The following is a 58,910-nucleotide window of genomic DNA, read 5'->3' on the forward strand; positions in this document are numbered from 1 at the left end:
GTGTCGATTCCAGGGTTGGGGTTAGGGTTACTAATTTTACCTGGATTGCACTAATTAGAAAATCTACCAAGCTTGAGCAAAATGCTAGTGAGGACTTTTACTTTCTGAACCTGGAATTGACACCTCTGCTCTGGAGTTACAATGTTGTATAGAGAACATGGCATTCCATTTGACCTGTCCAGATAATGTGTGCCTATTTCACAGACTGTCAATTTCACAGAAGAAGAGAGACCATCCACCTCCAGAGATCAGACTGGAACTGTACGAACATCTTCATGTGTTTCATCGAATGATCGCAATATTTAGACATTGCAGATCTAATCATTTGTCCATAACATGCTGTGTGTTTTAACTTCTTTCATTTAAGCTACCAGTAAAGGAGCTCTACAAGGTCCACGTGACTAAACAAATTGAGAAGTGTGACCTTCAGATGGAGCCCATTAAGCTGCAACTCAGGAAGACAAATCTTTTATAACATGTTCCTGATCAAGAGCTCTGCTCATTAAAGACCAAGTGAGCACAGTGACCCAGCCCTTGGGATTCTGCCGTGTACCTTACATTCTTTTAATCTTTCTGATTATTAAAGTAGAAATTTGCTGTGATGGGAGACTCAAAATTGGGAGAGCGAAATAGTGTTCTGACTGTAAATTTCTTTACCTGGTCTCATGACATTCATGTCAGATTGGGTAATCTTGGATCCATTAGTAGATGGTTGTTTCAACATTCATGTTGGATGTTGAGGGGTTTTTATCTTACAGTTCATCTACTAGAAGAGAAAGACCTGTTTGATCTCTACATAGACCAAATTAATGTCTTGAATATTTAATTCTCATCATCTCGAGAGAGCCTTTCTCATCAAAGGGAATTTTAATGTGAAGACCTCAGATGAATGAGGTAGAACTACCCTTGTATGTGCAGCTACCTAAGCAAGGGACGTTCTCTGTAAGAGAGAGTTCACTTAACTCATTGGCAGCCACTCAACAGTGTGATCTTTCATGTGTTTATTGACTTGCTTGAACTTATTAGTATGCTTATAAGTAAGCATCTCTCCTTTCTAATGTGATTCTGAAAACCGAGCTGTCTGGGAGTGTTGAACTAGCTAGACCGAAAGAAGCGAAAGGAATGTTGAATTGGACCTTTGCTCAGTAGTATTGTATAAACACTGCTCACTGTATCAACAGAAAAATTTTCACTGTATCAGCAAGCAGGATCACAGAAAGAGACAGTTCAGCATGAACAGTAACATGTTCTATGTTGAAAATGCAATATTTACAAATATATATTAGCATTAGTGGGACATGAAATGCAAGCTTCTCTATGCCTGTGGAAAACATGGCACTGGAGTGAATGATAAATACTGATATGTGCTGCTCTCTTCTTTTAAGAGTTAAGGCAATTTTGTCCGTTACAGCTGCTTTATCGTTGCACCACCACACTTCAAGGTGAATGAATGGAGTAACGAGTGACTCCAAACACTCCAAACAGGATCCAAACAGGAACAAATGGAAATCAGTTGCAGATTTCTTTATTTGGGCATCTGTGGTAATATTAATTATATCTGTGGGGCCTGTTACAGAGACACTATATGTAAATCTGTAGAAGATTCCTGGTAAATACTAGTGAGATATATTCAAAATTTTAGTAAGGTACACAGAGTTTATAGAGAAACAGGATGTTTTAAAAAGTCTGTCTTGTTTAAAATAGATGGTGATTTAAACCAGAATTTGCAGACTTAACTGAAACATCTACAAAACGTCACCTCATGCCAGTACTGCTAAATTCCATGTTAATTTCAGAGCTGGGTGGAACTTACTAAACAGGACTCCTTCAAATGTGCTTTTAGCAGTTTCAAAAAATTTCATCAATATATCTCAGAAATTCTTTTTCTGTAGTGTTCAGAAAATGTTTCTCATTTCAGTTCCCAAACTATCTCTTATTTCTGAGTCATTCTCAAAAGTGAACCTGTTTATGGTTTAAAGCTGCTATCAGAAAGATTTTGCTTTGTTCTTGCAAAGTTGTTTTTTTTTTCCATACAAGTAAATAACGGCTCCACCCTAATCAGTTGGCTTAAAAACAATGTCAAAAAGTGTAAACTATTTTTCTTTTTGGCCCTTGTGGATTTGTGTTGTCTTTCAAACATCTTCAAATAGCGATGTTGTGGCTAGTGGGCATGGTCTTAGTCCAAGTACATTCAGGCTATTTAACACCCTGATTCATGGAGACCTTGTGTACGTCACTGCAATAATTTCATGCATACCGGGCAGCTATAACATTAAAATGACCTGCCTCATTATATTGCGTAGGTCCACTTCAAACCAAAACACGTCCAATCATAGGCCCGTCCCATCATGCACCCATCTAATTACAGACTCCACGTTACGAAGCAGGCAGGCAGGACACAGATGCAGGTTACTGAGAACTCCATACATGCAAACAGGCATTCTCCAAATCACTGTCAGTGTCAACATTGCCTGGCACCATTTGGAGGGAATGGTAATTCCAACCTCCTGCATTAAACCAGCAAGTAGAATTGATTAGTTGAATCAGTAGGGTGGAAATGATTAACTTGTATAACTTGGGGATCTTATCCAGCACACTCTTCCTGTTGTCCACATGGACTCTTCCTGATGCTACTCTTCTTGCTGCCCACACGAGCTGTTCCCCGTGCTGCTCTTCCTGCTGTCTGCGTCCTTCGACACAATCACGAGAGGACTCTCACGAATGATGTACCTGGAACAGTAAACAGCTTTTCATAAACATGCACAAGATGCGTGGAAATAATTACTAAGGCTCAATCTTCAGCAGGCTTGCTTCAGAACGGTTCTTTAGCAAACTGTGAGACTACTTATGGTGTCAATTTATCAATATGAAGTGTCAGTACATGTCAAAGCCTCTGTGTCAGATGGGGTTGTACTGGGGTTGTTATCTACAAACTTACACAATATCGGGCACCTCCAGTCTCGTGTCTGGTGGTGGGTTGATTAAAACGTACGAGTGGCTATTGTGAATGCCGTTCATCTCGTCTAAATTGAGAGCCAAGTGTGAATTAGCGTTCCACTCCGCTCCCTCGTCCTCCTGTGGCTCGCCGTTGATGGTGGCGGTGAGACCCAAGTTGTGCATGCGCTTCTTGACCAGTTGGTCAAGCTCCTGCCGCTCAGAGCGAGGCAGTCGCATGGGACTGGGCCCCCGAGGTCCGCCTCTGTCCCCGCCCCCACCCGCCAGCCAGGGGCCCACGCGACTGAGACGCCGCACCCATCGCACACTCTTCCTCCGAAGCAGCTCTGGCTGCCTGCCGTCCGGCGGGTGGGTGCAGGTGGACGTGTCCCCTTGCTGTCCCGTGTCCTCGGGGTCGTCCACGATCACTGACAGCTGGGACTGAGAGGGCTGGAGGAGAGAGGTAGCAGTCAGTTTTATGTACATTACAAATAAGAATGAAAACTAAAACTGAATATGAACCTTAGCTCCAGTTTAAAAACAAAGAAATACTGGCTGGATATTTATTCCTGGATGTATATAACTGGATATTTATTCCTGGATGTATATGACTGGATATTTATTCCTGGATGTATATGACTGGATATTTATTCCTGGATGTATATGACTGGATATTTATTCCTGGCACATATGGCTTGGTGTTAATAGAACTCACTATTTTCTGTTCAAATCAGAATTTTCAAAAACACTTGTTTAGCCTTGCCTCACGTACTCAAAGTCAAGGCAGTCCTGTGTACACAAATGCATTCAAAGAAGCCTGAAATATACAAGGGTATGTAAACTTGGTTTAAAAGACTTGGTTTAAAAGACTTAGTTTGAAGGGAGTGGATCTGGGATGTCACACCTATTTTTGAGCCTTCAGAAGGTGTCGGTTCCTACCCAGTGACCTTTGCGATGAGCTTGCATTGCTGTGGTTTCTAATATGAAAAAAGTGGACTGGGCCCTATGTGAAATGTTTGACATTTTATCCTATGTACAATTCCAGTTTTAAGATCTGTTATCATTATGTTTAATAAATCATACACACAATGCAATGATGGATAGTTTCACCTAACCTGTATTCTTAAATTAATTATGTTTTGCAGGATCACTCATGTTTGCCTCAAATGGCAACAATTCCACCATGGTTATGTAAACCTACGAGCAGGACCTCCTACACTTCCCTCTGAGCTCAATACACTTCAACAATTCATCCACTCTTTATGGCTCCACATTTACTGGTGCCATCTGGCCTTCAATAATGTTGACCTAACTGTTAAAGAACAAGAAGAAGCATGTGTGTGGTATGTAAGTGCATGTAACTAAACCTCAAGCTGCTCAGCCATCTGCAACTTGGTCCTGTAGATGCCGATAGGAATGTCTCCCACTGTGGAGCAAAGCCTCTGGTAAAGTCTGCCATAGGTCCGGATCCACAGATCCTCCTCCGTGATCCTCATCTGTAATCCACATCAATGTCGGTTCACCTCACGGAAATGAAAATGCCCTTTCAAACTATAGAGAAAACTTGCATGTACAGCAAGATGTCCAGCAACAGGTGAGACTTACTGAGCACAAGAAGCCAGATCCAGGAGTTGTGTCCAGGCCAAGCAGTAGTCTGGTAATGGTTATCACATAGTCCTTGACAAAAGACTGCAATACGATGCGGTGCCTCATATTATTTGAATAGACAGATAGTCTGACAATTGCTTGGATGAACTAGTGTGGCAAGATTTAAAAACAAATCAATATTTTTTACAATATAATCTTTCTCTGTTGTATTTACCAACACAAGAAACACATGGAGATGCTGGTCACTTCAGCTTCTGTGGTTAAACTCCATGTTGTTTTTTTTTAAGTACAGACTTATTGGCTCTGAGGTACCTGGTAGAGGAGAGTGTCCAGCATGCCGATGCTAAAGACCCTTCCGGCCGCAAATGGCAGACGAAACATGAAGGCCAGGTTGGAGCCCTTCATCTTCTCCTCCTGCTCCAGACAGCAACACACCAGGGACAAAAGGAAAAAAAACCAAACAAACAGTTGTGATGTTTTGGATCCTCCTCACAGGCTGCATCAGGCCGATATCCAAGATATTCTGGTTCAATAATCACAACATACTGCCCAATCCAAGTCCACTGGAGTCAAACAGTCATGCATGTCGACAAATTGATGGGACAACCAAAAATAATGCTTTAAGTGTTCAAACTTGGAATTGATTTTCTTTTAACTACGTTATTTTGGTCCTTAAACTTTCCACGTCGTAGGTTGAACATGGGTCGAAAGGCCCATGGACGCACAAGAGCAGGCTACAGTACATCCAGAGGTGTTCATAGTGTTTGTAATATACATTTGCATAACCCAGGTAACTCCCTTCATTAACAGTCAAATTCAGAACATTCCATTAATGATGCCTTCGCAACCACAGCCCGGGGGTCAATCAATCAAATTTTATTTATATAGCGCTTTTTACAACAGTTGTTGTCACAAAGCAGCTTTACAAGTGTCGAGTCTTAGCCCCCAGTGAGCAAGCCAAAGGTGACAGTGGCAAGGAAAAACTCCCTAGTTTTTGCATGAGGAAGAAACCTTGAGAGGAACCAAGACTCAGGGGGGGAACCCATCCTCCTCTGGCCGACACCGGTCACCATGACAACAACAACAATTGTTCAACTCCAGGCCCCTGGGGTCGCCCCCAGCCCTGCATGGTTTTATACTTGCCCTGCTTATACACACCTGATCCAAGAGGGACTTGATGTGCTTGGTCAGGCTGCCTCAGACACCCTGCTCATCAGCAACGGGTCTCTATTCATTTTCCTAAATTGTCACGCATCATTTTTTTGAGTTGTCTATCCAAACATTCACGTATGTGTTACTTTTTTTTTTTCGTCTTGTGAAAGGTAATTTGTCATAAATGTTGGCTAAAGAAAAATGAGAGCATCCTCTGAAATAGCTCACCTTTTCCAGTTTAGACAGGGCCAGAGAGTAACAGTCTTTTGCTCTGAACTGCATGAATCTCATATTGGCTGGATGGGTGAGCTCTGTGATAATGCTGAGGCCAGAGAATAACCTGCAGTCATAATGTCCAAGAGAGTAAACACAGAGAGAGACAGCATGAGGGCAAGACTGTTCACACCAAACTGTTCCTTTCACAGCTGGTACAAATACAAACAGAATCCTTATCTAGCTTTGTTCATGTAAAGCAGTCATGTCCAAAGTCCAGCCCGTGGGCCAAACGTGGCCCACATTTAAATTTCCTCCAGCCCACAGCCTATGTCATAAAATCAATAATATGTGGCCCAGCAGCACAACTGGCTAGTTGAATTAAGCTGGACCAACGAAGTAGTCAAAGTGGTGGCTGGCAACAAACTGTTATATACAGAGGTATATGAAACTTATGTAATGGAATCCAATTGAACCCATGTAATGAGTATAACCTGGAGCAAGGCTTGACAAACTTCAAATGAAATACCAGGGCTGATATGGGTATCAGAATTTATTTGAGGACATTGTTAACCTTGTGTTTTCTTGTGGGGATAAAGAGACCCACTACCATATTTAGCTGTAGAAAAAATACCCTAAACTATCTTTTTACAACATGAAATTTTATGACTTTTCCTAAAGGGTCTCCATCATTAGAAAAATGTATAATTTGTTTTTGTTTATGTTTCCAAGTGAGCTGTACACCATAGTATCCTACAATTGTCTTGTGGGTAAATTTGAACCCGTGAATTATAAAAGCATTTAAATACCAGAAAAAAAGTTCAAAGGCCACACATAAACTCTCTCTCTCTAAATTCTCTCTCTCTCTCACACACACACACACACACACACACACACACACACAGGATTGATGTATGAATTGACCTGGATTTGACCTGCATCTGCATCTTGATCTGTAGCTAACCCCTCATATCACACAAGCTCCCAAACAAAGCAAAAAACTGACATATTAATAATAGATATAATAATCTCAGACATAATAAAAGCTAATTCAATATTGAGTATATAAAGAGACCCCGAATAAAAGCACCCCTAGTTGGTTCCTTGCTGAAGCCATGAATAGATTTTCAGTTTCAGTGTCCAAAGGGTCCTGGATGAGATATTTTCAGGAACTCTGGAGGAACAAGAGGATGAAAATGTATCTGAAGAGGAAGATGGGGAGGAATGCAACCCAGAGTATGATGCATGTTCAGAAGAAGAAGAAATCCCTCAAGCTGACAGAGAGACTTTTTTTGTCAAAGAACGGCAAAATTTGACAAAAATAGACAAAATTTGCAGTGTGTTGCACATGTGAGAAGTACATCTGCAAAGCTCATTCTCACATTCACTCATACTGTCCTACATGTGCCAAATAGAGTTCATGTTGAAAATTGTTCACAAAATCATTTTGTTTTGCTAGTTATGAGAAAAGTATTTTTATAATTCACTTCTGACAAAATTTTAAAGAATAAACAAAAAAGTTCCAGATTGTTGGCAGTGTATTCCCTTTCAATATAATTAATTCAGATGTAATTACTTCACATTTATATTATATCAATAATAAACCTCTACTGTGTAAAAGAAAAATGTTATGAGTTTCTTTTACACTTCTTGTATTGTGTAATATGCTTTGGTAGTGTGGGTCCTGCAGTATCCACAGAACAATGGTTGTAGAATGTTAAGACAGCACAAGGGGAAAGAAAGTAGTTTAGAAGTGAGAGCAACAGCTGGACTCACTTCATCAGCTATGAACTCACGTCTGCATTTCTCAGAGGGGACGAATAGTGTTTTAGCACTGGCTTTCATCAAAAAAAAATAATAATGCCAGCCTGTCTAAAGGTAACACTGCCATCTGCAGGTCATTTTCAGTTGTATTCCTAATTATAAATTATTTAATCAGAATATTTAAATTCAGCATCCAGTTTTGACAAAAGTAAATCTGATGTACTTGCTTATATTTATTTATTAGTGGCATTTTTCACAGGGATGTCATCAAATTTTTATTGTTACTTGGCTGACAAGCAGTGTGGTGAGCAAATCAAAGTATAAGAAACAAGAAAAAAGAAGATGCATACGCTATACCTTAATCGTAACATATATGCTTTTGATGAGGATTAAGTCATCATGATCTAAGCCAGATTTGTTTATAGTGTCATTTCTGGAGCCTGTGAAATTCTTCCCGGAAGAAGAAATATGGCCTCTGACCTGAAGAGTCTCTGAACGTTGACGATGGTTTTGGCATCAGCCATGAAATCCTCTTCAGCACTCATTGTGCTCTCCTTGTCTACCACCACCATGTTGGCCGCGAATGACACACCGCAGCGCAAGAGGTCATCCAGACTGGCAAGGAAACGAGCAGACATAAGCACTTAAACACCAAACCAAAGGGAAACTTCCAACAGCTTGTGTGGGATCATTTGGGACTTTGGGGGAAAAAAGGTACTACAAATGAGCTTTGCTAGGAACCTGAAATAAATGCAGTGTGAATTATTTGTGAATTGCAAAAGTTAGCGTTCTTGCGCCAACATCAGCATAACGTCTCATACCTATCCATCGATCCAATCATGTAGTAAACCATTGGGAACCAGCAGATGGTCTCAAGAAATTGTGGATCAGGCCTAAAAGACACCAGGTACAGTTTTAGGTATTAAGACCTTCAGAATCCTCTCATAGCAGAAGTGAACTTAATCACATCTTTTTTTTTTTTTTATAGATTTTTTTATTTCCTGGATTGTGCACACAGCAAGATCCCTAGATTTGAATTAACTCTTTATATATGTGCTGAGCGAATAGAGCTGAGGGGAATCAGGGAGCAGGAGGAGACTGCTGAGGAGTTTACGGGTTGTCCAGGATCAGCACGATGGGGTTTAGCTCCTCTTTGGGTCTGTACGAGGCTCTCAGGGGCACAATGAAGTTATACAAGCCACTTCCCGCCGTCTCCGCTGACACGATGATCGGCCTGTTCCTGAAGTTGTATGCCTTGGCGTCCTCGCATTGCTTGTGCTGGCAGGCCTTCATCATAAAACAGCACCGGATTGTGAAATAAAATGTAACAAGCCAGGTTAAGAGCTATAATTATCAAAACTTGCTGAATTTAAAGTTATGTGCATTTCAGGTTTTCCTAGATGCTTGTATCATGATTTGGTTCTCTGATATATGATAATTACCACTGAATGAATGCTGTGGGACTATAGTTTGAGTACAGTTTGTGAAATATTACAATCAGTGTCAACATAAGCATCATTCTGTGACAGGCCTTAGCATCTCCTAGGACATACAGCTATCCAACAGTTAACCACATTCCCTGTTCTTATACCTTGTCCAGTTGCAGGCAGCAACAAGGCAACTTTTCTTTCAACAAATGGCAACGTGTCTGTGAGCTTCCAATGTAGGGTGAATTTGGGGGGTACCCTGTGGTGCACCTGTCACAAAGAAAGAAAACAAAGTCTGTTCACTATCATGTCACGTGCTCCTGTGTTCTTCACTAACGCAACAGGGATGTTCTATTCCCCATAGAAAAGAAGGCATCCATACCCATCGCTGAATTGATCCTCCTCGGACTGTACGGTTTTGTCTCTGGATGGTTCATTTGCAGTACCATAGGCCTGGGGTGAGGTGGGACCCTCCAGGACTGGGGCGATGCTCGGTCTCCTGCTGTCAGCTTTGGCAATCTCGTCTGGCACGCAGAGGCTGTCACTTCGGCTGTGTCTCCTGCTTGTGTCCTGCAGGTTTATGGCTACAGAACCTATGAAAAAACAAATAACATATATGTTCAAAGGTGGGTTTGAGGACACACAATCTCCATATATTGACCATAACCATTCATTCAATCATTTTACAAAACTCATCCAGTGTTTTCCTTATTTATGTACAGGTTTTGGAATACATCTGTGTGTGTGTGACTGGTATTGATGCCACATGATTTTGCCATCCACTTTATTCAGCACAGAGCTGGCATATATGACTACATCTGAAGCTCTGCCATGTCAGCACATATGTAGATACGGCACCAGCAGAAGCCAGCAGCTGGCTAAACATTGGAGGGATCTGCCTGACCCATGCTAGCCATGATGCCTTGGACTGGAAGGTGTATTCTCAAGCTTCTTTTGCAGCGCTCTCCCTTAGACTTGAATGTTGAGTTCTCCTCTTTGGTGAGGTTGATGTAGAAGCACATGTCTGAGCCGTTCATGATGAACTGGCGGCCCGGGTTGAGAAGAATGTTCTTGCTGTCTTTGCGCCTTACTGCGATGAGACAAACGCCATATCTGGTAAAGAGTGACAGCTTAAGTTAAGACAGCTAGTCAGAATTTTCTACTGCCTGTAGCATTTACTGCTTACGTTTTGAGTGCCACAGAGGGGTTTATATGGTTTCATCTGTCAGATTATGTAAAGTTTTGAAACATTGTTCTCACTGTTGAAAAGTCTGAACATGTATGAATGTAGTATTCAGTAGTATTTTGTTAACATCCTATTTTGCTCACCAAAACCATCTCTGGAAATTGATATTCACATTTATCAAAAGTAAGAATGAAAAGGTACTTAAAATGGAGAACAGAAGAACTTCTAATGTTCTTCAAAACCATAATATTATAATGTTTTTCAGCACCATAATATTATAATTGTAACATTCGAACTGGGCAGGTGGGATGCAAGTGCAGGAGATTAAAGGTTTTATTACAAAAACTAAACAAACAACTAAACACAATTAGTTATGACACTAATGTTCTTCACAACCATAATATTTTTATGTTCTTCACATCATAATCTGCATTTGCTTCTTTGTACCTAGTATCCACATTACTCACTTCTTCTGTGTATGGAAGGAGGCATAAGTGAAGCTCTTGCCCTCATACTCAGAGAAGAACTTGCTGTCTTTCAGGATGATGTTGTACACTTCATTGCCTGAGCACCTCCCATAAACATTGTGCCACTGTTCTGGAGACTGCTGGCCTTCCCTGAGAAAACCACAAAACACAAACTCAAACACAAGTTCAAGCACAAGCTTGTCTACATGCAAACCCTGCTTGTGTTTTAACTTTTCTTGCAAAGGCAAGAATGAGGATTAGCCAATTATTCTGCAGAAGATGTAGGGTGAGCAGATGCACATGTATAGCATAAAGATCAAGTCATATACTGAGCACAACAGTTACTATATTGGAACAGTATTTTTTTATGAATGTGTTATTAAGGTAGCACAGAACATAAGGGTCTTGATTGATGATTCTACTAGTGATAACATGAACACAATGATGGTCCTTACACCATTAGAATAACTGCTCAGATGATATCTGAATGAGAATCCTTGGGCCAGTGCATGGTCCAGTTCCATAGTGTATTAAATAGTGAGTGTTAGGGATCTTGTACCCACAGGCCCTCTGAAGTGTGCACCAGAAGTGTGATTAGGGTGGAGGTTGCAGGGCAGATACAGTTTAGAGCCAACAGGGCATACTTAAACTCCTCTTCACAAACCACATGATCTGGAGAAGGGCAGAAGTAATTTTTCCATTATGAATCATTATGAATAACTGTAAAAGTATCAGATACTCATGTGTAACGATTTTGTACTGATATAAATATGGCTACCTGCAAATTTCACATGAAACTTGTTCTCTGGTTTTAGGATTTGGACATATAGTGGACAGTTAGGGGCAAAGTCATTTACAGCCCATGCCCGAAGAATGGTCTGGTGATCCTAACAAACAGAACAAACACTTATATGCAAACAATTTCCATAGGTCTATCACAAATGTTTGCTGTTTCCCCTGCAAACTGAAACCATAAGGCAGTTTTCTGCAATTGTAAAATCTTAAATGAAATCAAGTCTGTTATTTCAGTTTTGTGCCACAAAGTTGGTCCTTTTAAGAACCGTGCAGCAGGGATGGCTATTAGCAAGAAAACACCAAAATAATTAATACTACAAAGTGTAGCACCATGCCTCAAGTAAACCACAAGTACTCACAGTGTTCTGTAATAAAATTAAAGCACAGACCTTCACTTTTTTATCTTAATTCAAATTCTATGTGGAAAACCTGATCTGATCTGAATTTATGTGATCACAGAAAGAGGCAACAGCGGAAGCTGCGGTATGTTTTTGTTGTCATTCAGGTTCCTGTCTGAAATCTCACAATGTCTCTGGGCTGCATACCGCTGCAGTGCGGTCAACCTCACAGCGACTGCTCAGGATGAAGCATGCCTCAGCATTGTCCAGCCTACATGAAGAGAAACAGCAATATAATAATCTCAAGCTATCCATCCATCCATCCATCCATCCATCCATCCATTTACATCTGCTTATCCGGGTCTGGGTCACTGAGGCAATAGCCTAAGCAAATAGGCCCAGGATTCCCTCTCTCCGATCACCTCTTCCAGCACTTCTGGGGGGGATACCGAGGTGTTCCCAGCCCAGCCAAGAGGTCACCTTGGCCAGAGTGACTCTCGCCCAAGTCCCACAGTTCTGCTTCCTCTATGGAAGGCGTGATGGTGGAATTGAGAAAATCCTCAAAGAATTCCTCCCACCACCTAATGACATCCCCAGTTGAGGTCAACAGCTCCCCAGTCTCATTGTTTATAGTGTTGGTCAGGAACTGCTTTCCTCTACTGATTTGCCTGACGGATTGCCAGAATGTTCTCAGAGCTGACCGAAAGTTACTTTCCATGGCCTCACCGAACTCTTCCCACACCTGAGTTTTTGTCTCTGTGACAGTCAAAGCCAAAATCTGCTTGGGCCTCCGGTACCCTTCTGCTGCCTCCAGAGTCCCACAAGCCAACCATACCCAATAGGATTCCGACTCCTTCTCAAGCATGACAGCCTCCCTTACCCGAGGTTACCTTGGGTTCGGGATTGCCTCCGCGACAGGCACCGACAACCTTATGGCCACAAGGTTCCTCTGCCACATGTTCCCAGCAAACCCTCATGATATGTTTGGGTCGGCCATGTCTGTCCAGCATCCTCGCCCGCCATCTGATCCAACTCACCACTAGGTGGTGATCGGTTGACAGCTCAGCTCTACCTGTGTCCAAGACACACGGATTCAAGTCCTACAACACAACTTCAAAATCGATCATTGAACTGCGACCTAAGGTATTCTGGTGCCTTGTGCACTTATGGATACCTTTGTGCTTAAACATAGTGTTTGTTTTAGACAGACTGTGATGAGCACAGAAGTCGAATAACAGAACACATCTCAGGTTCAGATCGGAGAGGCTGTTCCTCCCAATCACACCATTCCAGGTCCTACTGTCATTGCCTGTGAGCACTGAAGTCCCCCAGCAGAACAATGAATCCCCAGAAGGGGCACCTTCTATTATCCCCTCCAAGGACTCCAAGAAGACTGCAGGGAAGGTGCAGGGAAGTGCAGGGAAAATCCCAACACATAGGCAGCCAGCTGGGGAGCTATGAGTAAACCCACTCCTGCCCTCCATCTTTCACCATGGACAACTCCAGAAAGGACTAAAGCAACTTCAGTAAGCAAGCTTCAGTAACCGAGGATCAGAACGCCAAGGCCCCTGCTCTCAGCCACTGCCTGATCCACAATGCACTGGACTCCTAGTACTACATGGGAGAGTGTACCCATGTATCTTCTTCGGGCTGAGCCTGGCACCCATTGGTACACACCCAGCAACCAAGTGCTCGACAAGGATCCCCTCCACAAGGCCTGGCTCCAGTAATCCTGATCTGGGTAAAAGTATCTCGGTCCTGATATTTGTAAATTCTATAGGGTTTTTTATGGATCAGTCTTTATCTGGTCCATCACCTAGGACCAATTTGCCTTGGGAAACCCTACCAGGGGCATTGCCCCTGACAATATAGCTCCTAGGAACATGCAGGGATGCAAACCCCTCCACCACAATAAGGTGGTGATCCATGGAAGATGTTTAATAATCTCCAGATAGAAAACAGCAATAACCCCCCTCCACTTCATCCACCCACACTCCTCTGAAGTCACCCGGGCAAGATGTCCCATATGCAGTTAATATAATGCAGTTTACCCGAGAAATACTGAGGCGAGGAGAGACGAGCCTTTCCTGATATCCACTCTGGGCCAGCCACCTCCTGCCTAACCAACTGTGGATGAAGGATCAACCCACTGCCCTGGCCCCTCTCACCACCCCAAATTCTCCTCTGCTATGGCTGTATCTCCATGGCCCTGGACTACTATTACCAACCATCAAGAAGTTTAGGACTGAATAAGAATTACATGTATATAAATACACACGAAGATGAGAATTATTTATCATTCCCATCTTTTCTTTGTTTATATATCTCTCTAATTGTTGTTATGGTGACCGGTGTTGGAGCATGGGTTCCCCCCTGAGTCTTGGTTCATCTCAAGGTTTCATCCTCTTGCTCTTGCTGCTACTGTCACCCTTGGCTTGCTCACTGGGGACTTGGACATGGACACTTGTAAAGCTGCTTTGTGTTAACAACTGCTGAAAAAAAACTGCTAAAAAAAGTGCTATATAAATACATTTTGATTGACTGATAATAATAAAATAAAGAAGTACACAAGTAAAGAATACTAGTATAATACGTACATAAGTTAATGCTTAGGATGTTCATTATTGCTGAAAATAGCACTTGTAGTTCATGTAGCACCCTAAAGAGGACAGCAAATCCCGTTTAACAGTGTTTTTCAGCTGGTTCTGCCCCAGGGACATTCAGGCCAAGCTGTAGTCTACGGTCCACAGTGTGTCCATATGAGTGTGTGTGTGTGTGTGTGTGTGTGTGTGTGTGTGTGTGTGTGTGTGTATGTGTGTGTATGCGACCAGGGGGTGTTGGAGTTGCGCCCACCAGGGGAAGAGGAGGGAGCTTCTGGGGGTGTGAGTGTGTGTGACCAGGGTGGGACGGTATTTTCAGTAGTTAAACTCAATAGCATGTCACAGACCACCAGGGGGTTGAAAACCCCTGCAGTTTAAAGTCACATGGTATGACTCAATCCAGTCCTCAGTAACTATCAGCTATTCAATATATTTACTCTGTTCCTGTTCTGCAACACATCTTGGACTGAAGGACTTTGCACCTCTTGATTACCTAGTACATTTGCATAAAGAGGTACACAACAAAACCTTGGAATCACTGGTGAACTTAGAACTGTACTTTCACCATCCTTCATTATAAGATGCTAAAGTACTTTCTACAGTGTTTCACACTGTTGACTGAAACCCACACTGCTTTGAAATTGTTAAATGGGAATGAGAATACATTAATGATCTCACCATGGAAGCTTCAATGGCCCTGACCCAATATCATCTCAGAGCCACTTAACAGTTCCCTCTCCCCCCCCCCCCTCTCGTTTTAAAGAAAAATGTCAAATTTTACTGAATGCCAATTTATATCTGATTTACAAAAAGTAACTTTAACAATCACTAGAGCTTGCATGACACATTCTTACAGTCACCAAAAGCTTCTCTGTCTTCACTGTATGATGTAGTGGTTTGCCAGCCTGTTCTTCAAACACTCACTTGGACCTGAAGAGGTCCTGGTTTTTGAGTGCAGAGCCCTGCATGTAGATGACCCTCTGAGACCACAGGGGGATCTGAAGTACGCGCCGCACCTGAGTGTCCATCTCAGAGGGACACAGGATAACGACGTAGTAGTCCTGCAAGACAGAGGCATCCATCACTTGGAAACCACAGTTGGCATGTCATGAACCTAATGAACCTGGCATGTTAGATGGTTTGATGCTGTGGTTACATTCCCTTCAAATTCCCTTCATAACCCATTGTTATGCAGCAGTAAATGAATGAATGAATAAAAGAATGAATGAATATTTAATTTAAAAAATACTTATTTTTCAACCTTCTTAAATTTTTTCTTGAGCAGTATCCTTCTGCGAAATACAAAAATGTGTATGTAATTATATGGCCACATTGTGATGGGCAGGGTGAGCGAAATAAAATGGAAGCGATCACGCCAAGTCTCAGGGAAAAAGGATGGTTTCATCCTTTTAATCAGTGACTTGATCCAAATAAAGGATATAATGACCAGCGGTCAACTGGTACAAAGACAAGACATATAGACAAACAACCACAACAACAGGACAACTGCCGCTGTGGACAGAGGCGACCAGTAGGGGGCCCGCCGTACCGTGACACACATAATTTAATATATTTATCAGTATTTGTGAGTTACAACATACGCTGTTCATATATTTATGGAATATAAGAGATTCAGCCATTTTCCCCAGTAACCCAATTACAATATTATAGTTCACTTTTATATTACATGTAGGAAAAACAGACAAGTCTCTAAATAATAATATTTATTCATATTATTATTCATTTTATTCATATTACTGATGTATGTACGTCATGCGTCCCGAGCCAAGCAACTCCAGTCCCCAGTATGTTCTGTGTCACTGGCTCCGGTCCTCCTCCCCTAATTATTGACTTCCACCTGTATCCCATTAGCAGAGACTATGTAGCTAAGTCACATTCTAGCACTCATTGCAAAAATATTGCCTACACTTTTTGAAAGCATAATGAGCTTACTGTTCTCTGAATTCCTTATATGATTAGATTAGTTTGTATGGAAGCCCATTCCCACCTCTCGAAGAAAAAAAGTCCATATAGTATCTCATAATTATGACTTGCATCTCATAATAATGACTTACTATCTCATAATTATGACTTATTCTCATAATTATGACTTACAATCTTATCTCAGATACTAAGTTATAATTATGAGATACTATGTGAACTTTTTTTTCTTCTAGCTGTGGGATTGGGCTTCCATAGGTTTGTCTTGTGGTTCTGTTGGTTGGATTAGCCCCTCTGCACTGCCTGGTTTTGTTATATCTGTTATATCGACTTGGACTGCCTCTGACTACTTGTTTGGATCCTGTTTCTGGCTGCCCCCCTGGTTTTAACCCCTGGAAACGAATATGCTCTGCAAAATAAACCGCTTTCATTTAAGGTCTGTGTGCATCTGTATTCTGATATGTTTCCAGTGTTACAGTGTAATCACACATTGAAAAGATTGGCAAATGGGTAAATTACCATTTAAATCAATGTTCAGCACCAGTACATTTACACATATTAATGTGTAAACATACATTTCATATGGCTTTCACTGCATTTTACAACATCTAATCAGATTTTTAAAGGGTTGTGAAATTCTACCTCCTGTGGTCCACAGACCTACCTGGAGCCTGGGGTGGGCATAGAACTCATTAAGGAAATCCATGAGCAGTTCGATTTTGAGTGACCTGACGCACAGCACCACGTGCTTCTCCGTCTCAGCGCGGTGCCGGCTATAGTTTCCTCCTGACTTCTGGCGTTCCATCCACAGGTAGGCCAGCTGCTCAAACTGTTTGGGTCAGGCAGTGCAGCATGCTCATAAGGTTCTAGAGAACATGGATCGTTTAGCTACGTTGTTTTAGATGTGCCCTCTTAATGCGACTCCTCCCTCAGCTCCACCAAAGGCAGGAACGGGAACTCTTACCTGGAATGATGGACGAGTGAGAAGCTCACCTGGGCTGGCAGCACCACAAGAGCCACGCAAATCATGATGACCACGAGCAGCTTAGAGGGCCAGATCTTTGGACAGACGTCCCCATAGCCCACAGTTGAAAAGGTCACGATGCAGAAATAGACGGAGTGAAATAAGCTGAGTTTCTGCCCAGCACGCTCCAGGTGCTGGATGCCACAGATGCTAAAGTGGTGAGAACCCATTATGCATTGAGGGGCAATACATTTTCATTAGCACAAAATTTACTTCACTCTGTTTCACACTAAACTGAAACAGTGTACTGGAAATTAATACTCCATGAATTACAAAAATGTTTATTTATTCAGTGACTACAAGACTTTTGTTGATTTTTGTGTCAGCTTGTCAATGTCAATTGATTTTTAGAAAATGATTATATGGTACAACCTTGAGTTCTGTGTATAGTATTTGCTAAATACACTGAAAGCCAACATATATAGGCCATTCTTCTTAAAATGCCATCTTGAGATTGCCATGTATAATAATAGCAACATTTTGAACCCTTGCATCAACAAAACACACATATACTAATCTTCCTATATATATATATATATATATATATATATATATATATATATATATATATATATATATATATATATATATATATACAGTATATATATATATATATATATATATATATATATATATATATATATATATATATATATATAGGAAGATTAGTATATGTGTGTATATATATATATATATATATATATATATATATATATATATATATATATATATATATATATATATATATATATATATATACAGTCATGCCCGAAAGTATTCATACCCCTGACCAATTGTGACTTAAATTTACTTTTATTTAACCAGAAATTATATTTTTGACTGGAAATGACACAGGCATCTCCCAGGAGATAATACGATGATGTACAAATGTACAAGAGGCATCATTGTGGGAAAAAATAATTCTCAGCTTTTATTCACATTTGAACAAAAAGTGGCATGTCCAAAATTATTCATATCCTTTGAAAACTGTCACAGTATATGGGAAAATCCAAATTTCTATACCATTCCAAATAGTCCAAGCTATTTTAAAGCATCCTAATTACCCTGATTCATTGGGAACAGCTGTTTTAATCAACTCAACAGGAGAAAAACAGCAGCTCTCTGCAGTTGGTTTGTGGACAGTCATGGCAAAGACAAAGGAGCTCACTAAGGACCTGCGGCTGTGCATTGTGGCCGCTCACAAGTCAGGAAAGGGCTATAAAGCTATATCAAAATGTGTTCAAGTTCCAGTGGCTACAGTGCAAAGTATTATTAAAAAATACAAGAGGTTCCGCACTGTGGAAAATCTCAGAAGATGTGGTCGGAAGCCAAAAGTGACACCTGTGCTGGCCAGGAGAATAGTGAGAGAGGTGAAGAAACATCCAAGGATCTCCACCAAGGCCATCCTGGTGAATCTGGGCTCTGCTGGTGGCGACATCTCAAGGCAGACAGTCCAACGGACACTGCACACTGCTGGGTTCCACGGATGCAGACCAAGGAAGACACCACTTCTCCAGAAAAAGCACACAAAAGCCTGCTTGACCTTTGCAAATGCTCATCTGGACAAAGAAGAAGACTTCTGGTGTTCTGTTGTATGGTCAAAAAAAAATTTTATTGTTTGGCCACAATGATGTGTCCACCATTTGGTGTAAAAACGGAGAAGCCTTCAACCCTAAGAACACCATCCCCACTGTCAAACATGGTGGTGGGAACCTAATGTTTTGGGGGTGTTTTTCAGCCAATGGACCAGGGAACTTGATCGCAGTAAATGGCACCATGAAAAAAGAGCAATACATCATGATTCTCAACAACAACATCAGGCAGTCTGCAGAGAATCTTGGCATTGGGAACCAGTGGACATTTCAGCACGACAACGACCCAAAACACACAGCCAGAGTGGTGAAGAAATGGTTAGCAGACAAAAACATGAATGTTTTGCAGTGGCCCAGCCAGAGTTGAATCCAATTGAGAATCTGTGGAGGGAGCTAAAGATCAGGGTGATGGCAAGGAGACCCTCTAACCTCTGGAGCTCATCACTAAAGATGAATGGACAAAAATACCAGTGGAGCCAAGCAAAAAGCTGGTCAGCAATTACAGGAAGCGTTTGATTGCTGTAATAGCCAATAAAGGCTTTTCTATTAATTATTGATAAGGGTATGAATAATTTTGGACATGCCATTTTTTGTTCAAATCAAATGTGAATAAAAGCTGAGAATTTTTTTCCCACAATGATGCCTCTTGTACATCATCGTATTATTATGAGATGCCCGTGTCATTTCCAATCAGAAATATAATTTCTGGTTAAATAAAAGTAAATGTAAGTCAAAATTTGCCAGGGGTATGAATACTTTCGGGCATGACTGTGTGTATATATATATATATATATACATATTATGGCAAGCCGTTCAGGAAAAAACTATATATATAGAATGACTGCTAAGTCTGAATATATGGAATGAAACCTGAGAATATGGAATGAAGTCTGAATATATGGAATGAAAGTCTGAATATATGGAATGAAACCTGAGAATATGGAATGAAGTCTGAATATATGGAATGAAACTTGAGAATATTGAATGAAAGTCTGAATATATGGAATGAAACCTGAGAATATGGAACGAAAGTCTGAATATATGGAATGAAAGTCTGAATATATGGAACGAAAACCTGAATATATGGAACGAAAGTCTGAATATATGGAACGAAAGTCTGAATATATGGAACGAAAGTCTGAATATATGGAATGAAAGTCTGAACATATGGAACGAAAGTCTGAATATATGGAATGAAAGTCTGAATATATTGAATGAAAGTCTGAATATATTGAATGAAAACCTGAATATATGGAATGAAAGTCTGAATATATGGAATGAAAGTCTGAATATATGGAATGAAAACCTGAATATATGGAATGAAACCTGACGCACTCGCGCCGTTTTGTGCTTTCAGTTTGTGGTACCAGGCAGAGCCGGAGTGGCTAATCGGGAGATTCGGGAGGATTCCCGATGGGCCGGCTCATGTCAATCTCTAGTTTGGGCCAATTGGGATGGAAAAATAATTTTGGGCCGGATTTGGGCATGAAACTCCCGGGCTGAAAAAGTGGCCCACTCCGGCCATGGTACCAGGTATTATAGGAAATTGTAACTACTTCGTTTCACAACATATATCTGTCTGACTGAACAGTTCTCTTGTATTACATTAACAAATATGAGCCTCTTGTAATTCCAGGACAAAACATGAGAGAACGTGAAGACGTTAAGATTGGGCGTTTTGAAAATAAACAACCATTAAATAATGTGATTAAAAGCGAATTATTTCGAATCATTTTGAGTATATGTATAAATATTTAACTTAATTAAGTTTAACGTGCTGGGAAATATTGAACTGGACCTTGAAAGTGACTTACAAGTGCTTTAATTCCACCTTATAAAGGTGTATGAACCCTGCAAACATGACTTTGTTCATTGCGCTGAGGAGCGGCACGCGTGAAGTTAGGTGTACGACCTTGCGAATCGACAACGTGCGAGACCCTCGCGCATGGACGGAGCCACTGCGATTACATCATTTTCGCCGCGGACCCTCGACGCTCGCGACGCGTCAAGTATAAACCAGGCTTAAATCGATCGATCACCAGTGGTTGGCGCCAGAGCGAACTAGTAACTCATTGAATCATAGATGTAGATCAGAGATAAATAAACTAGATTTTTTTCAGCGTGAGAAATCAGATGTATGGCGTGTGTGGCAACCCTGCAAACCGCAGCTCCGAATCGAATCACCGCTGATAGCATGCTAGCCAGCAGTACTATGGAGAAATGTTCTATTTATTCTGCTTGTAAGCAAGGTTATAATAGTTTTGGATTTTTCATTATAGCTTAGTTTTTATTTAATTGTTTCACTTTTTTTCTAATTCAGTTAGTTTTAATTAGTTTTTAGAGCATGTTTGCTAGTTTTTATTAGTTTTAATAATTTTTTAAAGCTTAGTTTTAGTTTAGTTTTCATTAGTTCTAGTACCTATTAGTTTTAGTTTTTTTTTATACTTGGTTATTTGTCAGGTGCAGGATTCAAAAAGTCCAAAGTAAATATTGTGTAATAAAAACTCATCAAAAGATACCATTTTTAAAAATGCATTCAATTACTGTTGAACAACTAACAGTCCACAAGATAGAAGCCATAAGTGCAAAATGTGTAATATCATGTGATTCTGAGTCAGTGGGTCACATGACCTTGAAGCTATTGAAGAAAAATCGCAATATTTTCAAATAAAAAATTGCTAAAAATGAAAAAAAGCCTAAAATGCAATATAAATGAGTGTGCCTCATCTGTCCAGTGTAGCAGAATATTTTCACTCTGATTCTGAGTCAGTGGGTCATATGACCTGAAAGCTATTGAAGAAAAATCGCGATATTTCCATATAAAAATTTGGTAAAAAATGGAAAAAAGCCTAAAATGGCATATAAGTGAGTGTGCCTCATCTGTCCAGTGTAGCAGAATATTTTCACTCTGATTTTGAGTCAGTGGGTCACATGACCTTGAAGCTATTGAAGAAAAATCGCGATATTTTCATATTAAAAAATGCTAAAAATTGAAAAAAGCCTAAAATGCAATATAAATGAGTGTGTCTCATCTGTCCAGTGTAGCAGAATATTTTCAGTCTACTTTTGAGTCAGTGGGTCACATGACCTGAAAGCTATTGAAGAAAAATCGTGATATTTCCATATAAAAAATAGCTAAAAATGGAAAAAAGCCTAAAATGGCATATAAGTGAGTGTGCCTCATCTGTCCAGTGTAGCAGAATATTTTCACTCTGATTTTGAGTCAGTGGGTCACATGACCTTGAAGCTATTGAAGAAAAATCGCGAAATTTCCATTTAAAAATTTGGTAAAAAATGGAAAAAAGCCTAAAATGGCATTTAAATGAGTGTGCCTCACTGATGTAATATTTTTGGCATGATTTGATATCATTTTCCACTCAGGTGGTCATAAGACAATGATTTATAATTATTTTGGTTTCTCAAGAGTGTCTAGTTGGGAAATTTATTGATGGTCCCTAAGTGAACCTCCGCGCGTGAGAGGAGGGAGCGACAGAGAGCGGCTGGCCGAGTTCATAGTGCTTGATTCGGATCAACCGTGAGCTAGATGCCGCAATCTCCGCGGAGCTTGAATATCCAATATCCAACTTGAAACTAACTTCACCGCGGTCGGGGAGAGGGGGCGTAGCCATACGTGACAGATTCTCAACACATTAACTAGTGCATCCACCCGCTTGCGGTTTTTCTGCATTAACTAACCAGCAGCTATTTAATCACTGGTGAAAACGGGCCATTACGGTTCTCCTTCCCGGTGCTACCTAGCCGGGATGTTGTTTCTCTTTCGGCGGAGCTACTTAACAGTCTAGCTTGTCAAGGTACTGACAGTTAGCCCTCTTGTGTGAACTTTGAGATTCGTGGGGTTTTTCCTCTTGAGAACTACTCTATATATTTTATCACCTGTTTCCACTACAAGACATGTAGTCTTCCTCGTAGTCATATTTAAAAAATCCCATACAGGCCGTTTTATCCCAACTTTTGTTGTCGTAATTGTGCAGGCTAGCATAGCGAGCAGGAGCTCTAAACAAGAGACTTGACGGACCGTGATGTGTCGTACGCTTCTGTCAGCTAATATAAAACTAATAGTGAAAAAAATCGATCTCATATCAGTTCACAAGACTTATAAATAAACAAACACGAAAACGAAGAGTATCCTATCTATAATTTCAGTACGTTTTAGTTAGTTTTCTATATGTAATATAGTTATAGTTAGTTATCGTTTTTTTCTTTTAATTACCGTTATTATTTATTTCAGTTAACGAAAATGTTTTTTCAATATTAGTTTTCGTTTTTTCGTTCGTTTTCGTTAACGATTATAACCTTGCAAGCAGTACGCCACCATAGCTCGTGCACTGGTCAGGGTGTTTATCATCTCCTCCATACTGAGGATTACTGCTAGGGGTGTGACGATACATGATATTGGGTTCACGAGAACGAGACGTGACGAGATTTTAAGGAAACTAAAATGACAAATTATATGACTGGACAACATACTTTTATTTAACTGAGTTACACATGCATTTTGAAATTTTTTATTAGAACTCTTAACATGCATGATGCAAGCATGAACTTAATAAACTTGTCCTACAAATTGAAATTAAAATTAAATTTCATAAAAGTTAAAATAAAATAAATAAAAACATTTCTCATTTTTTCAAGCGCAAACAATACTACAGCGAGTCCCCGACGGTGTTAGACCGAAAAGTCCGTCGTTAAGCGCGACCCCAGATTTAGATACGCGTTGATCGTAAATACAAAAACGAACAATGTTCTCGTGCACAACACTCCACTGTGCTGCCACTGCTCCTCCGCGCACCGCACAAAATAACATAAAAAGTCGGTCGGAACTCCGGTCCGTCAACCAGACCCGTTGTTAAGCGGGGACTCACTTTATTATGTGCAAAACAAAAAGTTTTTCTCTGTCAATAGGCTACAGAGTGTAAATAGTGCAAACAGAGCCTGACCAAGTATGTCACTGAATTTCACTGAATTGGCATGTCACTGCCATGTTCATTTTTAAGAATATTAACATCGCCACACTGCTCCCGATATCCTGCTGTCTCAACTTGCCAAAGCGCCGTTCTGTCCCTGCTACCAAGTGAGATATGTTGATCTGAGTACTGAGCTGTGGTGGTGCTGTAAATATCTCTGTATCGTGCTCGTATTGGCCGCGGTGTACGGCATTATTTTCATACAATGTTTGTATATGGTCAGTGTCTTATCAGTCACTCTCTTGCCATTTATCATTTCTGCCGGGTACCCAAAATGCTGCCAAACAAACGAGCCTGCCGCCATACCTGGTACCACAAACTGAAAGCACAAAATGGCGCAAGTGACGTCAGGTTTCATTCCATATATTCAGACTTTCATTCCATATATTCAGGTTTTCATTCCATATATTCAGACTTTCGTTCCATATATTCAGACTTTCGTTCCATATATTCAGACTTTCGTTCCATATATTCAGACTTTCATTCCATACTCTCAGGTTTCATTCCATATATTCAGACTTTCATTCAATATTCTCAGGTTATATATTCAGACTTCATTCCATATTCTCAGGTTTCATTCCATATATTCAGACTTTCATTCCATATATTCAGACTTCTTTCCATATTCTCAGGTTTCATTCCATATATTCAGACTTAGCAGTCATTCTATATATATAGTTTTTTCCTGAACGGCTTGCCATAATATGTATGTATGTATGTATGTATATATATATATATATATATATATAATTTTTAAATGCCCACATGAAAGAAATAAGGTAAAATTCAACAAAGCACATTTAGCATTTTAATGTAATTTTAATGTGGTTAGATTGTACAAAATAAAATAACTGATTAGACAAAAAGAGTAAATGGCTGATATAAGGTCTTTGGTGGCAAGGGCTTGTTTATTCCTTGCAATAAAATGACGTCACAAATGATAACAGCTCTTATGTTCTTAATGGTTGTGAGTACTGTGGAAATGAGAGAATTGTCTCTGTGTGGCTGCTCTATTCCCCTTAGTGGCACTCATTTGGTGGGGAAATGGCCTCGGAAGAGTGACCAGCACTAAAAGCATGAGGATTCACATTAGTGATCAGGCTAATGGCATCATCATCGTCATCACTGAGAGGTCATTTACATGAATAAAAAAAAGACCATTTAAAAATGAATCCATCAAGGGGGCTTCTGATCCCTGGTCCCAAGTCCATTGTTTAAAAAAATGTTCATGTTTCCTGTTTTCCACTAGCTATAGAGGCTCTTTCCGTCTTCAATTGTAGATTGTAGACTCACCTGTTTGTTGAGTACTTAAATGACCACTAACATCACAGATAGCACTTGTTGTCCTAGTACTTTACATTTTATGTTAATTTATTTCTATGTTTATTTGCATTTCTAGGTATCAGTTTTTGAATTCCTTTTGTTTAAGGCTGAACCTATATTTATTTGCAATACTAGGTAATGGCACCGATCCCTGTAGTTTATTAGTAGTCTAGTTCAAGTGTATGTTGAATTCTGACCAAGCTACAGTACTGTCTAGGATGAATTCAGTAAACAGATGCAAAGCACTTTGTAAGAGCATCTGTTAAATGCCCAAAAATGTTAATGTAACACCTTTGCCAAACTATATTTGTCTTAAACAAATTTAAGCTTAATCCATTGGATTAAAATACCTTTTTTCACTATTAAGAATATGTATTTAGTCAGGGGTGTCCAAACATTTGACTGGTAGTGCATTCAGACATATGTATTTATACATATATGCAGCATGCATGCTCTTCACCAACTACTCACCAAGTGAAAATGAGGCAGAGGAGTGTGGAGATCAAGATGAGGACCTGATTGAACATGGCTGACTGTGTCCTCTGTATGGCACGATGAAAATCATTCTGAAGGTAAAGAAAACAAATTATTAAGATTAGCATTAGATATCATAGTATGCATGAACATCTTTTGCCATTTTTGCCATGAAACCATCCTATGAACAACTTCATGTTAATGGTCATAATATTTTTGACCTACAGTATATACCATGTATTAAACTAATAAAGTAATAACACAATGTGCACTTATTATTTATGTAATTCATAATATCCAAACTCACAATCATGTTCTCTAGTGTATATTTAGCCAGCCAACAGTTGAGGAACACAGGGATGAAGAGCTTCTGCAGGGGACTATACAGGAGCTGGCAGAGGAGAGAGACTAAAGGCTCAGCACATCTCCAGAAACAGGCAAAATTAACATATTAGTAAGAAATAAAATAACACCTGAAGGCACTTGCAAAATCCTGCTCAGTACACTCAGTTCTGAAGGTCAAATAAACTACTAGCCGCTACGCCCGTTTGTTATGTGCGGCAGATCTTTTTAATCTCCAAAGCAACCATTACCGCAAAATATTGAAATAATTGTAGTTTTTGGTTAGTGTGCAGCATAAGTATATGGAAAATAATACAGATTTTCTTTGTTGTGGTTTTAGACCATTGTAACAGTGTGCTGAGCACCCAGCCAGAGAGACACGTCCACTGGTTCACACACAAACAGACACCATAACAGTCACAATTTGAAATATGCATATGAAATATGCACATGTCATGTTTGAGCCTACAGCTGAGAGCCGGAGACATTACTGCCAGTACTATATTCATATTTTATTCAATTAAATTCTTTACAATCAATGCTGAGCATTTTGATTTTGTGTTATGTATATTTCCTCTATTAATTTACGTTTTCTCAGGACTTACTGTCCCTCATTATGCCTCCTCTATGACTCTAAGAAGCATACCAAGGGGTTTATTATCTTTCTACCTGGTTCGACTCTGGATTGTTCAACTGCCTTTTTTGTGGAGCCCTTGGTTTTGGTTGTGTGTCTTTTTGCCTTTTTGTGTATTAATTCAGTTTTTTGTCCCTGCGCTTGATGCTGCATTGTTTTTTGAACCACTGGCATTGTCCCTGATGTACCTACAGACTACAATGTGGATTTATGTTAATAAAACCACCTGTTTCAAGGTCTGCACATATCTAACTCATTCTGGAATGTCACAATAAACTTGTCATTATGGATTGAAAAACTGACTTCACAAATTATACTTACCGTTATCAGAAATGGCACCGTGTTGATAATCTCCAAGACAAATGTTATTCTAAGTATCTGTTCCCATAGATTTCCCTAGGGTAAGGAGACAGGCAGGCTACAAATTAAGCAGTCATCAAATAAGTATATAAGTATTGTTCAAAGGTTATTTTGTGATTTAAAAAACAACTTCTAAGTACTTTACTGTCCATTTTATTTCATCATAAGTGATCAAATTTAATATTTTGCTCCCGGATGAGCTTACTGATGTTTCTTTGACAACATAAACACAAACATTAGTAAAAGATGTCAGAGAAAATGTAAATGTCACGGTAGGACAGACCCGCAGCACAGGGGAAATGCCCACTAAGTGTCACACCACCACGTCACTCCCTCGCTCCCAGTCACCGGTTTACTGACACACCCCTCACTCGTCACCTGCACCTGTTTGTCATTTACCTAAACACTTATGTTGTTTCTAGGTCCGCCGTTCAGTGTCATGTATTCATCGATCCTGTCTACTGTGAGCCAGCACGTCACATGTACTGAATGTCTCATTTCAGGACTTTGCCTCCATTGTTTGCTTGTCCTGAACGCCTTCTGGCACTCTGTGTGCGCCGTCTCTACATTGCTGTGAGCTGTACTCTTTCTCATTGGTCATTAAAAGTCATATCTGCTCCCACCTCGCCTCCTGCTGCTTCTTTGACGTCCATGACATCACAGTAAATCTCCATTCAACCATAGACAAATCAATTAAAGCACGACCACAGTGAAGAATTCTGATTCCATGGTGGAAAACAATTAAAAATATTTTTTTTTTATAACAACTTGGTGCTGCTAAATATACTTGAGAAATCATCATCTATTATCTCAGCAAATAAATTTTTATCCTCCTTAGGCAAATGCACACATTTTTAATTTTGCTAGACAACATGTAACAGTGTTTGGGCACATGAGGTATGGGACAATTATTTCAGGTTCTTTTAATGTTTCTGTTAAAACGGCACCTTCCCTCAGTGTCATCACTACACACTCCAAAAAGGCCAAAGATGAGACTGGTGATCTTGACCCTGTTACTGTATTCAACTATAAGAAATACTTCACTTAGATCTGATATTTTACACTCACATTACACAATGGTTCAGCTATGTACCTCTCTGACACTGAACACATATCAGAACTGAATCTCATTCTCTTTTGCACAATACCCTTTTGCACAAACAGCATAAACACTTGCTTTACCTATAACTTGCATTTTTGCTAAATCATTGGTCAGAAACCTTTTGTTACAAACAAAAAGTTTAACTTTTTTGTTAAAAATGTCCTCAAATGAACTTATTTTTTACAGAAGAAGGCTCTAAAGACAATTAGCAGAAATTCTCCAACACTGACAGTCTGCAAGGGACAGACATTCTTACCTTGTAACTGAGGTAGGTCAGAAGAATTGTCTCACACAGACATATGACTGCAATAACGACCTGCAGAAGTCACATATGCAGTCAGAGGTCTGACACACCACATATATCAGAGAAATTACTTTTGCTCTTTATCCATTACTACAGACACAAGCCTGACTGTAAGGCACCCTATATGTTTTTAGATGTACCTTAGACGTTTCACATTTGAGCTTAGCATGCAACTGCTGAATATAATTACACCTCCAAAATTCTGTCTACCTCAGAACAACACAGCTGTATTCATTTGGTTTTACCTGCAAAGCCCATAAGAATATATTACGTTCCACCCAAATTATTGGAGCCCTGTCAGAGAGGAAAAAATCTGCTTTAATCATGCTGGCAGAATACAGGTTCATCACGTTTATTACTTTTAATCATAATTTCAAATTTTTGTCAAAACTTGCCAGTCAATCCCGAACAGAGTGTAGTTTCCGAAAGTGTCATCCAAGCTGTGTAGGGAAAAATGTGAAAAGTGTGGCTCGCGAAATATGAAGAAATGCTCCACAAATGAATAATGCAGCATTATAATCAGCCAGTGACAAACTGGAGAGAGGGAGAGTGATCAGAGGAGGCAGAGCGAGAGAGCATTCCCACCAGGTTGGGACATTTGTGTGACTAATGCTTAGAGAAAATGGTTGGGAAGAAAAATTTGAAATGTGTGCTGAAGCAAGCAGGTAATTCACAAAGAGAACCTTGGTGAGTGCAGTGATACTACTGCAAAATACATTCTACAACACATTTCTCACTTTAAAGGGGATTTTTACATTTTATACAGTACAAATAACAGTTGAATGTAATTTTATCTCTGTCCTCACATCTTTGTCTCGCAACATTTTCTTGTTCCTCCTTGCCAAACTGCAAGGAAAGGAAGTAAAACTAAGAAACTGAACAGTTAAAGTTATGATAGCCACTCTATTTAGCTTGGTACAGCGTTTCCAACTACTGTTCTAGCAGATCAATACATTTGTATGATTAAGCTTTCAAAGGCATTCGAAACAATTAAGACGTTGTAACCTCCTTGAAAGCCTTTACATGAACAAGAATTTCAAATAAGTCATTACAAGGAGCATGTGTGTCTGTATGATCCAAGGTGTGTGTGTACAATGCATGTAATATAGGTCTTGAATATAGTTTGAACTAATTAAAGCTTTAATTAGCTTTAACAAATTATTCCAGCAAGTGATGTAAAAACTATCATAGGTGTCTTGACAGTGAGTCTAAAAATGTTTACAAATGTGAAAAAGGTGAATATCTCATTCAAATTGAATCACGGCACAGCACCCCAAAGTGGTTTTTGACTTTGTGACTAAATGTTTGCCATCAGTTTGTTTACTTGCTTGCTTACATTTAATAGCACTGCTATCATCACACATCCTGTACTTATTGTACTCTACCCTTTCTTATACAGATTTATTCTTGTATACAGCTGCTATAATGATGTTTTGTGTGTGTTTGTGTCCTTCAGTGTCTTGAATTATGCATATAAATAAAATGCTTTACTTTTTGTAGTAGCCTCTGGCTTGCTTATAAGGGATCTGGACCCATACGATTGAAAAGCTTCTTTGTGACAACATGTGTTGTAAAAAGCATTATATAAATCAATTTGAGTTTGACTTTGACTTCATTATTTATCAACAAATTCTCTTTTAAAGTTAAAGTAAAGCTACTGACGTATACCTAAACATCAAATGTGCCTGCATAATTATTAATTATTAAGATTCCTTGTCCGCTACAAAAAGATAAATATCACTAAGAGGAGGCTACTCATATGCTTTTTGGTGGTGTGACCATGAATAACATTTGTTCAGTTTAGGTTCTGTATAATAAAGCCAAAGTAGTTACAGAGTACTTCCTCTGAGTATCTTACAAATAGGTTGCATCTCTGCATTTATTAAATTGTCAAAAGTCATTATCAGCATTTTTCTTTCATGGAAATCTGATAGTTTTGAAGGAAGTACTTATCATACCAATTAATGCTTGTAGCTTTTTCAGAATATTCTCATCTGTGCCCTAAGGATCCTGAACCCATTAACCTCATTCAGAGCCTGATATGTTTCTGTGTAATTACGTTTCCCTTTGACACTCACACTAAAATGCGGTGCTGACAATGGTCTCCCATAACAGGCCTTGGGAGACCCACACAAGAAATGTCTGATGTGGCCATATATTTTCAGTTACTTTACCATGCATCCTCCTGGCCACAGTCTTCCAGCACCCGACATATATACAAAACGCAGCTTAACATCTTGAGTGAAAAGTGGAACAAACGTATTCTGAGGCCTGAAAAAAGAAACAAAGGCATTTTCCCACAGTGATGTTCCTAGAGGAATTTGATTAGGTGAATCCTGGTAAAGATACAGGGATAATCAGGGATATTAAAAATAGTGTGCCTCATCAGCTGTGGTGCACTGTTTGACCGTAACGTTTACATTTTACTTACTTGATCTTTGATTTTTTATGAAGAACATCTTGAGTCTTTCCTTTAAAGTGTTCTCATTAGTACAGAGTTCAACCTGAACTCTGTGAAAATGACCATCAGGAAATAATGACATAACAGTGAACACTGCAGTAAATTACTGAAATAATAACAGTGGATATTGCATTAAAGTTCAACAGCAGGTCAAAACATTTCGAATTCAGTTAGAGCGTCATCAGGAACCCTCATCTGTGATTGATTATAAGGATTCGAGTTCCACACAGAATCCTGGCATACAATTGCAACAACTGCCTCCCATATACACTTATTTAATTCTATCAGCAGGTCCCTTGTTGAGGGCAGTATAATGATCGGTGCACAACCCTACACTGCTGGCAAAAAAAAAATCTAAGAAGCCTTGTAACATACCTGAACCTAAAGTACTGAAGTAATACCAAGAAATACACAACCACGTACATTATACAGTATATAATCAAAAGGAATGTTATCAAGGCACTGAGATTTATTTTAGATAGAGTATAAAAAGCAGCAGTTCCCATTTTTCCCATCAGTGCTTGCAAACTTATATTTATATAGATATTATAAATATTATCATTTTCTGCCATGCCATTTTTTTTTCTGTAATAACCTGGCTGTTAGAACTTTCTTTATTATTATAACCGTTTTAAAAGGGGATTTTTATTTTTATCAATAGTCTATTTAAATGTTTATTTGTCTCATTAGAGTCAAGGATACCATTTCGTTTGCCTTGATGCTCAGTTATCGTCTTTCAAATTTGAATAATTCCTAATTAGAGGAAAATACTTACTTGTCATCGTTTTGCCATGTCTGGTCGCCAAAGAGCAAATCACCAAACCTGTAGCTTGGAGGCAGGGGTGGAATTTCATTTTCAGCATCAACCATTTTGCCCCAGAATCGCAAGAACTTCAAAATCTTCTCCAAGAATTCCAGCAGCGGGTTAAAATTAAAAACGCAGTTGCAACTTTCGCATTTCAAAATTGTTCGCTTCTACGTGGATGCACATAAAATTAGGCGTAGCTCATTTCTAAGTGTATTGTTGTACAAACTGTCTTTCTCGTGTGGATTAGAATGATGCGTCTCGCGTTTCTCCAGCGCCTAACCCAGCACATGACATCACCGGGATCCCCTGTCGCTTAAATTGTTCTATAAGATAGATAATGGAACATGAAAATATAGGTAGCAAGCTTGGAGCTATTACATTCCCCTGCTATCCCTATTAATTATATTAATTAACCATATTAATTATATTCATTGGTAAATATAGTTCGAATTTGATGCAACATACAATAAACGTTTGTTAACTTGCTAAAACACTTCCACAAGAGTATGTGAAATATGCATTAAGTTCAATTTTAAATTTATAAACTCTGTATATTAATTAAACATGAGTTACAATTTAACTGAAATTAAACAAATACAGTGATAAAAAGAGACAATTGTGGTAAAAGTAGGCACAAATATTAGACACACAGATACAGGTTAAAAGAAAAGCACCTTTATGTAGGGGAAGCTAACCAGTAACTTGAGTTTTTAAACTCAAGTTAAAACTTCTGGATGTATCTTAGTTAAAGCTGGAAGGTTATTCCATAATTCTGGTGTTTTTATCTAGCCTACAAAATCAATACCACCATACAGATGTTTTTCGCTTCTAGCCTTGGAATGACTGGGGCTGTTCTTTGCTGTAGATTCAATATTCAAGATACTTTAATGCCATTTGTACTCATATTTTGGGCTACTCATATTTTGGGTGGCTGGGTGGTTAGCACGTTTGCCTTTCAACACTGGGGTTTTGGTTCAAGTTCCTATCTGAGTGGAGTTTCCATGTTCTCCCCGTGTCTGTGTGGATTTCCTCTGGTTTCCTCCCACAGTCCAAAAACATGGAGGTTAGGTAAATTGACAGTCTCTGACAAATTCTCCCTGAGAGTGTGACTGTGTGTCATTCCTTGTTCAATAAAAACAGTTGTCTGAGTGTCTGTGCTTGTGTGCCCAGTGGTGGATGGTGCTCTGTCACTAGGGTCTGTCCTCTCTCCCCTTCCTGCACCCCATTCATTCCCCCAGGGGGCTGTGGATCCCAGTAGAGAGTACGCTGTGTGTAATTGGCTGCTGCTTTTCACTGGTGTGTGATTGGTTCATGTAAGACGTGTACCTGTGTTAAAATTGTAAAGTGACCTTGGGTATCTTGAAAGGTGCTATATAAATTGAACATTCATTCATTCACATAAGGTTTGGTTCCAACCCAATAAAAGAATAAAAATTTGACAAAAGACAAAGGAAATAAGGAAATACAATAAAATAAATAAGAGTATATACATGTTTTTGATGTGCTGTGAGAATTTAGATGTCCAGTGAAATTAGTTAGAGGTTTGCTATCAGCTTGACACTGGCAGGGAAGAAGCTTTTATGGAACCTGGTTGTGTGTGTGTGTGTGTGTGTGTGTGTGTGTGTGTGTGTGTGTGTGTGTGTGTGTGTGTGTGTGTGTGTGTGTGTGTGTGTGTGTGTTTGGATCCATTTAGTGCTGGATGTAGTGAGTAGGATGGAGTATGACCTCGATGATGTGATGAGCCCTCTTTTTGCATCTTTTGTGTGTATATAGTGTCCATAGATAGAAGTCTAGTGTTCATAGATGGAAGTCCAGTCCGTATGAGGTTTCTGCTGTGGTAAGAACTCTTTGGAGAGCCTTCCTCTCTGCCTGTGTAGTATTTCCATACCAGACAGAGATACCAGTGGTGAGGAGACTTTCCACCAGTCCTTTGTAGGCCAGCATGAGGGGGCAACGGTTCAGCCCGGTCTTCCTGAGCAGTCTGATGAAGTGTGTTTGCTTCTGCTTTCTTGCCATGACTGCCGTGTTTGATGACCAGCTCAGATCAGATGACATATGAAGGCCAAGGAATTTGTGGCTATCCATCCTCATCACTTCATAACCCCTGCTGTGGAGGGGGTGCAGTTTGGGAGCTTTCTTCCTAAAGTCAATGATGAGCTCCCTTGTTTGTCCTATGCTGAGGATAGTTAAGTTCACTTCTGAAAAAGTGCTTTTCTGTGTAGGCTGTTGAGCAACTGAGGGCGGGACAGTATTTGCAGTTTTGCAATCCTAGACTTGTGGTTTCTGGTAAGCAGAATCAATGGGTAAATAACACACTCGCTATAAAGCAGCTTGTTTTTAAAAGGCTTGTGCATTTCTTTTGGTTCAGTGGTTAGTTGTCTGTGAGAAAATGAGGATTATTATTCTGCTTCTCTGCATTTGTTCATCTCAGGCTGAGAAAGGTAAGGTCTCTGGACTGCTCCAGACAGCCTCTTCAGTGGTGGAAACTTATGCAGTGTTTTAATCCAAATGATTTAATCTCTGCTCAGTGAGCATGCCGCAGCATTTACAATAACGTTAGTAAATGGAAATAAATAAAAAGAAATAAACTGAGATAGTTATGAAATGTCAAAGATATCCTATTTTTCTCTTTGTCGGTAGTTTCCTGTCCGCCCTCATATATTACAAAATGCATTTATATCAGAAAGATATACATGTCATGGGGTACAATTACTTTTTTTACTCATCCATAGCTTTTTTCAAAATGATCTATGCAATTTATGTAACTTTTTTTTGGAGCATAGTTGGCAACAGTATGTTTGTTTAGGTATAGAGACTTGTTCTGTACTGCTGGACAAGGAGGTGGGCAGAAGGGATCTTAACCTTCTGTCCTTTGAGTTTTACAAGTGCTGCAGTTTTGAATGCATGTGCTTGTGTTTCAGTAAAGATCATTAAAATGAGGTTTTCCAGCACTCGCTTTGCCTGCCTGATGTAACTGTATTTCAGCTGACACAGACCGACCATCAGGACAGAACTTAAATCACACGGATGTCTTTGTTTCCTTCTTTGATAGTTCTAAAAAAGTGTTTACCTCCAACAATTCCACATGGTTTTTTGGTTCCTGAGAATGATATCTACGAACATGGCGCCATCGTTTTTTATGGCTGTGGCAAGGACTTGAAGCCTGCCATCAAAACATGGGTGCCGGAATTCAAATGTGACGATGGCAAATGGTCCCACAACCCTGAGTGTATTCGTAAGGACTTTTTACAGCACATGACTCCTTCAGTGTAATTTACAGAAAATTGTTATCTTGATTTTGTTGTTCTAATCAACTCATCATGTAGTAATTGTCCTGCTACATTGCTACCTGTCAAAAGTGAATTTTTATAGGGTTTCATAGGATTCAAACTTTCCTCTTGGCCCAAAAAATATACACATAATCCTGAAATAGCCTTTAACAAACCATTTCAAACTGTGAAGTTGCTACTATTTTTTATTGTAATGTCACGGTACGGCGGCCCCCTACCGGTCGCCTCCGTCCACAGCGGCAGTTGTTGTTGTTGTTGTTGTGGTGGTGGTGTTCGTTTGTTTGTCTATATATGTCTTTGTACCAGTTGACCGCTGGTCATTATATCCTTCATTTGGATCAGTTTTGGTTTGCGCACTATTTCAATTAAATGATACTTTTTCCCTGAGACTTGGCTTGATCGCATCCTTTTTGTTTCGCTCACCCTGCCTGTCACAGAATGACCAGCCACTTTCGGAAGCCGCCAGTCTGTTCTTTCTCCTTCGTTCGTGGTCATGTCTCGTGGTAAGTGTTTGTCTGTGTGGTGTTTTGTGAAGAGTTCTGCCACGCTTATGTGTTGTGTGTGTGGCACGGCGAGGACCAGGGCTGTCTTCCCTGGGAAAACTCTTTCATGTTGTGTGGTGTTAAAAGTGTGTACATATGAACGGGACGTGTGGATCAGTGTGTGTCGCTCGTTTGTGTTATGTGTTAAATGTTGTGTGTGTGACGCGGTCGCCGCTCGTCACTGTCACCTCGCTCCCTGTGTGTCTTGTGTTTTATGTGGGGAGCGACTGCGAACCTGAGCAGCGCGTCACTATTGTACCGAGCGCGCATGTTTGGGTCTCGTCTGTTCTTTGTTTGTACACCGTTTTTTGTTTGTCTAGTCTTTGCGTGTGTGTTTTGTCCTAACGTGTTTGTGATATTGTTCAATGTAATTCCACGCATGCTCCTCCCCTTAAGTGTGTGATTGGGGGGGGACCGGCTGTGGTCCTGTGCCATGGGGAGTGGCACGGAGGGCGTCGCTCCTGAGGGAGGCCCTGATTAGGTAAGTGGGGGGTTTTCCTGATTTGGAGAGGAGACCCTTCCCCCATTGTAGGGGGGATCAGGGTAGTATGCGTGTGTGTTTTGTGGTGGTGTGTGTGTGTGTGTGTGTGTGTGTGTGTGTGTGTTTTATGTGCAGGTGCTTCTCCCTGGCGGTGGATCATAGTGTTCCTGGACCTTGTGGAGGTCTCCACCTGGCAGGAGCCCCCTTATGTTGTGGGGTGATTGGAGCCCGGTCATAAAGAGCCTCTCTCTAGAGGGCTGGGGCCCCCGGATGTTTGGGGACCATGGGGCTCCGGTCTGAAAAGCTCCTGCTGAAGATGGAGATCCTCTCTCCTGCTCGGGGTGACCAGGAGGCCCTTGGGGGCTGTTCCCCAGCCCGCGATAGGGGTGCTCTGGGCCTCGGTCTCTGGCGCTCCTGGGTTGGGTGGAGTCCACCTCGTAATGGGAGGCCCCGGCTGGGGATGACTCCCCAGGAGGCTGGGGTGACCCCTAGCAGAAGGCAGGGGTCAGCTCAGAGAGGAGGTAGGTCCGGGAGGTGACGTGGCCATGCCTGGGGGAGGTAACCTGCACACACATACACCTCGGACGGATAAGGAGCCGTAGCTCCTCGTCCACACACTTGAGGGGCTAAGCGGCTGAATGCCGGTTAGGGCGTGAGGGCCCTGTGACAGACCAGGGCGTAAATTTGTGTTGTTGACGGCCCAGTCGGTCCAGGGTCCTGCCCAGGGAGGTGAGCTAACCTGTGTTGTGTTTCAGCTCCTGGACTGCAGGGGGTGTGTCCCTGCCTTGTCCCTGCCTTCCTGCCCCTTCATGTTTTGTGTGCTGCCGCTGTGTGCCACACACCCAGTGGAGGGGAGTGTGGCTTGGTGGGGGGGTCTGTCACGGTACGGCGGTCCCCGTACCGTGCTGCTGTTGTTGTTGTGGTGTTCGTGCCTCAGGTGGGCGGAGCCCGCAATCCGTCTCACCTGAGGATCGTTTGTTTGTCTATATATGTCTTGTCTTTGTACCAGTTGACCGCTGGTCATTATATCCTTCATTTGGATCAGTTCACGGGTTTTGGTTTGCGCACTATTTCAATTAAACCATACTTTTTCCCTGAGACTTGGCGTGATCGCTTCCTTTTTGTTTTGCTCACCCTGCCCGTCACATGTAAAATGTAATTCCCAAACAGATCTATTTATCTATTTAATGAAATAGATTCAGTTAATCTAACACAGAACTGAAATGAAATTAAATCCACTGCATTTGAAGTTCATATATATGGTTCTTCATGTTATTTAAACGTTTAAATATAAACATCAATCGTCTTTCAGTGTTCTTTAAGTTTTAAATTTGAAAATTGCATGTCTTCGTATTTTGAACTCTAAATGCTTGAATATGTTTTTATTTCTTGCTCCAGCTAAAAGTGCATGCATTGCAACAGAGGTTTCACATGCCCAACTCCAGGATGAGTTCAATAGATGGTACCCTAATAATACCAGGGTTCAATATGTATGTGACAAAGGCTATGAATCGAAGAAAGTTGTCAGCGCAACATGTACTGATGGAAAATGGACACTACCAGTGTGTACACGTGAGTATCTTTTTCAATGCCTGCAAAGAAACACATCAGCATTTAAAATAAATGAATGTGTTTAATTATTAACATGGCAAGGTGATGTGTTTTCATTGTAGGACATATTTACGCCTGTGGTCCTCCTGACCTGGTGGACAATGGAGTAGTTTTAACACCATACAAGGATGTTTTTGGAAATGGTGAAATAGTTAAATTTGCATGTAAGAATGGATACAAAATGGATGGTATTGCATATAAGACATGCAATAAAGGAACATGGACTCACGTTCAATGTGGTAAGATTATCTTTCATACTTCACGCTAATAATGTTTCTTAATATATGTGAATGCAGACCAAGTGCACAAAGGATATCATCAGTGTTCTTGTCCTGAAAACAATTGTTTGTACTTCATTAGCATTTGACAAATTCTGAGTGGACTAAGAGAAGCAGGCCTATGGCTTCTTGGCAGTAGTCAGAAGCATAGAAACCCGTTTTGGTGGAAAACAGTGGTGTAAATTAAACCAAACTCCCTACTGCCCCCTTGTGGTTTCCTGAAGCAGCAACAGGGTGGATCTTATAGGTCAGCGTAATCCTTACAAGTGTAAACTGAGATTCTACTGCTTGGACAGTCAGATAATAACACCTATGTGCTGTGATGGCACTGCAACACAACATGAAATAACAAGTATCACCTGCTAGAAACAGTCCTCAGTTGCTAACTGCTGTACCACAACACGCTGGCAATGTTGAAACGGCTCCAGAACGCTCTTCGTCATGTAGGAGGAGCCGATTCTCGGCAATCCACTTGCATAGCCTAATCTAAATACAGTGCTGAAAGTGAATATGAAGTTTGAATGAAAATGAATGAAGTTTTAAATGTAAAAACACAGAAGTGTTTCATGTCTGCAGAACATCACTGTGGGAGACATCAACTACTGTATATTGCAGAGAGATGTGGAGGGCAGATCTGTGTATTAGCCACATCTGACCCTTCATATATCAGATCTGTGTCTGAGCAATGCAGCCTGAATGGGTCCTTCAGACACTCTTAGAAGGTTCTAGAAACTCTGCTACACTGTCTGTTCTATATTACTGTTGCAGAATTGGAGAGGGCAACTCTTGAGATTGCAAAGCCTACTCAAAGACCATCACTGCCTGGTGAGTTATAGACATAGTTTATGAAAAACTTAAAAAATTTGTATCACATTATAATGCTCCAAGAAACCAAAACAAAACAAACCCTTATAATTTGAACAATGTTTACAGGTCACAATGATAATGACAGAACAGCTGCCTTTGATAAATAATAGATAAACTAATACATAAATAATAATAATAAAGGATCAGAATCAAGCTTTATTAGCCAGTTATGCTCACACATACAAGGTATTTGGTTGTACAGTGCGGCAGCAAATAAATGTATCTAGTGGCAAAGGGAGATAGATAGGTTGGCCAGAGAGGTGATAGTTTCACGAGGTGAAATAGGGAAGTCGAGGTGAGACTATACTGAGACAGACTATACTGCACTTATTTCTGAGCTTATGTTCAATATATATTCACAGACAATGTAGCAGGACAGAGTTGATCAAACAAGCGAAAACTCTAGATGAGACACACCTAAATACACGAACAATGACAAGGAACAATTGAGGCATATAATGATGATATAACGAGTGACAGGTTATATGGATAACGGAGATGAACACACACACATGCTAATGCGTCAACAAATACAGGTACACGTGGACAAACACGAAGGTAAACACACATACAGACCCACCCGAGGGAGTCAGGGGCTGTAAAGTGACAGTATCATAATTAAAAATTACACTACAGAATGTGATAAGATGGCCAGTTATGGGAGAAAGTCTAATTAAATGTGTACATCAGTTTACATTATAAATATTGAATAAAGATGTAGATCCTATGTAGAATCCAGGATCAGTGTGAGTGTGATGTATGGAGCTATTATAGTGTCACCAGAACCTGAACCTGAAATCATTATTACTTGAAAAAACAGTCTGTAAAATCCTCGCAGGTATGCAAAAATTCGAGTTAAAATTCAGGTTCAGGTCGAAATTCAGGTTCGGGTCGCAATTCAGGTTCGGGTCGCAATTCAGGTTCGGGTCAAAATTCAGGTTCGGGTCGTAATTCAGGTTCGGGTCGAAATTCAGGTTCGGGTTGTAATTCAGGTTCAGGTCGAAATTCAGGTTCGGGTTGAAATTCAGGTTCAGGTTGAAATGCGGTTCATCCGGGATACGTAGGATGAGCAAACAAACTCAGAGCTAATCGAACTGCATCTGGCCAATCACAAAACATATCAGAGGTCATTAAGAGGCGCGTCTTTCTGCTAAATTTCCTGTAAGAGTGCGGTCCCTGTTTGGCGTGTAAGTAGCATGTAAGCAGCACGAAAGTGACCACTGTGCCACCCAGAAATGGCACCTTGTGGCAGCTGCCACATAATCGTGGCACTTAGTGTGACCAGTGCTGCGTGACTGTGGTCTCCGTTGTCCAGAAACGCCGCCTGCCTCTGCTGACAGACATCTAAAGACTCTTGGGTGACTCTGCGTATCGGCCACTCGCTTAAAATCATCCCGACGAGCTCCGAATCGCCATTTGTTGAAATGAAGATGGTTCATAACTTTTGTTTAAAAATTATGTTGAGTGAAATACTAGCCGACATCCAGCTAGACAGCTCTATATTACTAGTTCAGAATACTGTTTAGCGATAACGTCGAATTAAGATTATAGGAGGGTACGTGAATCTACAGTGGTAGACCGTTAACGACAGCACTAAATTTAAAGGGTTTATTATTATAGATGTATGGTTATCATTGAATGTTCCTACACGCCATCAGCGTCATTTAAACCTCTGCGAGCGAATGGCATCGCATTTAGTATTTGTGCAATTTGTAGTATATTTCGCTTTGTATTGGTTTATATTGTTAGTCTAGATTGTCAGCCGAGCGGCTCCCGACATAATCGTTAAACAGCATCCTGAACTCGTAGTTTGGAGCTGTCGTCAGCTCCGAATCGTTCACCCAACATAATTTAACAAACAAAAAATATAAACCATCTTCATTTCCACGAATCCTACAAATGCGATGCCACTCGCTCGCAGTGGTTTAAATGACGCTGATGGCGTGATGAACGTTCACTGATGAACAATCTGTAATAAATCTGTTTTATGTTGTGACGTGGGGGTGAAGTGTTATCAGTGGGAGGACACTTGATGAGAAGAGCATTTTATATAAGGGATTTCACATTTAACATTAAATTAACTACGTTAATATAATAGAAGACACACGGACAGCACGATCATGATGAAGCATGACTAAACTAGACGACACCACAAACCACTACAGCGACACAACACGGATTGTAAATGACAGCCTTATATTTATTTATTTGTTTATTATTGAATATTTGATTATTCTGCTACCTCCTGTTATCGCTGAACTAAACTTTCGGCACGAGACTTTCAGCGCGAGCTCTTCAGCGCGAGTTCTTCTGTGCGCGTTCGATGTACGTTGCTCCAGAGTTTGAAAAAACACAAGAACAAACGAATTACTTGTTATATTCCTTGTTGACACTTGTGGAAGATATTTTACTGTAGTTGGCTTCGTTTTTTTTGTGTTGTTGTATGTCAAATGTAAAACAAAGTTCAAACTTAGCGCCCTTGGAAGCAGAAGGAGGTAGGAAGAAAAATTGTATTAATCCAAAAGAGTGATTTATTTAATTTAAAACGAAGGGAGATGTGATTGTTGTTTTGTTTTCAGTAAGAGCTGCGGCTCATAACATAAAGTTGAGTTCATGTGCAAGTTTGCTAGGAGTGACGCATTTAAAGTTTGGACCCTGTTCTACACATTATCTATGAGGTATGGTGCTAGGGCATTTGTGTTTATTTTTTATTTTTTGCCACATTTTGTAGTTTTCACGGTGTCAAATGTCGGTGGCGAAAGAAGGAGAGAATAAAGATACACCAGTCGAAGCTCCGAGCATTGTTTGTGTGATTAATCCAAGTGGTCCGCTACACGGATGACTAAAGCGAACATACCAGAGAACGAGTACAGATAAACACGAAAACACTCAAACTTACCCATGCACAGTGGCGTGCACAATTAGACCCCAACTCTGCCCTTTATCAACGAAAGTGCCCTTTTGAAACTTCGTTTTTTATTATTATCATTTTACTGAGGTCGGTTTGAAATGATCTTTTGAAAACCTGAGCGATTAAAAACAATGCCCTGAAATGCGCCACCACCTCGCACACACCCGACCTCTCTATTCCTTTGTCACACCAGATGCGCTGCAGCAGCAGTTCAGTTCAGCGAGTGGAAGGAAGCGTCTTCAGCACAGCACACACGCTCACAGATAGACTTCTTCTCCCGTCCCCACCAGCCAGGTCACATACACATCAAGTCAAATCGTACCGTTTGTCTTCTAAGCCCAACGTGAAATCATTTTGTTGTGCAGTAAAATGTCTCATACAGCACCAAAATGTCTGTGCACGCCACTGCCCATGCACACACCACATACTCTCATACAGAACACATACTCTTTAACGATAATGTCGAATTTAGATTAGTGGTAGACAATGAGTGGCAGTAGCCGCTCGGTGGTTGATGGCTGATGCTGCGGTGTTACGTGAACTGTGGATTTTGGGGAGGTTGTTTTCTCTTTCGGTTAATTTTGGTTTAACAGGTGGATTGCCTCGGTACGGGTGGATTATGTCGGCCAATCGAAGATCGTGATTTGGATGAGGGGGAGGATATTCGGCTTCATAATCTGCATGACGGAGTTGCTGGAAGTTGCCGGGAGGCGACACGAGCATTTATTGCCTTTACGGTTGTGTGTGACTTTTGAGAAACTGTAGCTCATGATTCTCATGTGAGAGGTGAGGGTTTGTGCGATAGCTTTTGTCATGAATAGCGTTGTAAAAATCGCCACCATGGAGTAAGAACGTAGTAGCATGTGCACAATTATATAGACACCCATGCAGGGATATTTTATAAGAAACACCAGTATAGAGGCAGGCACCGTGTATGTATATTTGTTTGAGATTATCGTCGTAGATATATTTTCTTTATTTATGTTAGTAAGGTGTGAGTCTTGCTTTGTTAACTTAGTGTAGTATATTTTGTTTGTTTCTTTTCTTTGGTGCCGTCTACTGCTCCTTTCCTTGGTTGGTTTATGGTCAATCGTGTATTTTTGTACGTACGTGTCTGTTCAGTGTTTTGCTGCGTAGAAAAGGCTCTTCTACCCATTACCACTCTGCAGTAAAGCGTTTTCTTACGTATCCGTCTGGTTTTCGCGTTCTTCTTTAATTTCATCTTGTCCACTACGCACATGCTACTACCCCACACCCCAAACCTAGACCCATGACATCGTGGGGTCGTAACAGACGTAATCTAGACTAACAATATAAACCAATACAAAGCATATACAAAATATACTACAAATTGCACAAATACTAAATGCGATGCCATTCGCTCGCAGAGGTTTAAATGACGCTGATGGCGTGTAGGAACATTCAATGATAACCATACATCTATAATAATAAACCCTTTAAATTTAGTGCTGTCGTTAACGGTCTACCACTGTAGATTCACGTACCCTCCTATAATCTTAATTCGACGTTATCGCTAAACAGTATTCTGAACTAGTAATATAGAGCTGTCTAGCTGGATGTCGGCTAGTATTTCACTCAACATAATTTTTAAACAAAAGTTATGAACCATCTTCATTTCAACAAATGGCGATTCGGAGCTCGTCGGGATGATTTTAAGCGAGTGGCCGATACGCAGAGTCACCCAAGAGTCTTTAGATGTCTGTCAGCAGAGGCAGGCGGCGTTTCTGGACAACGGAGACCACAGTCACGCAGCACTGGTCACACTAAGTGCCACGATTATGTGGCAGCTGCCACAAGGTGCCATTTCTGGGTGGCACAGTGGTCACTTTCGTGCTGCTTACATGCTACTTACACGCCAAACAGGGACCGCACTCTTACAGGAAATTTAGCAGAAAGACGCGCCTCTTAATGACCTCTGATATGTTTTGTGATTGGCCAGATGCAGTTCGATTAGCTCTGAGTTTGTTTGCTCATCCTACGTATCCCGGATGAACCGCATTTCAACCTGAACCTGAATTTCAACCCGAACCTGAATTTCGACCTGAACCTGAATTACAACCCGAACCTGAATTTCGACCCGAACCTGAATTACGACCCGAACCTGAATTTTGACCCGAACCTGAATTGCGACCCGAACCTGAATTGCGACCCGAACCTGAATTTCGACCTGAACCTGAATTTTAACTCGAATTTTTGCATACCTGCGAGGATTTTACAGACTGTTTTTTCAAGTAATAATGATTTCAGGTTCAGGTTCTGGTGACACTATAATAGCTCCATAGTGATGGGTCACAAATGGTCAAACATTTTTTGTAGATCCCTTCTAGGATTTCTGAAAACACACAATAAAAACAGGCATTTCTCAATTCCCTTCACATAAGCTGATGAAGATTTCAATGAGCTGTCAGAGATAATGTTCTCATTGCAAATTTGCCTACACATATTATATGACGTTCTATTACATTTGTACAGTTAGACATTTGGCTTTTTCTCAATGTCAATTACAGGAGGAGATCACAAGATACCCACACACAGTGGTTCAGGATCTTCTGGTAATTAAGACTTCAGATTCTTCCCTCTGTTCTCCTTCAACAGAATCAAAACCTATTCAAAGTGAAGCTGTCTTTTGAATTACTTATTTTATAGATCTCTCTCCCTAATAATAAAATCACAGTAAACCGGTATTGCATCTTCAATAAACACAAGTTTGTCTTATTTTAGTCAGCCTTTGTGGACCTTATCCCTCTATTAAAAATGGGGACATGTTTGAACAACCAGATGGATTTGCATTAAAGGTTCAGTGTGCCAGTCTTTACAAACTTGAGGGACCAGATGAAGTAATGTGTGTTAATAAAGAATGGACAGCAGTGCCTATTTGTAAAGGTTAGTTGACTTAACACAAATACAATGTAAGTTTTCAAGTATAAATCAAGAATCAAGTAATTGAACCAATTTGCTTATTATTGGTTTTGATGTCCCTACCAGAGCCATGTAAACTGGACCAGAAATTATTTTATTATGATCAACCAGAATATATACAACATGGAGTGGTGAGAAATGAATATTGTGCAAGACCAAATAGTTGGAAAAACTTGTATGTCAAGTGTAATAATGGACGAGCACTCTACCGAGGATGTAAGTTTAAGTTGCCTGTCTCACATGGACAGTATACTGTCATATATGTCATGCAATCTAAACATATCCAAGTTTCTCCAGCTCAGCACAGTTACTATCAACGTGTTAGTCATCTTGCTGAAAATGGGTTTAATTCTTACAGTTTTTCTTAGGAAAATTTTAGAAGTGCTCAGCACATTTTTTTGCACTCCTTAGTTGATTTTGTTGAGATTGCCTTTGTTTCACAAGACCGTGATCTCTGTTTAATTTGTTTACAGGTGGTCATAAGGACTGGGTAAATACATAAACACATGAATATATCAACATTATAAGCATTTTCCCTTAAATCTCTATGCTATGAGTAGGAAAAATATGAGCCATTGGAGTGTTAATTCATCCACTTGATTGCAATGCAGTGTAGAGTGAAGTTGTTTAAAGTTGAAGGTCTTGTAATGGTGTTTTAGTTCGCCTTGTTTTTTTCCTTTTATTACTCAGTGATGTCTGTGTCGGAGGTCCACAGGGAGATGTGAAACACAGGAATCCATAAAGCACATCTGGAAAAACCAACCATCCTAATGTTTTTATCTCAACAAAACTTGTGGTAGAACAAAATAAATCAGATCCCAAATCACAAGCATGGTGGTATTTCTTTCTGGGAATATTTTCCCAAATATAGTGTACCTTAGATAAAGGGACAGCCATGGTCTAATGGTAGGGGAGCTACTCTTGGGACTGGAGGGTTGTAGGATTGATTTTCAGCTAGGTTATGATATGGATATAGATATGGGAAGACACTTCTGAAGGGGACACAGTTGGACGTGCACCAGCAGATGTAATCGCCAACAGTCTCTGTGTATTTGTCACGATCGGTGCGACTAGAAGGACGACGGATGAGTTCACTCTTGTAAGCACCGACGAAAACTATTTTAGTACAAATATAGCGCATACAGCGCATGTAAAACATTTAAACATACAACGTGGACTGACTCAAACAAAGACAAGCACGGGACACTGCGTGAAGACAGACCACATACGCCCGAGTGATCTTGAGATGAGCCACAGGTGAGACTGATGAACACACTCAGACACATCCACACCCACGAAGATCCACAGACACAAACCTCTAGACGTAGGCGACATAAATACACGCCCAAAGGGGAGGGGTCAGGGGCTGTACCGTGACAGAGCCCCCCACCAAGGGCACTACCTGTCCTGGGGTGCCAACAGAACTGAACGCCCCGAACCCACACCGATGGGCGGATCCGGAGCCCTCAGTCCTGCATCTGGGAGATGACCGCCCTCTGTGGAGAGTCCTCCACGAACAGCTTAGAACACCCTGGAAAGACAGGGGAAAACACGTTAGACAAACACAACGGTACATTCACGAACACACAGACAGGAACATTGATAGACAGAGGCACAAAAGGGAAAAGAGGATTCGGGAGAAACACAGGGATGGACACAAACACAGGCACAGACACACACAAAAACGGAGCCAGGTTTCACGCCTGGAGGAGGGCTGCCAGCGGGGAGAACGCTCCGGGAGCTGCAGGCGCTGCGGTGGGCGGTTTTCTTCCCACACTCGCCGCAAACCCTCCGCTGGGTGCGGTGCGACTGGGGGACGCTCCTCCAGCCCTCTCGATGGGCACGCTACCGGCTTCTTTGGAAGCCCCTGGGGGGCGTGCCGCAGGGTAGGTCTGCCAATGCTCGCTCTCTCTCTCTCGCGGACCCCACTGGGGAACCTCCCCTCCTCCCTGTGATCGCCCTCCTGGCCTGGCGGTGGGAGCGTTGTTCTCAATCTCCATCTCCTCCTCTCCGCCTGAGCTCCATCTCATGGGCTCCACAGGGGTCTCGCACCGGGAGTAGTCCATCGCGCTTTCCTCGGAGGGGCATGGAGAAACGCCCCTCCTCACATCTTCCTCCTCCGGGCATGGCTCCCTGTCAGAGTACACGGACAGAGGGGGACTCACCTCCTCGCCGTAACGCTCGGTGGGTGCCGAGCACAGGGATGGAGGGATGGATGCTGAGCACAGACACAGATGTCTAGACATAGATGACATAAACACACACCCAAAGGGGAAGGGTCAGGGGCTGTACCGTGACAGTATTCATCCAAGCTGTCTGAGGCTTCTTTGAATACATCCATATCATAAAATAAAGAGAGAATATATACTACCAGCAGTATCCCACATTTCAGCATGTTAATGCATTCAAAGGGCATGCAGTTAAATGTTAGACACAATATACTTAGGCTAGTAAACACAGTGGTGGCTTTTCGAATACATTGCGTTCAAAGATTACCGGTAAAAAAATTAAAGGAAATGTACTACAATATGGTTCATGTCTTCATTTTTATATTCCAGAATGTTTTATTACAAAATTACCCTGTGGGAATGGTGACAACACTGTGACAACTATGGTGACTAAAATGTTAAGTGCTTTTTCTCAGGCAGAGAGAATAAGAGTATGTGTCCTTGGTTTTAAGACAAAAATAAAACCCACTGGTCTCGGTACTGTCACGGTGACAGCTCCAGACCCTTCCCTGTGGGCGTGCCGCTACGTTGTCTGCGTGTCGTTATGTCCATGTTTGTACTTCCGTGGGTGTGGGTCGTCTCTGAGCGTGTTCGTGGTATCACCTGTGCCTTGTCTCGAGGTCACGTGGGTCTGTGTAATTGACCTATTTAATGTGCGTTCGCGCAGTGTCTTGTGCTCGTCTTTGTCTAAAGTTCATGGCCGTGCAAGCATCCGCGTCAGCGTGCTTGCACCGTCTGTGCTGGGCTTTGCGTGTTTTGTCAATAAACGTTGTATGTTGCACCTTGCGACGCTCGTCGTGCCTCCTTTCTGCGAGCGTTACAGAAAGACGAGCCATACAGATGCCCGGATACGCCAAGCGTGCAAAGGGGAAGAAGAAAAGCCGGCGCCACCACGGTACTTCCCCAGTGCGGCGTCACAATGTCCCCGTCACTGAGCAGACCATGGAGCAGGACCCGTTCTGCGCATACATGCTTGGCGCGGCTCAGGATGCGGAAGACGCAGAGATGGCGGAACACTTCCGCCAGACCGCGGTACGCGTGTGGAAGGAGAGACACCCCCCCGCGTCCGTGGAACTGCCACCCCGTGCAACGGGCAGCTGCGAGTTGGAGGAGAAGAGCGCACCGCTCCTGGTCTTCCCAGAAGAGGAGGAGACCAGTGAGCCGTTCATGATGGGGGTAGGCGCTTTTGCCCTCACTCCCCCCGAAGATGAGTTCGGGAGTGAGGAGTCCAGAGAGGGGGAGAGCGAAGGTGAAGCCAATTGGCCTTCCTCCTCGTCAGCGGCCCCTCTGAAGTCGGACGAAGAGAGAGAGACAAGCCCCACTCCATCGGTCTGCTCCGAGGCCAACGAGCGCCCCGAGGAGGTGGAGGCTGACGTCAGCCCTCCCCCATCCGTGTACTCCGAATCAACGGTGTATTACGGAGAGGGGGAGGACGTTAGTCCCCCTCCGTCCCTGTACTCCGAGACAACGGTGTGCTACGGGGAGAGAGAGAGCGCCAGCCCACCTCCGTCCATGGGTTCGACTCCCTCCTGGTTCAACAGCGAGAGCGAGGGAGAGGACAGTGCCTCGGTGGGCTCGGCGGATAACGCGCGAGGAGAGAAAGGGTGTCCGCTGAGCAGGGAAGCCTCTCGGGCTCCGTCGACGAGAAGCAGCATGAGCTGGTCGCACTGCCCAGCCTCGGACGGACCCATGTCCCAGGACCAGAGTGTCTCGGAGGGGAGGGAGGAGCCCATGTCCCTGGACCAGAGCATCTCAGAGGAGGAGCCGATGGAGACTTTGAGGGCTGAAGCGTCTGTGATCCCGGCAGCTTGAGAGGGTCCCGGTGCGGTTAACGATCCGGAGTGGGGGTTCTCTGCGTCGAGGGAGCGGCTGCAGAGGTCCGCCGGCGCGCGGCGTCGAGTCTCGGTTCCGGCGCTGCCCAAGAAGAGGATCAACGCTCCTCGGGAGAAGCCCCCGGGCGCAAAGACCAGGGGCGCACCGAGAGGTGCAACGCGCGCCGGAGGCACGGCGCCGAGGACCGGAGGGACTCCGCCACCTGTTCCGCCTGCCGCGCCCGCCCAGCCTGCTTTCCCTGGAGGGATAGCGCCACCGCTTGCGCTCTGGCAGGCAGCCCAAACGCTGTCGTGGTTGCCTGTCCCTATATGATTGTCTATCCCCATGTGTCTCCCTAATCTCCTTTTCCCTCTTGTGCCTTTTGTGTTCAATGTTCCGATGTGTGTGTTTGTGCTTGTGCCATTGTTTAATGTATTCTCCCCTGTCTTCCCAGGGAGGGTGTGCTAGAGCTGTTCGCGGCGGTTCCCGCCGTCGGGGGTGACGGCTCTCGGAGGCTCGTGATCCCGACGGCTCTGGACCTGCCCGGCGGTGTTGGTTCGGGGCTTTCCAGCTGCGCGGGACGCTCCGGGAGTAGCGAGCCCCTGGCGGAGGGTTCTGTCACGGTGACAGCTCCGGACCCTTCCCTGTGGGCGTGCCGCTACGTTGTCTGCGTGTCGTTATGTCCATGTTTGTACTTCCGTGGGCATGGGTCGTCTCTGAGCGTGTTCGTGGTATCACCTGTGCCTTGTCTCGAGGTCACGTGGGTCTGTGTAATTCACCTATTTAATGTGCGTTCGCGCAGTGTCTTGTGCTCGTCTTTGTCTAAAATTCATGCCCGTGCAAGCAACCGCGTCAGCGTGCTTGCACCGTCTGTGCTGGGCTTTGCGTGTTTTGTCAATAAACGTTGTATGTTGCACCTTGCGACGCTCGTCGTGCCTCCTTCCTGCGAGCGTTACAGGTACCAACTCCTGAGGTGCATACAGAGGCGATCTTTCCATAGAGGCGTTGCTAGGCAACTGCCTTGGGCCCCTCCCACTGCAGCATACAGTAAAAAAAATATTCTACAGTAAAAAACCTTCTTCTTCTAGATTTATACAGTCACTTATGTGCTCAATCAAACCTGCTTGTCAGATCTTTGAGACGATGTAACAATCAGGAGATACAGCCATACAAACTAAGACCAATGCACTATATGCACATTACATTCTATCGCCTGAAATGCCAAGTTCACAGGTCAATAAAAAAAATATTCTACAGTAAAAAACCTTCTTCTTCTGGACTTATGCAGTCACTTATGTGGTCAACTAAACCTGCTTGTCAGATCTTTGAGACGATGTAATAATCAGGAGATACAGCCATACAAACTAAGACAAATGCACTATATGCACATTACATTCTATCGCCTGACATGCCAAGTTCACAGGTCAATAAAAAAAATTTCTACAGTAAAAAACCTTCTTCTTCTGGATTTATACAGTCACTTATGTGGTCAAATATATCTGCTTGTCAGATCTCTGAGACGATGTAAGAATCAGGAGATACTGCCATACAAACTAAGACCAATGCACTGTATGCACAGTACATTATCGCAAGACATGCCAACTTCACAGGACGATTATAAAAATATTCTACAGTAAAAAAAACCTTCTTCTTCTGGATTTATACAGTCACTTATGTGGTCAACTAAACCTGCTCGTCAGATCTCTGAGACGATGTAAGAATCAGGAGATACTGACATACAAACTAAGACCAATGCACTGTATGCATAGTACATTTTCGCCAGACATGCCAACTTCACAGGACGATTATAAAAATATTCTACAGTAAAAACTCTTCTTCTTCTGGATTTATACAGTCACTTATATGGTCAACTAAACCTGCTCGTCAGATTTCTGAGACGATGTAAGAATCAGGAGATACAGCCATAGAAACGTACAATACATTCTCTCGCGGCGACATAATGAAACTACCGCTTTATTTTTTTAAGGTGGAACGGAAAGTGCGAATAAGACACTGGCGAATAAGGAACCAACTTCAGCCTCGTCCTTTGCCTTGTCCTCTATTTTTGCCTCTGTTCGGTTTTTTGGATTTTTGACCTCTGCTTGTATGACAACGTTCTTTGGATTTGTCCTATTAAATACTATATATTTAACCTGCACATGGATCATAACCTGCATCATGATTCTGCACCGTTACAGTTTGGAATTGATTAAGTATTCTCTCAACTCAATTGATACTATTGATACTACGTTCTCAGCTGGATATGAGTTTAACAAGTAAGAAATGTGGTGTGGTTTGTGTCTCGCACCTCTCTCCCTGGACATTGAGGACATATATCTATTTGGAATTTTGATCACTGGGTTCCTGCTGATTGGATTAGGCTCTGTTGTATCGAAAATTACTAGAATGTGGTCAATTATCGAATGCCTGCAGAAATTGCACAACATGATTGATGTAATGGGTTATGCTGTCAGATCGTAAACTTGGACTATTATAGTTTTTTGCAGATGCTAAGGCACAATTTTTTTTTGTCAAAACTTAATACACGCTGGACGCTGTACCGGACCGTTGTGGTGAAGAGAGCTGAGCCAAAAGGCAAAGCTCTTGATTTACTGGTCAATCTACGTTCTGACTCTTACCTATGGTCACGAACTCTGGGTAGTGACCATTGACTGTATATATAAGTGGACTGGACGACGCGAGTGAAAAGTGAAGCCTCAGTGAGTCAGCTGCCCTCTAGTGGCTGGCTGCAGTACAACTTTTAAACCCGCCTATTCCCATGTAAGTGAACGGGCCGGACGAGAAACTTTGAATTTTTATTACACGTAAAATAAGTTTTTTGAGCAATTATATGTTGTCAATTCTATAACACACCATTGCGTTAGTATCTCTCCCAGTGTTTTTCTCTATGATAAACAGATTTTATAGAAGTTATTAAGCGTTATTTAAAGGGGTGTGGCGATAAGGTGATTGACAGTTAATACCTGCGTTAGTTGACATCTAATACCAGACGCTCAAATGTGAACGCGCTCAACATCAAAGCTCTCGACAGCAAAACTCTCGACAGCAGTATTAAAACCTTTTACGTTTGTTTATTTTGTAAAACGTCAAAAGTTTCTATACTGGTGGGCGTATCCTAACGAATGTCAGGCGGAGATATGGGCTCTGTTCGAAATAGACTACTACATACTGGATACTGCATACTGGTCCTCGTAGTAGTATGCAGTACATTTTCCAGTATGCGACAAAAGCAAAGGGGTCACGTGAACATAGAGTTGCATGATGGGATGCAGTACACCACGAAGATAGTTCTGTTCACGTACTGGAATATTTTGCGGAAGTAGTAGGTCATCCGGGTATGTTTCGCGTACTGGAAATTTTCATTTTGGTCACATACTGCATACGGCATACTGATTTGGGGCTCGATCAGTACGCCAGTAGTATGTAGTAGGCTATTTCGAACACAGCCATGGTCTCCGGTTCTAATGCGCATGCTCTGGCTCCAATTTTCAAGATGGCAGCGTCCGTGCGGCCATCTTGGTGACTTCAAAAACTCACAATGGGAGTCAACGGTGACGTACCGTCCATTATATATACAGTCAATTGTAGTGACCAAAAAGTGAGATCACAAATACAAGTTGCCGAAATGAGTTTTCTCCGCAGGGTGTCCTGGTTCTCCCTTAGAGATAAGGTATGGAGCATGGTCATCCAGGAGAGGCTCAGAGTAGAGTGGCTGCTCCTCCAAGTAGAGAGGAGCCAGTTGAGGTTGTTCGGGCATCTGGTACAGATGCCACCTAGGTGCCTCCCTAGGGAGGTGCTCCAGGCATGTCAAACAGGGAGGGGACCCCAGGGAAGACCCAGGACATGCTGGAGAGATTATATCTCTCGGCTGTCCTGGGAATGCCTCATTATCCTCCCAGAAGAGCTAGAAGAGCTGGCTGGGGAGAGGGAAACCCGGGCCTCTTTGATTAGGCTACTGCCCCCGTGACACAAACTGATATAAAGCGGATGAAAATGGATGGATGTGTTTTGGTTTTGCATGAACACTGCAGCAACACATGCTGTATATACTATAAACACATGGACAACAAAACAACAACTCAACAGCAATGGAGAGTTTGTTAGAGGTGAAGCAAACAACAAATCATGGCTGTTCAGTGTATGTTGTACTCTGTGTTGAAGAAGGCGATGATGTGCACAGTATACTAGGGACCAAGAGTGGCATGATGATGAACACCACCATTCTGGCAAATGGCTGCATACATTGTGATGTTGCTTCCATGCTGCTAGGGACTCTGACAATGGTATAGTGTCCTATGATGTTCATTACAGTATTGTACAACAGTATGAAATGGGCATAATGTTGTCAATGCTGTGTGGCACAGGACACTGGACTATCCGTGAGTGGATAGCAGAGCATACTTGCGCAAATTCATAGTGCAGATATTTCACACTGCTACTGGCCCAGTTCGGATAGACTCACCGAATGGATGTTGCTGATGGTGACGTCAGTAATTATGTGCTGTTTTAGTTGTCAGAAACGTATGCAGTTATTTGCTCTGACTATATTGACGATGGTCTTTCTGTTCTGAGGTCGATAGCCTCCTTCGTCCCCCAGCAAGGGGTAGTTTAGTAGTGCAAAAACATGATGTAGTATATAAAGGATACATCTACTCTCATTTTGAAATGTCTGGATGATGCTACTTTGTAGCTACGCAGATGAGGTTTGCCTTCAGAAAACTCAATGCATGGTTGACCACATGGTAGCTGGTTATGGTTGCTCATCCTCTTCCTCATTCTCATCCACTTCAGAATGCTGCAGTTTGAGTCCTAACTAAGGCTCGAAAATTCAATCATATTAGTCCTACTCTCTCTGCGTTACACTGGCTTCCAATTAAATATCGAATTGAATTTTAAATTCTTTTGTTGACCCATAAGGTGTTAAATGGTCTTGCTCCGCAATATCTGAGTGAACTCATTGCATACTATAACCAATCTCGCCTTTTGCGCTCCCAAAATGCAGGATTTCTTCTAGATCCAAAAATTTGTAACACTACAGCCGGAGGCAGAGCTTTCTCCTTTAAAGCCCCTCAGTTATGGAATAGCCTGCCAGTTTCTCCCAGTTATGGAATAGCCTCCAGATTCTGACACAGTTCCAATCTTTAAACTGATGCTGCATTGTGCGCCACTGTTGGTCATTTTTTGCTGTTTCACTTCGCATGTGCTCATCTTTAGCCCTCTGCTCCGTAATGAAACTTTGTAGCATACTGCATACGTGCTCAATGTCTTTGCCCGAGTCGCTTGGCATTGTCTCCACTTGCCGACTCGCCATATCGTCCTCCTCCGTCCTTGGGTCACTTTGTTCTGTACTGTGTACTACGGGAGGTCTCTTTGGAGCCATCCTTTTAATAGCGGGGTTGTCTTGAATTTGCTACTTGTACGAGCCATCTCTTGCTCATTACTTCTACAAACTTACAAGACTTCTTCGCTGCCACCATTTGTGGAGGTGTCGTGGAGGTAGATGCGACTCACCAACGATATATACACTGCAGAGACCAGGGTTCTCCCCGAAAAGATCAGGCTCAACTCCAATAGTAGACTTCGCCCATGATTTTTAATTAGTGCAGCACACACGTGAACATAGTCCCTCAGATCAAATAAAACATCAGTAAAACTGTGCAATAAAAGTTCTAGCAATATGTCGGGGCACACTCGATACCCCCGGGAAGTTCTCCTGAAAGATCCTCTGCTCGGCTTTTAAATGAGTAGCCCCGCCCCCAACCTTGTTAGGCTCTACCAACTTCATTGGAGCGGGACTACATACGTCGCCGTTGAAACGCTCACAACATACACAAACATAACTGTATGCTATTACTTGTTGAAACGCTCACAACATACACAAACATAACTGTATGCTATTACTTGTTGAAACGCTCACAACATACACAAACATAACTGTATGCTATTACTTGTTGTACATCACATTCTGCAGGATTATAACTTTTCCTGTCCACCTCCTACAGGTTCAGTAGGACCTGCCTCCCCCCTTCTGCCGATGACCGTGGCCTCTACCGGCCAGCACCAGGGAAGCCCTGGAAGACAGACCTCCTCCCCTGAGGACACAGGACATCCAGTGAGTTATTCTTTCTACAGTCAGTTATTCTTGTTGGTTGATTTGTGAAATCTGTGTCAATAAACCCTACCCTCTAGCACCCTCTAGCACAGGGGTCACCAACGTGGTGCCATGTCGCCCGCGAGGACGTCACAAGTCGCCCGCAGGCTTGTTTTAAAAATAGCTCACTATAGTGCCATGCACCAAAGCGCTGCATCGTTTATGTTTTTGCTAGGTCCGCAGTTGCTAGCGGTCTTCCCGCTTAGCAATTTACACTGGAACACGCACAACTTTCGTTCGCCGTTGGTATGTTGGTCAGACACAGGAAGGGACACTTGCAGTATGTCCTCTGTAGTGTTCATGCATCCTGATGTCTGTTGTGCATATGACACCAGGAATTCATTATTACATAAATAAGTATAATGCACATTTGTATGTAGTAAGTATACCGAACAGTTTGTCTCATTTTTGTAAAAAATTTTAATGTGCCATATTTTGTCAATTGTGATTTTTTACACCGCAATCGAAATGACGAAATGTCCTCGCCCCCCGAGGACGTCAGCCCGGTGGCCCCGCCCCCCGAGGACGTCTCGTCACGTCAGCAGCTTGTCCACGCCGGTTCCTTTCCCCGCTGCCCGTCGGCAGGCCACGCCTATTTCCCCAGAGGCTGTGCTGCCCTCTATTGGACATGGACCCTGTTTTCCTGTTTCATTGCCGTGTTCCCCTTGCTCCCATATTCTGTCCCTGGTTTTGTTGGTCCCAGTTCCTGTGTGTGTGCCTGTTCGTGTCCTTGTACCCGTTCCTGTGTCTGTGTCCAGTGGTGTCCTCTCTGTCCCTGTACCCGTGTCTGTTCCCCAAGTAGTCACCCACTTTGTGCCTGTGCCTGTCTCTGTTGTTCATAGCATCTTTGCCTCAGTGTTTGCCTCTGCCCTGTCCCCTGGCCCCACTCCTGTGTCTGTCCCCGGCCCTGTCCTGTCCAGCCCTGCTCCTGTACCTCGCCCTGGCCCTGTCCGGTCTCCCTGTGTCCCATGTCACGCCATGTCCCAACCCAGCTCTTGGCTAGTCTCCGTGTCTCCTGTCTCTGCCCTGCCTCTGTCTCCATGTCCTGCCTTGCCTGGTCTTATCCCTCCGGTCTGTCCTGTAGTGTCCTGTCCCTCGCCGTGCCCCGTGGTTCCCTGTCCTGTCCTAGTCTGGTTCCTGTCCTGTCTACCCATGCGTGCCCCGGAGTGGCACGCTTTGAGGGGGGGATACTGTCACGTATGGCTACGCCCCCCTCTCCTCGCTGTCGCTGTGTGTCTGTTCCTCGTGGCGCTGTTGTTCCTTGCCCGTTAGCCCCGCCCTGCTTGTCTGTCTGCCTGGTTTCTGTCTGTCTGCCACGCCCGTGTCGTAATCGTCCTCAGCTGTGTCTTGTTAGTTCCATGCACTTATAGTCCCTGTGTTTCCCTAGCCCCTTTGTCGGTTATTGTTCTCTCGTGGTGTGGTGTTCTGTTGCAGTTTTTTTCTTATCCGTGATTTGCTCTCTGTTCCGTGTACCCTGCTCCGTTTCGTGCCTGTCTGTTATCATGCCCCTGTACTTGTCTAACCTGGATGGCTCTCCCGTTTTGACCCCTGCCTGTGACTTCGACGATGATTATGGAATGCCCTGTAATCAATCTCTCTCTTCTCAGCGTTTGTGTCCGCCTCCCTGCTCCACAGCGCGAGCTGCGTTACATGAACCATACTTACTGATATTCTCATATCAGATAATCAAAAGAAAAGCAATTTTACTTTCAAGTATTTTACTTTCAAGTTTACTTACTTATTGTGACCAAACCTGGTGGAAATGACACAAGGCTCAACTAAGGGGAAACTATTACTACATACCTTTTATTGTGGAAATTATTACAAAGGTAAATTCCTTAAGATAAACATGCTGTTTATGCGGAAACCTCTGATCAAACACTCGGTTCTTTACAGTTCTAAGGTACACCATTTTTGGAAATTGCTTGAGGGAAAATAGTCCCAGAAACAAATACCACCATCTCTGGTGTTTGATTTATTTTGTTCTACCACAGGTTTTGTTGAGATGAAAACATTAGGGTGGTTGATCTTCCAGATGTGCTCTGTGGATTCCTGTGTTTCACATCTCCCTGTGGACCTGAGTAATATCACTGAGTAATAAAAGGAAAAAAACAAGGCAACTAAAACACCATTACAAGACCATCAGCTTTAAACAACTTCATTCTACACTGCACTGCAATTAATTCGTACTCATAGTATAGAGCTTTTAGCAAAAATCTTTATAATGTTAATAAATTCATGTACTTACCCAGTCCTCATGACCACCTGTAAACAAATTTAACAGATCACGTGAAAGATTGTAAAACAATGTCCTAGTAAAAACGGTACAAATTAAATGAAGTAAGAGTGACTGTAATTACAGGTTGATAGTAACTGTGCTGAGCTGGGGAACCCTGGATATGTTTAGAGTGCATAACATACTGGCCATGTGGGACGGGCATGTTAAACTTACATCCTCTGTAGAGTGCTCGTCCATTATTACACTTGACATACAAGATTTTCCAATTATTTGGTCTTGCACAATATTCATTTCTCACCACTCCATGTTGTATATATTCTGGTTGATCATAATAAAATAATTTCTGGTCCAGTTTACATGGCTCTGGTAGGGACACCAAAACCAATAATAAGCAAATTATATTACATATATTACATTCAATTGCATCTTGATTTATACTTGAAAACTTACATTGAATTTGTGGTAAGTCAACTAACCTTTAAAGTCTGCCACACTGAACCTTTAATGCAAATCCATCTGGTTGTTCATACACATCCCCATTTTCAATAGAGGGATAAGGTCCACAAAGGCTGACTAAAATAAGACAAACTTGTGTTTGTTGAAGATGCAACAACAGCTTACTGTGATTTGACTATTAGGGAGAGAGATCTATAAAATAAGTTAAACAGCCTAAATGTAAAGTTTAGTATTTTAAAGTATCAGTTCATTCAAACGAAAAAGTTACACTTGAATATAGTTTGATTCTGTTGAACTCTTTTGTACCAGCAGCATATGACATGCATAGCTTATTTATTGCAGACCTAAAAAAAAACAGTATGAATGAATCTGCAGTCTTAATTACCACTGGAAGGTCTTGAGTCTGCAATACGTGTTGGACTGGTGTGATCCTCTCTTCCTGTAAAGAACGTTGAGAAAAAGCCAAATGTCTACTGCCAGAAAATCATTTAGAGTTTAGTGTGCATTATCTGTATAATGTATAGTTTAGGGTCTCTCCTGTCCCTATAGGACAAGTGTGGAGATTTCAGGACCTGCTCTAGAGAATCATTGTATTGCAGGCCCGTAGCCAGCATTGTGATGGGGGGGGATCTTTTTCCCCCAAAAGTGGAGTGAGGGGGGGGGGGGGGGGGTTATGTTTTATATGTTTCCTCTATGCTGCGCCTATAGCGATCGATCGCCAGTGGTTGGCGCCAGAGCGAACTAGTAACTCAGTGGGTTTTCCATCCACCGAGTTTTTGCGCATTTTGAAAATGCGCATGAAAAAAGCTGGATGGAAAAAGACCAAATATCGCAAAAAGATGTTTACGCTAGGAGGAGGTGGAAAAGTTAGACTATCGCATCGTCAAAATTCGGAAAAACTGGATGGAAAAGGGTTTTTCGCATAAACGATGACGTATCATGCCTCAAGTCAAGTGGTTCTGTACATGATCGCGATGTAAAGATGGCAAATGCATACAAAAACAGTTCTGGAGAGAGCAAAAATTGAATTTAACTTCTCCATGTAAAGAAAAGAAAAAGAAAAAAATGTTTCACAACCTCAACGTGCAAAAATGCGTAACTGCCAGATGGACGTAAAACCACTATTGTTTGGCGTCCTCTCACGTGATCTAAAGTTTATTCGCATAACTGTAATGAATGGAAACAAGGCTTAATTCACATTTTTTTCTGCCGAAACTTGGAAATTGCGCATAATTTTTTCGAAAGGTTT

At 41.9% G+C, this 58,910-nt stretch overlaps 2 protein-coding genes and 1 long non-coding RNA gene across 7 annotated transcripts; 1 reads left to right on the forward strand and 2 right to left on the reverse strand.

Moving 5' to 3' along the window:
• Positions 1–1,399: 1,399 nt before the first annotated feature.
• On the reverse strand, positions 1,400–31,896 carry kcnt2a (potassium channel, subfamily T, member 2a). Its single transcript, XM_076972082.1, has 25 exons — positions 31,802–31,896; positions 28,811–28,892; positions 28,518–28,577; positions 27,121–27,195; positions 26,131–26,214; positions 25,821–25,915; positions 17,419–17,599; positions 17,090–17,254; positions 15,409–15,545; positions 12,092–12,155; positions 11,530–11,638; positions 11,315–11,423; positions 10,752–10,901; positions 10,003–10,211; positions 9,481–9,691; positions 9,263–9,368; positions 8,786–8,958; positions 8,493–8,564; positions 8,152–8,286; positions 5,923–6,034; positions 4,855–4,956; positions 4,540–4,623; positions 4,302–4,430; positions 2,939–3,384; positions 1,400–2,730 (listed from the first exon to the last, which is right to left on the reverse strand). The coding sequence occupies exons 1-25, from the start codon at positions 31,894–31,896 to the stop codon at positions 2,631–2,633; spliced, it is 3,285 nt and encodes a 1,094-aa protein (XP_076828197.1). The 3' UTR covers positions 1,400–2,630.
• Positions 31,897–34,091: 2,195 nt separating this feature from the next.
• Positions 34,092–45,583, forward strand: LOC143475387 (coagulation factor XIII B chain-like). Of its 5 annotated transcripts, XM_076973242.1 has the most exons (10): positions 34,103–34,275; positions 34,887–35,069; positions 37,546–37,719; positions 37,821–37,997; positions 38,805–38,861; positions 44,343–44,387; positions 44,557–44,718; positions 44,821–44,970; positions 45,228–45,244; positions 45,445–45,583. In XM_076973242.1, the coding sequence occupies exons 1-10, from the start codon at positions 34,224–34,226 to the stop codon at positions 45,445–45,447; spliced, it is 1,020 nt and encodes a 339-aa protein (XP_076829357.1). In that variant the 5' UTR covers positions 34,103–34,223; the 3' UTR covers positions 45,448–45,583. The 5 variants fall into 5 exon arrangements, with proteins under 5 accessions (XP_076829359.1, XP_076829355.1, XP_076829356.1 ...); XM_076973241.1 differs by having other exon boundaries at positions 34,101–34,275; positions 45,228–45,583; XM_076973240.1 differs by having other exon boundaries at positions 34,095–34,275; positions 44,821–45,583.
• Positions 45,584–55,386: 9,803 nt separating this feature from the next.
• Positions 55,387–58,547, reverse strand: LOC143475703 (uncharacterized). Its single transcript, XR_013121092.1, has 4 exons — positions 57,682–58,547; positions 57,419–57,568; positions 57,215–57,231; positions 55,387–57,056 (listed from the first exon to the last, which is right to left on the reverse strand). It is a non-coding gene; the product is annotated as an uncharacterized LOC143475703 (long non-coding RNA).
• Between the last annotated feature and the right edge of the window lie 363 nt (positions 58,548–58,910).

Source organism: Brachyhypopomus gauderio, chromosome 14 (genome assembly GCF_052324685.1).
Source record: "Brachyhypopomus gauderio isolate BG-103 chromosome 14, BGAUD_0.2, whole genome shotgun sequence".
NCBI classification, from domain to species: Eukaryota; Metazoa; Chordata; class Actinopteri; order Gymnotiformes; family Hypopomidae; genus Brachyhypopomus; species Brachyhypopomus gauderio.

Bases quoted from the DNA above. Each gene is read 5' to 3' on its own strand.
- kcnt2a (XM_076972082.1), bottom strand. From the start codon at position 31,896: ATGGTTGATGCTGAAAATGAAATTCCACCCCTGCCTCCAAGCTACAGG. The intron at 17,255-17,418 runs GTGAGCTTCTCA...TGACCCAAACAG, and splicing joins TTGTGGTGCTGCCAGCCCAG to TTTGAGCAGCTGGCCTACCT. The intron at 12,156-15,408 runs GTGAGTGTTTGA...CTCTTCATGTAG, and splicing joins CAGGACCTCTTCAGGTCCAA to GCTGGACAATGCTGAGGCAT.
- LOC143475387 (XM_076973240.1), top strand. From the start codon at position 34,224: ATGAGGATTATTATTCTGCTTCTCTGCATTTGTTCATCTCAGGCTGAG. The intron at 38,862-44,342 runs GTGAGTTATAGA...TGTCAATTACAG, and splicing joins TCAAAGACCATCACTGCCTG to GAGGAGATCACAAGATACCC. The intron at 44,388-44,556 runs GTAATTAAGACT...GTCTTATTTTAG, and splicing joins CAGTGGTTCAGGATCTTCTG to TCAGCCTTTGTGGACCTTAT.